Source organism: Mirounga angustirostris, unplaced genomic scaffold, assembly GCF_029215605.1.
Source record: "Mirounga angustirostris isolate CCGP_5_RB_7025 unplaced genomic scaffold, mMirAng1.0.hap1 SCAF_7, whole genome shotgun sequence".
In the NCBI taxonomy this organism is placed as follows: Eukaryota; Metazoa; Chordata; class Mammalia; order Carnivora; family Phocidae; genus Mirounga; species Mirounga angustirostris.
In genome coordinates, this window is record NW_026991715.1 from 32,270,418 (window position 1) to 32,340,701 (window position 70,284).

A 70,284-nucleotide genomic window follows, 5' to 3' on the forward strand; every position below is an offset into this window, starting at 1 on the left:
TTAAGCACATCTGTTACCTTCTCTACCAACCCAAAGTCTGTATCCTTTAATGGATCTCCTCTACAATCTTCTCCCATTTTTAGGGCTTCACTGCTTGTATCACATGCCAATTTATAGATGGCTTTGGGAATATACTATACTTTTCCTTTTTTTTTTAAGGAGGCTCCAAGCCCAGTGTGGCGCCCAACTAAGGGCTTGAGCCTGAGATCTAGGCCTAAGTTGAGATCAAGAGTTGGATGCTTAACCAACCGAGCTACCTAGGTGCCCCTATACCATAGTTACTAATCTTCTAATTCCTGGATTGACTGAATTCCTTTCTATCACCCCACAAGACTGTATCTTCTACTTCCTTAGAATCCTAACAAGCTTCACAGTTTAAGCCAGAAAGATCTGTGACTTCTAATATATTTCTTAAACACATCTTTTTCAAGAAAACTCAATGTACTAGACAATACCCTATGTCCATTTCTGTATAATAAAAGGCTCATAACTGGGTCATTTCAGAGTTAATTTTTATTTAGTAACAAAAGTTGGAATAAACTCAGATGATAAATTTCCCAACTCTTAGCCTTCAAATAGCAATGAATTCTAAAATACACAAGAACCCTACATATAGAATCAGGAAGGATATAGTGCCATACTGTCCCAGAAATACCATCTGCAAAGATAGTACACTAAGTAGGACAAAGGTCTGAGATAAAGGTCAGTGCTACCTCTGTCTATGCTCTAATCTTCATTAAAAGCAATGCCATGAACAGAACTCTGAAAAGTTTTCCCAAACATTCAAGAAAAGCTGAATAAGATCATCCTCAATACACAATGCAACACTTTAAAACATGAATTATAAATTCAATCTTGGTTACTTACCTTCTCCAGGCTGTTGAACAGTTCATATTATAATACCACTCCCCCCCCAATCATCTCATTTCCACAGATGATAAAAAAATTATCATGCAGAAAAAAAATCTCAAGTTTCTCACACACACATATACACACAGAACACACCAAAGGCTAGAGTTTTCTTTTCTTTCAGTTTATTGTGTACACATACACTTCACAGGTGTTGTTTTTTTTTTTTTTAAAAGTCTGTACACTTCACCAGACAGTACAAACTAGCTACAATCTGCTAGCTACACATTAGGACATTAACACAGCCCATGATTTTTGCCCTACAACAGGCAACTGTGCTACTCCAACTCTCTGAGAGAGTTTCCCCAGCTCATGTCACACGGCCCAGGTGCCTCCTCTTCTGTAACTTCCACTTCTGGAACTGGGCCGACAAGCCCAAGCTCTATCTTGTTTACTTCTACTTCAGGTTCAGCTCAATGAGGATACTCTGAAGCTTCACTTTTTCATCTTCATATCTGCTTCAATGGCACAGCGGCGCCCCCTGGTGCCCCCATCCTAGATGACAGGCAGACAAAGAAAGGGAGCGTGAGTGAGTTGATTAGGAGGTTAAGAGAAAAGTTGCAACAATGCTGGGGATGTGGTTTCTTGGGGAAGAAGGAAGAGAATCAGCAGAAAAATCCAGGAATGAGAGGTACAGATCTATCTTCCCACAGAGTGGGCTAAAAAAAATCCTGGCAGTAGTTTGTGAGAGGAAACGCAGGACAGAGTATTTTGCTCCTGCCCACCACAGAGGTAACTGGGGTTCACCTGGGGTCCCAAAGAATGACTATTAGTCATCCCACCCAGGTCCCAAACCGTGTTCAAAGGAACAGGTAGAGTAAAAGAAAGGTGGGAGGGTCAGAAAGGGCAGTGGGTAGTGAGATTCTTGGCTAACATACCTGTCCAGCTGTTGGTCCCTATAAGAAAGGCCTTTCCTGCAGACTGACCCTGGCACTAGTTCCCTAGCACCTCCTGACAGGTGTTTTCCATGAGATCAGGACAATCAGAAGGCTTCTTTCCATCTGCTGCTCTCTCCCTGCAGCCCAGCTCCTTCCTCTTGTGCAATATTTTGCTGTCTTCAATAGATAAAAGTTCCTATTAACCAGCTTTGCAACAGCCAGCCAATTGCTTGGGGATCCAGAGTCACTGTTGCAGGCCAATAAGAAAGAAGGGAGATTACAGTGTTCCGTCCGTGGTACAGGCTGATGCCTGTAGGCAAGATGAATTAGTGAACACTTTTGCTGGGCTAGGCCATTTTTACATTTCTAACATGCAAGGACTCTAAAATTTTCAGAGCTCATGAACATAAGTTGCCTTTGAGGCGACATTAAAAATAAAAATACCACCTTGCATTTGTTTAACACTTTAATTTTTTTTTCAAGCCAGTTCCATACCTTGATCTCATTTTGTCCTCACAACATCCCTGTGAGGTAGGCTGGACAGGTACCTCATTATATTAGCTCCATCAAACAGATGAGAAAAACAAGGTTCCAAGAGATAATCCGGTGAGTTTTAGATCATGTGGTTTTCGAGCTGATGCTCTTCCATTACATCATGCCTCAGTACCCCATAATGAACACAGAGTCAGAGGGTCGTTCAATTCACAGAGGACAACAGTAAGTCTTTAGGGCTAGCTTTACTAAGTTTATCTCAAATTCTACCAGCCACTACTGTATGCGGTACTCATTGTTACTAAGATCCTTATCTTAAATTTTACTGAGTATTTGTGTATCAGGCAACTTAACATTAGGAGAAGAGAAAAAAATTACATGCTGGGTATTTGCTGGTATGAGGAACACTTATAAAAAGCCAGCTAGCAGCTGCTGCTCTGAGCAATCTTATTTGTAGAAAAGAATTGGCAAAAGGTGGAGTCAAAACTGAGGAGCAGGTGCATCCCAGATCCTTACCAAGAATACCTCATTTCAGTCCAGTGAACTCATAAATAGTCCCTACCCAGCCCACACACACACACATGCAGAAAGACAGGAATGCAGAAAATGAGAGATTCTTATTCAACGACCTGAATAAAGAGAAGTTCAAGACATTGCCACAGTCTGCATGTTGAATTTCCCTCTGCCACCCACCCCCAGCAGGAGCTGAGAATCTTTGTGGCAACACCACCCCTTGCAGCCATTCAATACTTACAAAGAGAGAGAGAAGGAAGGCAGGAGAGCCCATGGGGACACTGTCCTGTTAGAGGACAAACAAACACTGATCAGGTTCCACAGAAACTCTCAGCCGCAAGCACCCCAAACCTCAGGACAGAGACACAAGCACCACACACACAAAGACAAAATTTAAAAACTCAAGAACAAGAGGAAAGAGATCCAAAAGCAGTCGGCCATTATGCTTTCTGGAACAGGAACTGATGGTCCCCAACTGCTGCAAAAGTCATTTTCCCCACCTTGCAAGCACTCACTCAGAGAAATTAATAATGCACTCATTCAGCTCACAATTTCTCATGTGACTGACTGGGCCTTTCAGTCACACCAAGTGTCTTCAACGCTTGGACGAGTACATCCAAAGAATTATATGTCTGTATACCACTGGAATATAGAAGCCCAGCAGTTACCAAGTACCAAGTAGTAACCTAAGGCTCCTTGGATGCTTCAGACTTCTAGCTCTGGAACACTGGTATACAGGCTTTTTCTTGGTCTCCTCACCTTCTCTGATGAATCCTGTTTGCGGGTAGAATCTCTCCCTCGAAGACTTTTAGCACTGATCCCAGATTCAGATGTCTGCATAATCAACTGTGTGGCAAGGAATTGCTATAGGGAAAAGAAAGACAGTCGGCCCTTGAGACCTGATCCAGTAGGAAAGAATTAAGACAACTGTAGCTTTGGAAATAGAACTTCATTTAATATCTGTCTGCAAACAACATCCAAATACTTCTTGACTGATTGAAAGTTTAGCATATTAGGTTTTATTCTAGTTGTGCATGCTAAAGGATTTAAATGCCAAATATCTCTAACTTTTTGGCTGTAATACAGAATAAATATCTCTTAAGAATGAGAAAGAAAAAAACCTAGATGAACCAAAGGCCATTAGGTAATTTAATTTAGCAGACTATGCAGATATAGACAACATCCCTTGAAGTTCAATATCCCAAAGGGTGCCTGCTAATGCAACTATAGGACAGAGATAGATTATCTGTGATAAAAAGGAAGAAGAAAGCATTTGTTGACAGTCAATTATGTATATACTTAATGTAATTTTAAAATACGCATTCACCATTTCATAAAAAATTTACTTCCCCCAAGTATTTAAAAACTTCCAGAAACTGAAGTATTTGCCCAAGAAAGGCAGAATATTCTCATAATTTTACCAAACCAACATGAGAAAACCAACACAAATCCATCAAGAACAAAATTTTATGTTCCTGTGTCCCTGAAGACTATTCCAATTAAAAGCCACCAGCACCCTTTCCTGACGTCAGTATGAATCCTTCCCCTGAGTATTTTATTTATTTATTTGACAGAGAGAGAGTTAGTGAGAGCAGGAACACAAAGAGGGGGAGTGGGAGAGGGAGAAGCAGGCTTCCTACAGAGCAGGGAGCGTGATGCGGAGTTCGATCCCAGGACCCTGGGATCATGACCTGAGCCGAAGGCAGACGCTTAACAGCTGAGCCACCCAGGCGCCCCCCCCACCCCCACGCCACGAGTATTTTCATTTCATCCTTGCTAAAACATTAAAGATCCTCAAAGTACCTGAATCTGCTCTAAGACATCTCGCTGCATTTCTACTGCCATATGATAGACATCATGGTCCGAGCTGTTATACATTACAGCATTCTGGAACATCAGCATAATATCACGCTGAAATTCAGCTGTGCTGCGGATCAATCCATTTTCAATGTTTTTCTTAATAGTTGACAAATCCATAGGCCTAAAAACAAAACAACAGCAACAGGTAAATGGAGGGGAAGAGGACTCAACTGGATCCAAATATATTATTACCATACATATCTTCTCATACATACCCTTAGTCTTAGCTGCCTGGACTGAAATGCCAACCCCTCACCCCACAACATGCACTTAATCCAAAAACCAAAGTCAACCTTTATAATAAGTATCAGCTAAGAAAGGTAATAAAGAGGGTTAATTCTTTTAGACTATCTTTTGTGATCCAGCCACTGAAATGATCAACTTACCACTTGGTCACCTTTACTCACATCAAAAACACTTGCTTTAAATATACCATCTAAAGTAAAAATCCACTAAGACTGAACAACTTACAATTTAGGCAAGTCAGCATGCTGAAAGGATAATGGCTTACCTCTGTACAATGCTATGGTAGCCAGGTGCTATATCATCTGTAACAGGCTGCAGGAAGACATTGGCATATCTGTCCAAAAAGAGTAAGGTGCAATTACTGACTTATCCTTCAGAAGCAGAGGTTGAGGGCATCTGATTTAAGTAGCTGAAGGTTGTAAAAGTCAAAGCCCCCAATCCCATATAAACACATCCAGACTTTTTCCTAGTCACTAACACTGAGGAGGAGGAGGAGAAAATGTTCCTACTGATAGGTAAAACTCACCTATGATTAGCTGCAGCTCTCCATACAAGCATGATAGCTTTCTTCCAGATTTTCTGTGCCTGAATAGCTTCCTGATCTTCACTACAGACAGAGCTGAAATAAAAGAAACAAAGGGGTCCCACTAGGCATAAGTCCAAAAAAAAAAAAAAAAAAAAAAAAAATCCTAATCATTTTTTGTCAACTATTAGTTCCAGGCCAAGAAAGAGAAGATGAAAAAGTAAGACTGAAGGAAAAGATATTCTCCTACTTCTCATCTTCACTATCTTGACCTCCAAGAAGAATCTCAGATACTCACAACTGTGAAGATGCAGGACTGCTGGGGATGGAGTCTGCCAGTGTATGGGACTGCAGCGTAGCATTGTGAATGCTAAAGCCATCATCACTCTCGCTCACAGGGGGTTCATTATCCATTTCTGACAAATAGCCTTCTCCTTGATCTTCTTCCTTAGCCTCCTCTAGGCTGGCCGCTTCACTGACTCCATCTTCCTCCTCATCCTCACCTGGGGCGTCCTTAGACACAGTGTGCTCCAGTCAACAAATGCAAGCAAAGCTCTCCAGCAAAGCATCATTAAACACGATCTTTTGGGTTAGATCAGTTCTAGAAAATGGCCTCACACTGCGTCCTGACTGAGCCCTCTATCACTTATACTACCATCTAATGTACACTCACTGTTTAAGTAATATAGAACCTGGACAAAGAATAAGACCCAGGATCTTTTTAAAAGGAAGAAAAAAAAAAGCTACTTACTTATGACTAAGCTAAGAGGCGTTCCTTCTTTCCCCTTGCTCTTGAGAGGAACTCTGACCCTGGATACAAAGTTATCAAAAATAGTTTTTATTTTGCGTCTCCTCTGATGGAGCAAGCTCACATCGCATTACTTTAAATGTTTGTTACTACTACTTTAGTAATTCTAAAAAAGAAAATTCTGGGTAATTTTCCTTGGATAGTGTAACTAATAATCTGATTTCTTATATGTTCTCCCTGACTCTGGCATCCCTATTTACTCCAAATCACTCTGGAGATCTCAAAGCTTCGCTGTGCATTATGTGCATAAGAAAGCTCTGTGTGATGTTCACAAACTCCTTCAGATGGGAAGCACATGTGGCCACAGTACTGCCAGTATGCCTAACTGTCCACTGCAACTTTTCCCCATGCAACTCCTCACCAGTCTCATCTCAGAAAATAAGATGCACGTTTACTGTAACTCATTAAAAAGGTAGTGCTATTGGGAAATCTAGTCACACAGCAAGAGGAATAAAGAAAAGTCTGAAATACCTTTATCTGGCTTCCAAAAATAGTCCCTGATTCTTCTTTCAATGAGTCTGCAGAGGAGAGAAAGACTACCTGAAGATTTTTCCACCTTAGCCTTCCCCTTCCTATGGACAATAATCCCCTGCAGCTCTCCTTTCCATGCTGACCTATTCTACCTCCTCTACTTGCCCACAACCCACAATCCCTCAGAAGCTAAAGCAAAGGATTTCAAGTTAGTTACAGAGTACAGATTTCCTGGCCTTATTATTTACCTGACATTTCAAACTTGTGCTGAGTCTCTGCCTCTAAAGGATCTTCGATGGGATTGGAGCCATGGGATGGAGACAACATGCTCTCAGGAGATGCCTGAAGACCAAAAAGAATAAACACCCTAAGTACCGATACATCACTTCAGCTGACAGTTTATTTTTCAATGACGAGACTACAGAAGAAATTAGTCCTGCCCACGTAACAGGAATCTAAAGGTCACCTTTCAAGGAACAGGATAAGCTTATATAGCAATGATCATACCTGTGGGCTTTGGACACATCAACCATGTGAGAATGCAGAAATGCAAGAGGAAAACCAAAGGCCTAAACAGTCACTTCTTACCTAAGGTATAACCCTTCATCCTCCCAACCCCTGATTTTAAATACCTCTGTCTTCACAGTTGTAAGTGGAGTCTCATCGCCTTTCCCACTGGAAACATCTGCTTCTGCAATCTCTCCAGTGGCAATACTTCTAGGTTCCTCGTCTAAGTCCTGACTCCTGAGTTCTGGTGGCTCCATACTTGTGGCTGGACCAACTCCAGCTACTATTTCAGGACCTGAGATGCCTTGTTCTGGTTCTGCAGGTTCCATTTTAATCTCAACACTGGGCTCCCTGATGTCTACCAGTTCATGGAATCCTTTGTTTTCTGTTTCCTCGAAGTCCAGCCTTTCCTGCTTGACTGTCATCTCTGGTGCAGGGTGAGATACTGGCTTGTCTCGCTCCTGCTGGATAGGGTGCTCCCAGGGGCCAGGCAGGGACTGGGGATCATCATTCTCTTCACAGAATGACAGCGCCGCTTCTACTGCTGCCACATCCAGCACTTCAGGATGATCATCCACCTGTCCCATAATACACACACTGTTGAAGTCACAGAAATAAGCCCAAGTCCCTCAATTCTGTTAGCACCAAATGAGATGGCCTCAATCTGTAGCTTCTCTCTCCATTTTCTCCATACAGTAGAAGCAACCAATGGACAGACTCCTGTCCTGAGCAAACCAGAAACACAGGGATGGCTGGGGAGATGACCAATGTGAGCACCAAAGGGCTTTGGGACTAAAGAGATGCAGATGGACAGAAGCAGAACTGCTGTTTACATAATTCTTACTACAAGAAGCAAGGAGAAGCTGAGGAGAGGCCTATGGAGGACTCATGAGAGATTCTTTTGGGCTTTGCTGAATAGTTACCTTGTCCTCAATGATGGCAATGATGTCTCCAACAGTCTCAAAGTCCAGCTCTTCACCTGTGTAGGACACAGCAATATCCATCTTCTCAGCCAGATCTAAATCTTCCTTCCCATCTATACTGGGAGCCTTTGATCCCCCAGGGGCCTCTGCTACCCCTGATCGGAAACACTCTTCTTTGATAGAATTGATGATCATAGAGATTTCACTGCTATCCATGGAAACAGTCACAGTATGTGGGTCCCCCACAGCTTCCATTGGAACACAAGTGTCAGGCTGACTCACTGAATAACAGGAAGAGAAAAGCATTTCAGAACCTCATTTGATACCAAGTGACCACCTGGACATCAACCAAGGCTATAGACAGGTGTCAAGTACCCACACACTTAAGCTTAGAAAAAGTTATCTTAGATCTACATCTTCGTATGTTTTCTTCTCCCCAATTTTATCTAGAAAGTAGGGTGAGAACACATTCTCACGCCCACTCATATTTGTATACTTAACCCTTTTCCCCCAACACATAAATGCCCACCCACATCTTCTCAAATTCTTGTTTTTCTAAGGACAAAGACGGTACATGTCCGTGGAGAACGGAACAGAAGCATCTGAATTGGAGTTGATTCTCTTGGGTCAGCTTCCTCTGACTGAAGCTCAAAATGAAATTTTGGACCTAGTGGCTGCTCAGGGCGTGGGTCAGGGACGCACCTGGAGCTACACTCTCAGGAGTGGAGACAGCTGGAGCAGAGGACGGTGCTGGCAGCGCAGGCATCATGACAATGGTAGCCTGGGACACAGACTCTACAGGGGGTGGCACAAGTTTAACTGGAGGTTCACTGGCAACAGTAGTGAAGGAAGCAAGAGGAGTGGTGAACTGTGTAGGACCAGCTTCTAAAAGCCGGGAAAGAGTGGGAGCACCTAACAAAGAGGTACACAAAATGAGGTAAGAGGAAAGCACGTGAACAAGAAGCAATAGCCACTTTAAGACTCAACCAAGAAAATTTTTAGTCTCAAAGAATGAAAGAAACTCCTCTGTCGAATAAGCTCATTATCTATATCCTTACTTTTGCCAACCTTACTAATAAAGATCTTCTTCCAGGTTAGGAATGACCCAAAGCACTAGAACACACAATGTGTGTGAAAAATTGGTGGTAGTTTTAACCCCAGAAGAAAATTTAAGAGTAACAACAAAATCATGAAAAACTGGTATGAACAGATGTCACTTCTGCAGTTAAGCATGCTATAAACCACCCAAACTCAACACCATTCAAATATCCATATCTAAGGTTTAATATTTTGTAAAGCTTTTTTTTATTACTTTACTTTTTCTATCTCACTTAATTCTCGTAACATCCTTGTAAAGTACACACTACAATTAATAAAAGAGGAAACTGAGGTTCACGAGTTAAATCATCTATTCAAGGCCACAAAATCAGTATGTGGCAGGCTTGACACCTAAATCCAGTTTTCTGGCTTCAAATCTCAATCCCCTGTACTATAACCTCAGGTATCCCTAGCACTTTCCATAATTTTGCAAGCCCCAGGGAAGCAGCTTCACTACTAACCTCACTCTTCTCATCAGTATCTATGCTGTGGTCATCCAGAGCTATCAGTACTTTGAAGATAAGAATGGATTTACAATCTGGGGCACTATGTGGTTTAACAGGTAAAGTAGCACCAAAAAAAGTTGGGCTTCACATTTACGATTGACAGGTGCTTACTACTGAAGGCTAGAAACCAAAGACAGTCAACACTAAGATCAACTGTGAAGTCTGTGAAGTCAAGTAGGTAACGGAAAAGTGTTGACTTACCTGAGGCAGCAGGGGAGGCCGCAACAGTGTTGGGTGTTTGCTGCATTTCCCCACCATGTATCATGGGAAGAACCCCGCCTACCTCCAGGAGGACACCTGTACTGTTCAAGTGGCCAGAAGCCACAGCCATTTCACTCTCATTGACCTACCAGGGAAGAATAGAGGTGAAGGCTACACTCAAGCTTTCCTTTACTACCACTTCCCAAAAAAAGCTCTAGCAGTTGACCAAACTTCATGAAGTTAATATCCAAAGAGAATAATTTCAGACCCAAGGGAAGCTCTAATTTTTAAAACTTATTTGACGAGAGTTCTCCGGAGAAGAGAACTGAAATAATTGTGGTTTCAGATAACTCAGGACCCAAGGATACTATCAACTTACTGGTTTTTTGTTTCTGTTTTTGTTTTTTAAATTAACATTTAATTAGGAGCTCTCTTTCTCTTTTGAACTTTTTTTTTTTTTTCCATGTCATATTTTAGGTCCCAGGCACTCCCTTCCAAAGTACTAAATCACCACAGCTCTCAAACACCCACAGAAGTCTCCATACCAGTCTGGGGCTAGTAGGCAGGAGGCTGCCCTTCTTCAAGAGCTCTGACAGCAGAGGGGAGGGGGGTGGAGTTGCTTTCTGTCCAAGCATCTTTTTCTGGGGTGAATCATCTGTTACTGGGGTCATGGGGGCTTCTAAGGGTGCAGAGCCTGGAGGAAGGGTGTCAGGAATCCCAGGAAACGAGGTGACTGGGGTACTCGGCAAAGTCCCAGGGGTTACCTAAGAGACAACAGAGAACCTTTATCTGACTTCTCAAACTCTGGAAGGTTCCCTACTAATCCGGATGGGTTAGTGTGTCTATTACTTTATTAGTCCTGAGTGAAATTGCCCAGAAACCCTCTACCCCTCCTGCTCTCAGCCACTCCTTTCTTCTCCAGTTTTTTCTCTTCCACCCACTAAAACCCAGAATGACCCAAACATTCCACCCAACCTGCTTTGTACAATCTGCTTAACCACTACCAATATTCTATTTACAAGAAAACTATCGCTTCCTCCCGAAGTTTACTTACAAACAATTCCGTAATGTAATATTTTACCTATCTCCCAAAAGGTCAAAAGGCTCAATGTTTTTAGGTCCATCCTTATCTTAGAGCACAGAACATGGTAAATTAAGTCTTTAGCATTCATACCAAGAGAGGAAAATGCCTCTAAGCCAAAAGTGGTTTCCTCATCACTCAGCTCTCTGCTGGCTTATTGCCCCTTTGCTGATCAATTCCTGCAGTAAAAATATACTCACTCCAGAGGTGGCCTCTTCCATAGTGGTTGCAGTCAAGTCTCCAAGTGGATAATCACCTCCTGGGGAGGCAGAATCTATAGGAGAGCGGACCATCACGGTGGGTAATCTCCGAGGGGGTGTTTTTACTGCTTGACGAGCTAGAACATAAAAGACAACAACTACTAAGTCTTCAAGACTAAATAAATGGAAGTAGACACTATTCTGTTATAATAAAGGACAAATGGGGATGCTGCATAATTAAAGCAGCATTATGAGTTTGGATTAGAAATCTTTAACACTTCTGGGAGACAGGTAACTTATAAGCAAACTCACTGAACTATCTCAAAGGTCCTTGAAGTAGGAAAGTGGTTTAAACATTCCATTCCTCAAATCCTCTTCAACAGTTATTAAGTTTCTGCTTTTAACAAGAGGAAAAGACCTCACTGGCTCAGAGCATGTATTCCTAGACTTACAAATGCTTAAGTTCTTATCCAATGAGTGGGCTATTTTTAATCTTCTTACAGGGTTTTGAATTCTAAAAACTTAATGATGTTCAACATCTATATTATAAAGCCTTTGTGTCCTAAAAGGACCCAAAGTCTAGTGAGAACTGAGCAGAACTCATTTTCCAAGAACTTCTTCCTTGGATAGAAAGTGATGTTTTTATTCTGGTAAAAGAGAAGAGGACATAGAAAAGTGCACAAGTAAATCGGCATCAGTGGATTCTATCTTACAAGGTAGTCTTCAACTGTTACTAGCATGCAGTACTGTATAGTTAATTGTTAAACAGTCAAAAGATTCGGTTTACCCTGATATGCAGCATCCGTAGCCTTCCTCTTTACTTCAGCCTCCTCTTCCTCCAATTTCTTTTTCCTAAAGAGGGAAGTAAGAGTATGATCCTAGCCAGCTCTAGTTCCTCTGTAGGTCACAGTGCCCTTACAAGGAAATTTTTTGCCAGGCTAGCACAAGGAAAAGCCTAAAAAAGAATCTTTACCAGCAAAAGAGGAAATATTTAAAAAAAAAAAAAATTATTTATTTGACACAGAGAGGGACAGCGAGAGCAGGAACACAAGGCAGGGGAAGTGGAGAGAGGGAGAAGCAGGCCTCCCGCCGAGCAGGGAACCCAATGCTGGGCTCGATCCCAGGACCCCAGGATCATGACCTGAGCCGAAGGCAGACGCTTAACGACTGAGCCACCCAGGTGCCCCTAAAATTTTTTTTTAAGATTTTACTTTTAGGTAATCTCTACACCCAATGTGGGACTCAAACCCACAACCCCAAGATCAAGAGTCGCATGCTCTACTGACTGGCTAGCCGGGCACCCCCAAAACGGGAAAATATTTAGTGTACTGCCTAACTACCAGTTCTTCATAGGCAAACTGAAGCACCTTTCAAGTTAAAACTAAGTTATGTCTTCACATTGAAATATTCTATCACATTACCTTCTACAAGTCACTCCCCCCTCCCTGCTACTAGGCCACTCTGCAGCTTTTCCCTTCCAGAATCATTCAAGTCTAAAGGGATGGCAGATGGAGGAGATAAGCCAGATTACTTGAGGTGAAAAGGGGGTAAAACGAGGGAGAGGTGTACAAAAGGAAGAACAATATAACCCACATCACAATGTCATTGCAAAGCTCATCCAGTCTGCTGTCCATGTGCCCAGCTTGAATTAGTTCTGCATCTCTTTTCAGCCGTCTAGAAAGAGAAATAAGTTACCTGGGTTTTTTAGTCTACTATTTAAAAAATTTTGACCAGTATAGTAAGTCAGCCCCTTTGGTCTCTCCTAACCACCTGGTATTCTCTCTGATAAGTACCTATATTTTTCTTGGGTTTCCTTTATCACTTTCTTTAGTTCCTCAACTCGTTCAGCAGTCAATTTCCGAACAATGACATCTTCAACGGTTTCGACCACTTCTCCCTTTTCACCCCGTTTCCGTCTGTAGAAAATTTAAAAACAAAAACATACATTTGAATAAAAGAACATGTTCCCACTCTCAACTGCTTTCTTTGAGCCTCTCCACCATTTAACCATAGATAACTTCTGCTCTATTGTTAATCACCCAGTAATATTAATAAATATAAACCAGACCTCCTCAGTGCACACTTTCCACTAAAGAGATGTGGCTTGAATGACTGGCTTTGTACTCACTTTGGGGTCTCAGTGGTCTCTAGAAGCTCTGAGTACTGGGAAGCACAATGCTATGGAAAAAAAGTAAAAATATGATGAGCAAGCCTGGAAAGGAACACCTTTCAAAGTTTTACCATATCAGACTAAGGCTTAGAAAGGAAAACTATATGTAAGGTATGAGTGCTTTCTAGGAGGGCAAATTACTCTGCAGTCATATCAGTTAAAAATACTTAATACCAGGGGGCGCCTGGGTGGCTCTGTTGGTTAAGCACCTGCCTTCAGCTGAGGTTATGACGCCAGGATCCTGGGATCGAGTCCCGCATTAGGCTCCCTGCCAAGCAGAGAGTCTGCTTCTCCCTCCAGCCACCCCTGCTTGTGATCTCTCTCTCTCATGCTCTCTCTCAAATAAATAAAATCTTAAAAAAAACAAACTCAATACCAGGACACAGAAAAGGAGTCTTCTGACCTAGAATTCGTATATTTGGGGAAAAACAACCCAATAGCCAATATTTACAGTTAATATCTACTGAGTAATCACCATATGCAAGGCAATGTGCTAAATGCTTTATGGGTATTACCTCGACTAAAACTTTACAACAATCCTGAAGCAACTTTTATCTCTACTTTACAAATGAGAAAACTGAGAATCATGGTTCAAAGATTCTAAATGAAGTCATATTCCAGATCTTCTAACTCCCAGGCTTAGACTCTTATATGTTATGTTACACAGATAAGAAAAGTTTACAACATGAACATACATGGATGAATTGGCAAACAGTGGGAAAAATGAAAAGGTATTCTCAACTATGCTTCCTATTCACAGTATAAAAGCCTTGTGATTAAAGGGCAGGGCCTGGAAGGAAACCCACTTCACATCTCTAAGATTGCTCTAAAACACCACTTGCGGGGCTCCTGGGTGGCTCAGTCGTTGAGCGTCTGCCTTCAGCTCAGGTCACGATTCCAAGGTCCAGGGATCAAGCCCCGCAGCGGGCTCCCTGCTCTGTGTTGAGTCGGCTTCTCCTTCTCCTTCTCCCTCTCCCTCTGTAGCTCCCCCTTCTTGTGCACTCTCACTCACTCTCAAATAAATAAAAATCTTAAAAAAAAAAAAAAAAAAGATAAAACAGCACTTGCTTGGGAACTTACTTTTTGAGAGAACCAGTCTGGAGGGCGGCCAGGTTCTGCAAACGGCTTGATAGCTCTGCTAACTGATACCCTACACAAAATGAGAAAAGACTATTACACACTAAATAGGAGGGGAAAAAGGGTGGTGGGGGGAAGTATGCTAAGAGTTCAAGGTTTGGAGACAAAATTTAGAATGATAAACTGCCACCAGGAAGTGTTCTGAAACATGTGACTATGGAAAATGACACAACCACTTAAAGGGGGGACACCTGGGTGCCTCATTTGGCTAAGCATCTGCCTTTGGCTCGGGTCATGATCCCAGGGTCCTGGGATTGAGTCCCGCATTGAGCTCCTTGCTTAGTGGGGAGCCTACTTCTCCCCCTACCGCTCCCCTACTTGTGCTCTGACAAATAAAAGAATTTCATTTAGAGGGAAAGAATCATTGCGAAAAAGTTTTCCTAGGTGATATTATTTCCTGGGTGAAGTGAAGGTATTAGAACCTAGTACATTATCATTACTGTTCATTTGGGCAAGCATTTTTATGTTGATTTTGGTTCTTTTAGAAGAGATATATCTTTTGAAAAGCAATTTGTAATGTATTCCAAACTAAAGTTATCTTTTGATCCACAAATACAACTCCTAGGAATGTATTAATAAAAAATAATCTAACAAAGAAGCAAGTATCAAGAAGAAAGCACCACGTAGACTTGATCAGACTGACGAACCGTTAGGTTTTTCCTAAATGCCTGCAAGGGATGTTTAACTTACGGCATTTCACCTCTACAAAATACTAAATAGACCATAAAAATAATTATAAAATATATGTGGTGAAATGGAAAATATATACCACATAATATTAACTGAAAAAAAAAAGACACAACTTTCTATGATGCAATCATGCAACCTATTAATTAAAAGCTATAGACAAAAAAAAAAAAAAAAAACAGGCAAAAATAAAAACAGGACTAGAATGGGATCAAGGAAGAGTGTGTGACTTTAATTGTGTCTATGTTTATTTCTTGAAAAAGATCCAAAGAAGAGCACCTGGGTGGCTTAGTCAGTTGAAGGTCCAACTCTTCATTTCGTCTCAGGTCATGGTCTGAGGGATCTGAGATTGAGCCCTCTGCTGAGCTCGGAGCCTGCTTGAGAGTCTTTCTCCCTCTGATCCTCTCCCTGCTCATATATGCTCACTCGCTCTCTCTCTCAAATAAATAAAATTTTTAAGTCTTGAAAAAGATCCAAAGAAAACATGACGAAATATTAAGATCTGTTAAATCCAGGCTGGGTACATGGATACTCTATATTATTCTCCACACTTCTCTATGTGGTTGAAAAACTATGTAACTTTATTTTTTAATATTTTTGAAAGACTTTATTTACTTATTTGAGAGAGAGAAAGAAAAAGCATGAGTTCGGGGAAGGAGCAGAGGGAGGGAGAGGGAGAAGCAGGCTCCTCGCTGAGCAGGGAGCCTGATGCGGGGCTTGATCCCAGGACTCTGAAACCATGACCCAAATCGAAGGCAGACGCTTAACCAACAGAGTCACCCAGGTGCCCTGAAAAACTAGGTAACTTTAAAAAGAAAAAAGTTCTTAAAATTTGTGATGAAATAATGGTATCACACAGCTCTTTTCAAGTTCAACAGTTATATGGATAGCTATCAGCAAAAAATAAAGTTTGATCCATAATTTATACCTTAGGCCAAGAAAAGCCCCAAATGTATCAACAATTTAAATATTAAAAAAAGGGGCGCCTGGGTGGCTCAGTTGGTTAAGCGACTGCCTTTGGCTCAGGTCATGATCCCAGGATCCTGGGATCGAGCCCTGCATCGGGCTCCCTGCTCGGCGGGAAGCCTGCTTCTCCCTCTCCCATTCCCCCTACTTGTGTTCCCTCTCTCGCTGTCTCTCTCTGTCAATTAAATAAATAAAATCTTTTAAAAAAATAAATAAAATAAATTTTTTAAAAATTTAACCATGAAAGTACTAGAAGAAATCATAGAATTAAAGATTTTATTTATTTATTTGACAGAGAGAGACACAGTGAGAGAGGGAACACAAGCACGGGGAGTGGGAGAGAAGCAGGCTTCCCGCCGAGCAGGGAGCCCGATGCGGGGCTCGACCCCAGGACCCTGGGACCATGACCTGAGCCGAAGGCAGATGCTTAACGACTGAGCCACCCAGGAGCCCCTAGAATTATTTTATAATCTCAGACAAGGGTAAAACTTTCTAAATAGGTCACAAAATCTAGGAACTGTTAAAAAAAATTAATAAATAAACTACATTTTAAAAGTCTTCATGTAGGGGCGCCAGGGTGGCTCAGTCAGTTAAGCATCTGCCTTTGGCTCAGGTCATGATCCCAGGATTCTGGGATCAAGCCCCGCATCGGGCTCCCTGCTCAGCGGGGAGCCTGCTTCTCCCTCTCCCTCTGTTGCTCCCCCTGCTTGAGTCAAATAAATAAAATCTTAAAAATAACTAAATAAAGTCTTAATATATAAGGAGCCCTCCCCCAATTAAAGAGAAAGACTAATAAACAGAAAAATGAGAAAAAGCAGTTTACAAAAAAAGAAATACAGGGCGCCTGGGTGGCTCAGTTGGTTAAGCAACTGCCTTCAGCTCAGGTCATGATCCTGGAGTCCCGGGATCGAGTTCCGCATCGGGCTCCCTGCTCAGCAGGGAGTCTGCTTCTCCCTCTGACCCTTCCCCCTCATGTGCTCGCTCTCTCATTCTCTCTCTCAAATAAATAAATAAAATCTTAAAAAAAAAAAGAAATACAAGTGGCTCTTTAACACACGAAGATATTCAACCTCACTCAGCATAAGATAAATGTAAATGAAAAACATGAGAACTATTTCTCACCTTTTATAATACTGTCAAACATCAAAAATACCTTACAACCAGGACATAAAAGAAGAGGCATTCTGATATATTACCGATGGGAGTATAAAGTGAAACAATTTGAGTAGGGCAATTTGAAATATTTATTAAACTCTAGGAACACATACATTCTTTGACCCAGTAATTCTGCTTTCAGTTAATATATAACTATGCAAGGTTATATCTGTATTAGCAAATGTCCAACAATAGAGTACCAGTTTATTTATTTATTTATTTTAAACATTTTATTTATTTATTTGACAGAGAGAGAGCACAAGCAGGGGGAGTGGGAGAGGGACAAGCAGGCTCCCCCACCCCCTCCAGCAGGGAGCCCGACGCAGGGCTCAATCTGGGGATCCTGCGATCATGACCCGAGCCAAAGGGAGATGCTTAACCAACTGAGCCACCCAGGCACCCGTAGAGTACCAGTTTAAAAAAAAAAAACAGAGTACCAGGGATGCCTGGGTGACTCAGTCCATTAAGTGTCTGCCTTTGGCTCAGATCGTCATCTCACGGTCCTGGGATCAAGTCCCGAATTGGGCTCCTTGCTCAACAGGGAGCCTGCCTCTTCCTGTCTGAAGCTCCCCCCTGCTTGTGCACATGTGCCCTCTCGCTCTGACAAATAAATAAAATCTAAAAAAAAAAGTACCAATTAAATAAATTATGGTGTATCTGTATCAATACCATGCAGCCGCTTAAAAAAAAAGGAGTGAAAGCTTCATATATACTAAGTTAAAGTAAAAAAGAGAAGCAGTGGCAAAATGAAGAATGATACATATAGTATAAAACCATTTATGTTTAAAAAGTAGGGGGATAAAGAAAACCTGTATTTGTTCATGTATATAAAATTAATGCTAGAGGGACACCTAAGTGGCTCACTCGGTTAAATGTCTGCCTTTGGCTCAGGTCATGACCCCAGGGTCCTGGGATCAAGTCCCACATCGGGCCCCCTGCTCCAGCAGAGAGCCTGCTTCTTCCTCTGCCTGCCCCTGCCCCCTGCTTGTGCTCTGTCCCCCTCTCTAATAAATAAATAAATTTTTAAAAATAAAAACATAAGAAAATTAATGCTAGAGGGGCACCTGGGTGGCTCAGTTGGTTAAGCGACTGCCTTCGGCTCAGGTCATGATCTTGGAGTGCCGGGATCAAGTCCCACATCGGGCTCCCTGCTCAGCAGGGAGTCTGCTTCTCCCTCTGACCCTCCCCCTCTCATGCTCTCTCTCTCTCTCATTCTCTCTCTCAAATAAATAAATAAAATCTTTAAAAAAAAAAAAAAAGAAAATTAATGCTAGAGAAACACAAGAAATGAAACTCTAAGAAAATGCTAACACTGGGAGATGAGGTATAGTGATGGAAGACACTGTGTACCATTTTGAATTTTGAATCTGATGACTTAGTACCTCCTCAGAAAAGAAATACAATTTAAAATTTCAAAGTTTTGGGACACCTGGGTGGCTCAGTCAGTTAAGCGTCCAACTCTTGATTTCGGCTCAGGTCATGATCTCAGGGTTGTGAGACTGAGCCCTGTGTGGGGCTCCACGCTCAGCCTGGAGTCTGCATGTCCCTCTCCCTCTTCCTCTGCCCCTCCCTCTCTAAATAAATATTTTTTAAAAATTAAATAAAATGCCATTTTTACTTAAAAGTGTTCTTATACTATTTTTAATATGATATTTATCAAATTAGTGTGATTCATTTTGTCTTGGGGTTTACCATTTAATTTGATTCAAGAACAGCTATTATCTAGGATATCCAGATTTCACCTTTAAAAAGTTATTTGAGGAGTGCCTCGGTGGCTCAGTTGGTTAAGCAGCTGGCTTCAGCTGGAGTCGTGATCCCGGAGTCCTGGGATGGAGGCCCATATCAGGCTCCCTCTCACCCAACCCTGCTCGTTCTCTGTCTCTCTCTCAAATGAATAAATAAAATCTTTTTTTTTTAATTTATTTGACAGAGAAAGAAATAGGGAGAGCAGGAACACAAGGAGGGGGAGTGGGAGAGGGAGAAGCAGGCTTCCCGCCGAGCAGGGAGCTCGATGTGGGGCTCGATCCCAGGACTCTGGGATCATGACATGAGCCGACAGCAGACACTTAACAAATGAGCCACCCAGGAGCCCCAATAAATAAAATCTTTGAAAAAAGTCATTTAAAAAATATATAAGGCTGCAGAAATGCTAAGTGTGACCAATAATGGTGCCTCAGAAAACTCTTATGAACAATTAAAGTAGTAGAGATGTGCCACATAGACACAAATTTGAATATTAATTATAAGGCTTAGGACAATTAAAAGATGTCCTTAGGGGTGCCTGACTGGCTCAATCGATAGAGCATACAACTCTTCATCTCAGAGTTGGGAGTTCAAGCCCCACCCTGGGTGTAGATATTACTTAAAAATTAAAAAAAAAAAAAGGTGTCCTTAGATCCTGAGGAAAAATACACAAACGTTAAAAATAAAAATGGGTGCCTGGGTGGTGCAGTCAGGTAAGTGTCTGACTCTTGGTTTCAGCTCAGGTTGTGATCTCGGACCTGGTGAGATGGAGCCCCATGGGGGCTCCACTCAACACACAGTAGAAGGCTTAAGGCTCTCTCTGTCCCCCCCGCCCCTCCCTTTCCCAGTAGGCGCTTTCTTTCTCTCTAAAATAAATCTTATCAATCAGAGAAAGACAATTATCATTTGATCTCACTCATATGTGGAATTTAAGAAACAAACAGAGGATCATAGGGGAAGAAAGGAAAAAATAAAACAAGACAAAATCAGAGAGGGAGACAAATCATAAGAGACTCTTATCACAGGAAACAAACTGAGGTTACTAGAGGGGAGGGGAGGAGGGATGGGATTACTGGGTGATGGACATTAAGGAGGGCTCCTGATGTAATGAGCACTGGGATTATATAAGATTATATAAGACTGGGCGCCTGGGTGGCTCAGTTGGTTAAGCAACTGCCTTAGGTTCAGGTCATGATCCTGGAGTCCCGGGATCGAGTCCCACATCGGGCTCCCTGCTCAGCAGGGAGTCTGCTTCTCCCTCTGACCCTCCTCCCTCTCATGCTCTCTGTCTCTCACTCTCTCACAAATGAATAAAATCTTAAAAAAAAAAAAAAAAAAAGGGGGCGCCTGGGTGGCTCAGTCGTTAATCGTCTGCCTTCGGCTCAGGTCATGATCCCAGGGTCCTGGGATCGAGCCCCGCATCGGGCTCCCTGCTCCGCGGGAAGCCTGCTTCTTCCTCTCCCACTCCCCCTACTTGTGTTCCTGCTCTTGCTATCTCTCTCTCTGTCAAATGAATAAATAAAACCTTTAAAAAAAAAAGATTATATAAGACTGATGAATCAGTGACCTCTAGCTCTGAAACCAATAACACATTATATGCTAATTAACTGAATTTAAATAAAAATTTTAAAAAACAAAAGGAGAAAAAAAATAAATCTAAATAAATAAATGGGTATGCACTAGAAGTAAAAAAAGACTAGAAACCACAGTTCTACTTTACGGTCCTTAAAAAGAAATACTGAGTGGGCGCCTGGGTGGCTCAGTTGGTTAAGTGACTGCCTTCGGCTCAGGTCATGATCCTGGAGTCCCTGGATCGAGTCCCGCATCGGGCTCCCTGCTCAGCAGGGAGCCTGCTTCTGCCTCTGACCCTCCCCCCTCTCATGTGCTCTCTCTCATTCTCTCTGTCTCAAATAAATAAATAAATAAAAGCTTTAAAAAAAAAAAAAGAAATACTGAGTGCTAAGACAATATCAATAGGGAAGGAACAATGTTTTTAACAAATACTGGAAACTGGGACATATCTATGTGCAAAAGAGACCCCTGCCTTACAACATACACAAAAATTAAGTCAAAATGGAATGCCTGGCTGGCTCCGTCGGCAGAGCATACAACCCTAGATCTCAGGGTCGTGAGTTCTAGCCCCAAGTTGGGAGTCAACCTACTTTAAAAAAAAAAAACAAAAACCTAACTCAAAATGGATCATAGACCTAAAACTATAAAGCTTTGAAAAGAAAACACAAAAGTAAATGGTTTCTGAGCCATGACACCAAAAGCATAAGCGACACAAGAAAAAAATAAACTGGACATATCAAAATTGAAAACTTTTGTGTTGTAAATGGTATTAATCAAGAAAGTAAAAAGACAATACATAAAACAGAAATATTTGCAAATTATCTGACAAACAATTTGTGTCCAGAATATACAAAGAATGTTAAAACTCAGTAATAGTAATAATATAAAGAATCCAGAGGATCGGGGCACCTGGGTGGCTCAGCTGGTTAAGCATTTACCTTTCACTCAGGTCATGATCCCGGGGTCTTGGGATCGCTGCTCTGCAGGGAGTCGGCTTCTCCTTCTGCCTCTCCCTCTGCCTCTTCCCTTTCCCCCCTACTCATGCTCTCTCCCTCTGTTTGTCTCTCAAATAAATAAATACTTAAAAAAAAAAAAAAAAAAGAATCCAAAGGATCAGAGCAGACATTTTTCTAAAGAGACACAAATGACCAATAAGCACATGAAAAGATGCTCAACATTAGTCATCAGGGATATGGAAATCAAAACCACAATGAGATACTATCTCATACCCACTAGCAAGACACACAGTAAGAGCTGTCAGGCATACAAAAGAAAGTGGGGCCTTCATTCATTGCCTGTAGGAATGTAAAAAATATGAGGCCATTTTAAAAAATAGTTCAGTGGGAGGCGCCTGGATGGCTCAGTTGATTGAGCCTCTCTGGATTTTGGCTCAGGTCTGATCTCAAGAGTCCTGGAATCAAGCCCTGAGTCAAGCTCCATGCTCAGGGGGAAGTTTGCTTAAGGATTCTCTCCATCCCCCTGCTTGCGTGCTAACACTCTCTCTAAAATAAATAAATAAATCTTAAAAAAAAATTTTTTTAAAGTCCAGCTGTTCCTCAAATTACAGGGTTCCATTTATACAAAACATTCAGAATAGGCAATCTACAGATAAAGAAAGTAGACTGAGTGTCTCTGCCTGAGGGTGGGGGTGGATGATAGGGAGGTGGAGAGATTGTAAAGTGACAGCTAAGGAAGGGATAAGAAACTTCTTTTAGGAGTAATGAAAATGTTCTAAAATTAGACTGTGGGGGCGTGTGGGTGGCTCAGTTGGTTAAGCCTCTGCCTTCAGCTCAGGTCATGATCCCAGGGTCTTGGGATCCAGCCCCGAGTCAGGCTCCCTGCTCAGCAGGGAACGTGCTTCTCTCTCTCCCTCTGCCTGCCTTTCTGACTACTTGTGCTCTCTGTCAAATAAATAAAATTTAAAAATAAATAAAATTAGACTGATAATGATTACACAACTCTGTGAATATACTAAATTATGTGTATATACTAGGTTAATTTTATGTTATTTGAATTAAATCTCAATAATGCTGTTAAAAAAGAAATACTCCGTAAACGCTGGTATGATTATAGGAATCCACCAGTGTAATCAAAAAATGCCCAACAGTTTCTAAGACCCAAGAATGCAGCTATCTTAGATACCTTACCAATTTTGATCTCCACTCCTCATGACCGAAGACGCTAAACAGAGCTTCTCTCGGATGGACCATGGCTCTGTAGGGCCAGTACTCAGAAGCTTGTGTTCTAAAAGGAGAAAAGTCTTAGAGAACCACCACTGAGGCACTAGTTCTAAGGCCCAAAGGGAGGACTAAAAGCCTAATACAAAACATCCCATCTTGTGGAACACAGTGAGTTACTATCACGGAATCTTGATTTTCATCTCTCTACTAAAATATCATCACGGTTCATTCCCCGCAAAATTGCACTGAGTATCTGGCAAAACATTTTACTTCTTCAAATGACATGGCTACTTTGTTTTATTTTAAAAAGGCAGGGGAGAATGTCAGAGTAAGATAAGGCAGTTCTCACGACAGGCCCACTTTTAAGACGAAAAAAAAAAAAGACTACTTGATTCCAATTTGAACGCGAGGGTTATTTCCCAGGATTCCGAGCAGCCACTCCCCTCCCCCACCCCGCGCCTACTGCCCTGCCTCCTTCTTAGCATAAACTGTTTACTTTTCTCAGTACTTCTACCCCCATGTAGCTGTCGGACATAATAAGACCTTTTAAATGTACGAAACAGGAAAATGGCTGAGATGCACAAAACGCAATTTCCCTAGCGGCCGAAAAAGCTAAGAGTTAAACTACCCCATTTCTCTGGGAGCTGGACCACGGGCCTCACAAACGCTGGCCAGAAAACGAACGGCTCTTTGAAAGCAGGTTGCTCCCTATGGCTCACAGCATCTCTTCGTCTGCACACCCAAGTCTCCTGAGCCCCTTTATCTCGCACCCCACAGAGTTCCCAAACACATAAGGATTCGCTGAGCTGCTTCTCTCAAATCTCCGCAGCCTCCCTGAGACACAACACCCTACACTTCTTCTGGGCCTCTAATTGTTAGTCTTCACGATACGGTCGAGCGCAGGTTCCTCAAGACCCTGGGCTCTTGGGCAATCATTGCTCCTAATCCCCGTGCGTGTGACAGAAATCTGGTACCTAGCCTCTGGTCTAAAAGGCCTTCCACGCAAAAACAGTGGACATACTTACTACCCGTTCCTGCCGCCATCTTGGCCCTGAAGTCTCCAACCCCCTCAGGGAAGACAGTCTAGTGCGGCCCACGCCCCGGGAACTCTGGGAAATAGAGTCCGGGAGTTTGTTCGCGATGCCTCCTGGGAAACGTAGTCCCAACGCCCAGATGAGCAAGCCCTAAACCAGGCTTCTTGAGCGCTTTTGGGAAGGAATGTGCTAACGAGGATGGCGCTGAAGCCTCAGAATTTCCTTTAGGTTTCCTAGAAAAGAAGTTCCTAAGGTCCAAGGAAAAGTGTTAAGCGCGAAGAATTGTAGGCGGCCCGAATCCAAATTCTGTCAGTTGCTAACCCGGACCCACATTAGAAGGCAGAGGTCAAGCCAGAGCAAACCGTCTACCAGTCGCATCCGCCCCTTTTCCTTGCGCTGATTGGCAGCTGCAGGCTTCGCTGTCTGATTGGCCGAACGAACGCAGCGCGTAATTTAAAACATTGTATCAGTAACAAAGGTGCTCCTCGTGGGTGGAGTTGTGCTCTCAGACGGCGAAAGTCCAGGTTCGGCAGCAGGGTGTGTGAGCCGGTACCAGAGGAGGAGCGAGTGTCGCGTCTTCGGTGAGTTTGCGGCTGTGCCGGAGCCCAGCTGCGGTACCAGTAATTGCCCTCGCGGGATAGGCTTTTAGAAAGCGAAGCTGCGGCAATCCCTTTTTTTTTTTTAATACCTCTGTCCTCCCTTTGGGCCTGGAGTGAGGTTGGAGAAGGAGCCTAAGGCAAATATACCACCTCCTCGACACCGGTGGGCGAGGCACCCTAATTAGAGTGTGGCCTTCTGCTTTTGGAGCGAGGTATCTGTTCATTCCTTTTGGCGGTCGGAAATGCCTAAGACAGGATTACGTGATTAACTCCTCTTATTCCCTACCCCTCTACTGGCATTTGAAGGGATAAGGGAGTAGGAATTCAAGCAGCGAGAGGAAGGTGTCCTGGGGCAAGGAAATTGTTTCTTACCTAGAACTTGCAGCCTCTTCTGTCCCTTAAGTTCTCCTCCCTACCCATTCTTGTCTCTTTGTAGACCTAAGCTGCCCCTGCTGTCATGTCGCAAGGGATCCTTTCTCCGCCAGCCGGCTTGCTGTCAGATGAGGAGGTTGTAGTCTCCCCCATGTTTGAGTCCACAGCTGCAGATTTAGGGTCTGTGGTACGCAAAGACCTGATATCAGACTGCTCTGTCATCTCCACCTCCCTGGAGGATAAGCAGCAGGTAAAGGAGTTGGACAGTGGCTTGGCAGCAGAAAGTGATGTCCTCAGCCTACCAGTTGTCCATACAGAATTAGTATCAGGTCAAAGACAGCAATCCCAAGGGTCTGAGAGATCAATTAAAAATTAAGAGCACGACAGGTGAAAAATGTAAATTTGTGTGTCCTTAAGAACTATTATTTGCATTCCATTAAGGAAACACTCTCACGTGCATACTCTCAGTCCTAAGAGGGAAGGCTAATAGTTCTCTCTTCTTCACCATGAGGCGTAGATGTGTTAAGTAATTTGCACAAGATCATACTGCCATTAAGTATGTTTTTAATATCAACTGTAGCTTCCATTTTTGGAGCCTTTATGCTAAGCTGGGGTTTCTCAGCTGCAGCATTATTAACATTTGGGGCCAGATAATTCATTTTAGGGGGCTGTCTTGTACCTTAAGATGTTTAGCAACATACCTGGCCTCTACGCACTAGATGTCACTAGTTTCTTCCCACTGTGACAACTAAGAAACTTCCCCTGACCTAGCTAAATGTCCCTTGGTGGGGAAATGGTGCTGGTTGAAAACAATTCTACTAGGAAGTCTCCTCTTTTATAGAGAAAATTTCATGAGAGAAGGAGCCTTGATAATGTCCCTGCCTCTGGACCACCAGAGCCTTAGAGTTCCCAGGCCATAGTAGGCAGATCTCTAAATATCTGTTGCATGAATGAAGTGGGTTCTATTATTAACCCAATTCTACAGATATGGAAACAGAGGCAGAGAATCTAAAGAACTTGTTCAAGATGTCATACTTCTAAATGATGGAATTGGAACTCAAATTTAGGTTTGTCTGCCTCCAAGGTGCTTAACTACTATGTTTTGCTGTAATACCACATGCTGATTTGCATACCAGTTAACCAGTTCTAATTCAGGAAGTCAGTGTGGCAGGCCAACGTTTCCAGGATACTGAAGACAGTGAAGGGTGATAAAGCAGTGAAAAAACCCATGTGGGTTGGAATAATTATGGAACTAGGGAGTAGCTAGCTGTACAGGCATGTGAGGTGAAATGGGGGTACTGTTAGCATGATTCTCTGGAATTATGCTGTTTGCCCATCTGCTTGGAAGTAACTGCTGATTCCGGCCTGGAATTCTGCCACAGGTTCCATCTGAGGATAGTACAGAGAAGGTGAAAGTATACCTGAGAGTTAGGCCTTTGTTACCTTCAGAGTTGGAACGACAGGAAGATCAGGTGAGTGTCTGAGGAGGGAGGATTTAAGATGGCATGATACAATACAGGAAAGGTTCCTAGGATTGTTTCCTTCTGTGATTTTTTTTTTACCCCTTCTCAGGATTGTGTCCATATCGAGAATGTGGAGACCCTTGTTCTACAGGCACCCAAGGACTCCTTTGCCCAGAAGAGCAATGAGCGGGGAATTGGCCAAGCTGCCCATAGATTCACCTTTTCCCAGGTATGGAGGTACTGGTTTATGAACAAGGACCAACATATTAGGGGCAACTTTATTCTCTCTTTAGAGGGGAAGCCTTTTACTTGACTGTGAGTTCCTTATATATGCATGTCTATAATTTTGGGGACTCATGTATGAGTCAGTGCATTAATTTATGTGTATTAATTCCCAACATCTCTATTATTATTATTCTTGTCCCTATTTTCCTGATAAGGATACTATGACTCAGTGAAGATTATGTTGCTGAATCCATGTAGCTAGGTAGTGGTAGAGTTAGGCTTTGCATCTAGAACTATCCATCTCTAAAGCCCACCCTTGTGATTACTGTGTGCCATTGTGTGTGTAGCATCAGACGTAGCCCGAGAGTAGTGTGATGCTACACACACAATGGCCTTGGAAGCTATTGAAGATCGGAGCCAAGGGCCGGGGGTAGGCTCTCTCCATCCTTGATGGTACCTGGAAGTGTCTGTTGATTTGGATGAAAGATGCACTGGCAGAGGGTGGTTTTGTCTTCAGTGTTGGGAGAGCAGCTGGAAGCACTGTGGGAAGAGGTTGCTTGAGTAGTCTCCAGAGCCAGTCAATCAGGAAGGGACACATCTGCTGGCTCTGTACAGGAGGCAATGGGAGATGAGGGATGGGCCTCTGAGAAATTGGGTCTGTCTCTAGATCTTTGGGCCAGAAGTGGGACAGGCATCCTTCTTCAACCTGACCGTGAAGGAGATGGTAAAGGATGTACTCAAAGGGCAGAACTGGCTCATTTATACATACGGAGTCACCAACTCAGGGAAAACCCACACAATTCAAGGTGAGTGAGTAGTGGGCCTCACAGAATTGCTGATTGGCCTGTAATGATGCTTTTTGGTTTTTGTTTGTTTATTTTTTTTAAGATTTTTTATTTATTCATTTGTGAGAGAAAGATAGGGAGAGAGAGAACACGAGCAAGGGGGACGGGGAGAGGGAGAAGCAGACTCCCCGCTGAGCAGCGAGCCTGATGCGGGGCTCAATCCCAGGACCCTGGGATCATGACCTGAGCCGAGGCAGACGCTTAACCGACTGAGCCACCCAGGTGCTCCTGTACTGATGTTTTCTTTGCCTTTTGATGCTTTGAATTTGGAAGGAGCACTCAGCTGTCCATCTCTCACATGCTTCCAGGTACCATCAAGGATGGAGGGATCCTACCCCGGTCCTTGGCTCTGATCTTCAATAGCCTCCAAGGCCAACTTCAACCAACACCTGATCTGAAGCCTGTACTGTTCAATGAGGTAATCTGGCTAGACAGCAAGCAGATCCGACAGGAGGAAATGAAGAAACTGGCCCTGCTAAATGGAGGCCTCCAAGAGGTGAAGTGCTGGTGATCACAGAGGTGGGGATAAGAGGACAAATCTGTGGAAAGTTTTGCGCTTATTTTCTCCCTGGGCCTCTCCAGGAGGAGCTGTCCACCTCCTTGAAGAGGAGTGTCTACATTGAAGGTCGGATGGGTACCAGCACCAGCTTTGACAGTGGCATCGCTGGGCTCTCCTCCAGTCACATGACCAGCAGTAGCCAGCTGGATGGTACGTACCATGACTGGGTTCTGTACCAAGTAACAGTAGAAACCCACTCCCTTGCTCCCAACAGCTTCCAGGGGTATAAACCAGAGGTTTCAACCTAACGCTGCTCCTTCTAAGGCCCTTGCAGGCCAAAGGGGAGATGGACTACTCTAGAGCTGATGCCCTGCCCTGTACATGGGCTTCTTCCCCAGAAACGAGTCACCGATGGGCACAGCCAGACACTGCCCCTGTGAGTGTCCCTGCAGACATTCGCTTCTCCGTCTGGATCTCCTTCTTTGAGATCTACAATGAACTGCTTTATGACCTGTTAGAACCACCTAGCCAGCAGCGCAAGAGGCAGACTCTGCGGCTCTGTGAAGATCAAAATGGCAATCCCTATGTGAAAGGTATGGGAAGGTAGGGAGGCTGCCAACAACCCTGAAACAGGACTTGGGAGAAACCTGGACAAGTTAGGTGCTCCCATCTTCTATATGCCTTTCTCTCCTTTGCCTCAGATCTCAACTGGGTTCATGTTCAGGATGCTGAGGAGGCCTGGAAACTGCTCAAAGTGGGTCGTAAAAACCAGAGCTTTGCCAGCACCCATCTGAACCAGAATTCTAGCCGCAGGTGAGTGGGCTGTGGGAGTCAACTTTTCACTGTGTTCTAGGAAACAATAGTCCTCCACCTAGTCATGGAAGATACACAGTGACTTTTCTTTTATTGATTTCCAGTCATAGCATCTTCTCGATACGGATCCTGCACCTTCAGGGGGAAGGGGATATCATCCCCAAGATCAGCGAGTACGTTTTTCCATTTAGAAATGTGGGCTTCTTGGTCATAAATGGTACTGGAGGCAGGGGTTAAGGGAGGTCCTCAGAGGAATTACTTCTATTAAGAGTCTTGCTCTGCTTCCTTGGGTACAGCGATCCTTGGTGGGTCCTCCCCTCCCTAGAACTATATGAAGGGCTGGAAAGCTCATAACATGTGGGGTCCTTATGTCAGATCCTGTCCACCATTCAAGGTTGTCACTCTGTGATCTGGCTGGCTCAGAGCGCTGCAAAGATCAGAAAAGTGGTGAGCGGCTGAAGGAAGCAGGAAATATTAATACTTCCCTGCACACCTTGGGCCGTTGTATTGCTGCCCTGCGCCAAAACCAACAGAATCGGTGAGCTTCTGGCTGTAAGCCACGGGCTAGGATGGTCTGGAGCACTGCAGTTTGCTAAGAGACTTCCCAGTCATCACTGGGGATGGTGCTGGGATACTCTAAGGGCTGGAATTCTGCTTATAGCTCTGTTCTCTGATCCCCTGCTAGGTCAAAACAGAACCTGGTTCCCTTCCGTGACAGCAAGTTGACTCGAGTATTCCAAGGCTTCTTCACAGGTCGAGGCCGCTCCTGCATGATTGTCAATGTGAATCCCTGTGCATCTACCTATGATGAAACCCTTCATGTGGCCAAGTTCTCAGCCATTGCCAGCCAGGTAAGAAGCTGTAGGTGTAATGGTTGTGCTCACTTTGGGCTGGTACCTTTATTTAAGGAGTCTACTAGGGACTAGTTATGAATTCACTTGATTTCCCACCCCTTCCCCACCTAGCTTGTGCATGCTCCACCTGTCCAACTGGGATTCCCATTGCTACATTCATTCATCAAGGAACACAGTCTGCGGGCATCTCCCAGCTTAGAGATGGGAGCTAAGACAGAACCAGGCCTTGATAATGACATTGAGAATGAAGTTGACATCTCCATGTATGGCAAAGAGGTGAGAATGCAAGAAAGCTCTGGTGTAGCCGCTTGATGGCTACGTATTTTCCACGCTGCCTTCCAGGTGGGCCTTCACCTTTGTGGGGCATGGACATCTGATCACTTGTGAACTGTGTGTCCCTCCAGGAGCTCCTGCAGGTGGTGGAAGCCATGAAAGCACTGCTTTGTAAAGAACGGCAGGAAAAGTTGCAGCTGGAGATGCAGCTCCGTGATGAAATTTGCAATGAGATGGTGGAACAGATGCAACAACGGGAACAGTGGTGCAGGTATCAGCTGAGTGACCGCTCTTGGTCTGTCAACTAGACCAGACAGAGGGTGGGGAATAGGGACTAGGATAGAGTTGTGCCTCAAGCTCTGTCCTCCAAACTTAACTCCTCAGAATCTTCACTCCCTTTTCTTCTTTTTTTGAAAAAAATTTATTATTGGGGTGCATGGGTGACTCAGTCGGTTAAGCATCTCTGGATCTTGGCTCACGTCATGATCTAGGGTCGGGAGATGGAGCCCCCACATTGGGCTCTGCACTGGGCATGCACCCTGCTTTAGATTTTCTCTTTGACCCTCCCTCCTGACTCACTCTTGCTCTTAAAAAAATTTATTATTTAAGTATAACTGACATACAGTATTAGTTTTACATGTACAACCTAGGGATTTGACAATTCTATACATTATTCAATGTTCACCATAGTAAGTGTAGTCACCATTTTTCAACCATACATTATTACAGTGTTGTTATACTCCTGATGCTGTATTTTTCATCTCTGTGACTTATTTATTTTGTAATTGGAAGTTTGTACCTTTTAATTCCTTTTATCTATTTCACCCATTCCTCCCACCCCCCTGCCCTCTGGCAACCACCAGTTTGTTCTATTTAAGAGTCTGTTTAAAAAAAAAGTCTGGTTTTTTGTGTTTCTTAAATTCCACATAAAGTGAAATCATATAGTATTTTGTCTTTCTCTGATTTATTTCACTTAACATAATACTTTCTCAGTCCGTCCATGTCATTGCAAAGGGCAAGATTTCATTTTCTATGGTTGAGTAATATTCTGGTGTGTGTGTGTGCACATGTGTGTGTGTATATACATTCTTCTTTATCCATTTTTCTTCTTTGACAGTGAACATTTGGACACACAAAAGGAACTATTAGAGGAAATGTATGAAGAGAAACTAAAGATCCTCAAAGAATCACTTACAAGTTTTTACCAAGAAGAGCTTCAGGTGAGTTGCCCTGAAGCAGCCCCGACAAGCCACTGATTCCCATCACTAGCTTGTCTGATGTAAATAGATTTTATAAACTCTGGTAGGGCAGGAATATGTAACTCAGTTTTTTCTAGTCTTTTAAAAAGTACTATCAGGTGTCAGTCTATGAATTAAGGGTTGGTTGACCTGGAAATGGCTTAAGAGTTAACAGGCTCTTCTTTTTTTTTTTTTTTTTAAGATTTTGTTTATTTGAGAGAGTGTGTGAGCATGAACAGGGGGGAGGGGCAGAGGGAGAGGGAGAAGCAGACTCCCCGCTGAGTGAATAGCAAGGACCCGGAGATCATGACCTGAGCCGAAGTCAGACGCTTAACCGACTAAGCTACCCAGGCACCCTGCTAACAGGCTTTTGAGGCATAATTGTCAGGGAAGGTTTTGCTCACTGTTCAGTCATCCATTCCTGCAAGATTTGTCTGACTCTTGATGGAACTGTGCTGCTTCCCTCTTAGGAACGGGATGAGAAAATTGAAGAGCTAGAAGCTCTTTTGCAGGAAGCCAGACAGCAGCCGATAGCCCCTCAACAATCAGGGTCTGAATTGTCCCTTCGGCGGTCACAAAGGTTGGCAGCTTCTGCCTCCAGTCAGCAGCTCCATGAGATTAAAGCTAAACTGGAACAGTGCAGAGCAGAGCTAAACTCCACCACTGAAGGTAAGGAAGGAGAGAGGGCACAAAGCATAGGAGTGGTTCAGAGAACTGTTCAAACTTGGGCCTTCAGACTCCCAACTCCAAGATCATTTCCTCAACTCTGAGCTACATCCCCTGACCTTTCACTCTAGGGTGCACATGGCCTCACTTTTTATATTTGCTGCAAGCTACTGTTCATTCAGTTAAGAGGTAAGTCCAAGGCTAGAAAGCATACAAGTTTCTTGTTTCCTTCCCTCAGAACTACAGAAGTATCAGAAAATGTTAGAACCACCACCCTCAGCCAAGCCTTTTACCATTGATGTGGACAAGAAACTAGAGGAGGGCCAAAAGGTAATTTATACCTTTCTCTGTTACCAAGGCTCTTACCTAAGGCAGCTTCCAGTCCTGTACCTGTGGTTTATGTGAGGACCAGGGTTTTTGTTTCTGTTTTTTGTGCACAGTCCTGCAGAGTGGCTCCTTCATTTAGCTGACTAGCCTTTCTAATTTTACTTCTCTTCAAATGGCTATCCAGTTCCTTCAGCTCATTATCCTGGTTGATCTTGGCCACAATGTGGTTCCTACACTTATTCTTTTCAGAATATAAGGCTGCTGCGGACAGAGATTCAGAAACTTGGTGAGTCTCTTCAGTCAGCAGAAAGAGCCTGTTGCCACAGCACTGGGGCAGGAAAACTACGCCAAGCCTTGACCACTTGTGATGACATCTTAATCAAACAGGTTAGGGTACCCTATATATCTCCTTCTCTCCCATCAGCCCACTCCAGAGTATATGTGAGAAAGAAAAATGAGAAGCAGAAGAGAAAAGCAGAGATTTTTGGGATAGTCTTAAGGGAGGGGAGTTTTTCTTCTTTGCAAAATAAAATTATTTAAGTACAAGGTACTATGCTAAGTAATTTATAGGCATTTTCTGTTATAACAACCCTATGGAAGTAGATATTATATTTCATCCAAAATGTGTAGATATTAAGGGGCACCTGGCTGGCTCAGTCAGTAAAGTATGTGACTCTTATCTCGGGGTCATGAGTTTAAGCCCCACATTGGGTGTGGAGCCTACTTAAAAAAATAAAACTTGGGCACCTGGGTGGCTCAGTCGGTTAAGAGTCTGCCTTCAGCTCAGTTCATGATCCCAGGGTCCTGGGATCAAGCCCTGCATCAGGCTCCGTACTCAGCAGGGACTCTGCTTCTCCCTCTGCCCCTCCCCCCACCTCGTGCACTCTCACTCTCTCACAAAAATCAATAAAAAAAGTCTTAAAAAATAAATAAATAGGGGCGCCTGGGTGACTCAGTCAGTTAGGCCTCTGCCTTCGGCTCAGACCATGATCCCAGGGTCCTGGGATTGAGCCCCGCATTGGGCTCCCTGCTCAGCGGGGAGCCTGCTTCTCCCACTCTAGCTCTCTGTGCTTGTGTTCCCTCTCTCACTATCTCTCTCTGTCAAATAAATAAAATCTTTATAAATAAATAACTCTATTTTTAAAAAACAAAGTCAAAATGCATAGATTTTGGGCGCCTGGGTGGCTCAGTTGGTTAAGCGACTGCCTTCGGCTCAGGTCATGATCCTGGAGTCCCTGGATCGAGTCCCGCGTTGGGCTCCCTGCTCGGCAGGGAGTCTGCTTCTCCCTCTCCCACTCCCCGTTTGTGTTCCCTCTCTCACTGTGTCTTTCTCTGTCAAATAAATAAATAAAATCTTAAAAAAAAAAAAAAAAAACATAGATTTTAAGAAACTGTTATTTTATACCACTAAGACAAAACACTAACAAGCTATGACAATTGCCATCAGTAAAAGGCACCCTGATTGCAGAGTGGGGAAAAAAAAAATCTTAGACTAAATGAGGCTTTTTTTTTTTTTTTTTTTTAAGTTTATTTATTTTTGGTAATCTCTGCACCCAGCCTGGGGCCCAAACTCATGACCTGAAACCAAGAGTCGCATGCTCTACTGACTGAGCCAGCCAGGTGCCCCTAAACACAGCTCTTAATACATAGGCATTAGGGTTCTTGGAGGTTAAGTAAGCTCATGTCATGTATTAGAAAACGTCCTTCTGTTCAGTGCTATTTGTTTGGGTCTTAAAGAAAATATCCCCTATTCAATGATAAGCTCTGACTTTAAAGAATTAATCTTTTGTAAAAACAGTTGTTAGTAACTAGGTAGTGGATGGCATGTATTACCTTGCCCTTTAGTTTCTCTAATACACCAAACCAAAAGGCTTTCTTTAACTTTATTCATCCTCCTTAGGATCAGACCCTGGCTGAGCTGCAGAATAACATGATGCTAGTAAAACTGGACCTTCGGAAGAAGGCAGCATGCATCGCAGAGCAGTATCATACTGTACTAAAACTCCAAGGCCAGGCTTCTACCAAAAAGCGCCTTGGTGCCAACCAGGAAAACCAGCAACCAAACCAACAGCCCCCAGGGAAGAAACCGTTTCTTCGAAATTTACTTCCCAGAACACCCACCTGCCAAAGCTCAACAGACTGCAGCCCTTATGCCCGGATCCTGCGTTCACGGCGCTCCCCTTTACTCAAATCTGGGCCTTTTGGCAAAAAATACTAAGGCTGTGGGGAAGGAGAGAGCAGTCATTGCCCTGAGGCAGGTCACTGCTTGAGAAATAGGTCTCTTTTAAAAAGCTTTACCAATACCTGGAACTGTATCCAGAATGCAATACAGACACTAGTTATTTTCCTCCCTTTTGTAATATAATCACCTATGTAATCTCATGCCTTTTTACTTATATGGCTTCTATGCACACAAAAAGTTATATTAAATAAACATATTGTTCACATTTTTTGTGGGTTTTTTTTCACATTTTTTGTTTGAATTCCAAATTTAGCAAATTCATCAAAACAGGACTTAAAAAACAGGGAAAAAATTGAAAATTAAATATCATTTGGGGCCCTTAGAACCTTGCACAGGAATGGCAGTGGAGATGGGTAACGAGTGTACAGCTAAGCTAAGAAAAGCTTTGTAAGAAATGAATTCAAGGGACATTAGATACTCTAAGCCTTCCTTAATATAAAATGAAGTGTCATTCCTTAAGAGGTGTCTGGGTAACAAACCTGTTCTGGAAACAATAAAGGAAGGCTGGGCCCTGAGCTCAGAATAATCCATGGCATCTACAGTTCAAATTTATTACAGCAGACATTATAGTCATAGCATATTACCTCTTACTGAATACACATGCACAGACCTGAAACCCTCCAAGAACACAACAAGAATGATTCTCTACTTTGTCTAAACAAGTGAAGGGTGAAAAGAACAGTTTGTTGGAGATAATAGAGGGGAGAGAAAATTAACTATGTCAAAAATATTGATTACAACCGACCAGCTTGAGGTGAGTTTATTCTTGTCCATATAGCCACAAAATAACACTCCTGAATGTCCGTGAAATTATCTGTTACTCCTGCCTCCTTGCTTTGCTTTAGTAAGGGTATAGCTAACTCCACAGGCTCTTTTGCCATCAATGGTTCACTGCAAAGTAAGATTCTTTTTGTCCCTTCTTTGATTCAACTCTAGTAAGTTCCTTTCTATTTGAAAGCTTTTGGAAGAGTCCTTAAAATGATGTTTTAGAAGACCATCCCCACAAAGAACAGCTTCACTTTTCAAATATTCCCTCTGACAGCACAGTCATGCTCAGTAAATCCAAGAATGATGATGTCATGCCTACCCAGTGCCCTGACCTTCCTAGGGTACACAGTGCCCCTACTGCCTGCAGAGGGTAGAACAGCACACTTTTCTCCCTTCCATGCTTCTCTAAGAAATCTCACTCCCAGCAGCATTAAAACTTTGTTCCTGTAAGCCTTGCCTTTGCTAAAGTGCTGTTAAAGGGATGTTTTTTAGAGGCGGGGAAAAGATCTGGGAAGAAGGCCAAGATCCATAGCCACTCTCTGAACAGAAGGGAAATAGAAATGCTTCTAACCGGCAAAAGACAATTTCTGTTGCTGCCAGGATTCTTCCGTCAGTCTACACCAAGTTGATTCTATAAACTGTCCCCAAGGAGCTGTTCCATCTATACAAACAAAAAACCAAGGTCCTTGGAAGAACAGACGTGCCATTCCTTACACAGAGGTAAGGCTTAACGTGGGTCTAGTAATGGCTTAAAAGTAGCCAACTATGGTGTGACTGAAGACAGGTTGAGTGGAGAAACTCTGCGTGTGGGAGTATTGTTAGCAGATAGTGAGGCAGGGAGGAAAAAGGGAGCAGGCATCTCAGTAGAGGGAGTCTCGCCTTGGTTCCGAAGTTGTAGGATTTGCCGGAGCAAGGCCTTCCCTTCTTCCCGGGTCTGAAACAAAGTCAGGCAACTGTTTCAAAATATGTCCAAGGCTATTCTCAAAAAAAAGTTCTAAAATGCTGATGTGAAAGTTTCACGTATCAAGGCAGCCTTTCCACTTAGCTTCTCACCCATCTTCCACCCTCAGATCACAGTAAAGATCATAAGTTTGAGCCTAAAATCCAAACCCTTTAATAAAGAACTGCTACTCACATCGTTGAATGCACAACACTTTTGGGCACAAGTTGAAGCTTCATCCCACAGCTTGCACTTAAAATAGTACTGGGCCAAATAGCGGAAAGCAGTGCTCTCTTCTAGGTGCTCCACTATTTCCTAGAGAAGGAAAGCAGGAGTGACTGAGGTGGTCAGGATGAGATCAGCAACCCAATTCTCATGCTCATGACACATACCCCACAGGAATAGATATCTTGGATATATTTGATGTAACACTGGGCAGCTTGTTCTGACTCAGTCAATTGTTCATGAAGCCTACAAAATAAATTGGTCTGTAAGTACAATCGGATCTCAAAGAAAGCTAATGATAAAAAATAAAAGCACAAGATGCACAATACCAGAGAAGCCAACAGAAATAACAGCATTTCACTCCTTTCACTTACTTTGCCAGTTTCACCAGAGCCATTTTCTCCACATCTCCCACGGCATAAGCTCTCCAGTAACACTGTCAAAAAAATAAACTGGTCACTTTGACCATCGTCCCATGTACCATGACCTACCACATAAAGGCTAAAGTCCTACAAGCCGCCCAGAAGTGTGGACTTGCAGAATATAAAGCATTTTTACTAGACTGATATTCCCACTGATGATGTCAGCCCCACTTCGCTTTTTAGCCTATGAGCCTATAAATACTTAAGACTTTTGTACGTAGATAGATCAGAATGAAGGACAATTAGAGCACAGAGAGCCCAACCCTTCATCCAAACTGCTGATTTCCACTCAAATTCTCCAGGACCCAAATGCAGGTACCTTTTTGGCTTCCACTAATTGATTCAGTTTCTCATAACATTCTCCTAAAGCAACCAGCATACGAGAATCATTGGGCCTAAGAAAAAAGAGGAACAGGCATCTGAGCAAAGACTTTAAAAAAAACTAAAGTCCTCCCTTGAGGAAACACCATCACCGACCACTATTTCAAATCTATACAGTGATTGATCTTTAATCCAATACTTCATATAATTATATTATTTTGTGTTCACAATTATACTATTAACCCAAAAGAATACACTACATAAAAACGACCAAAAAGCATATGGCACGTTTAAACCCAGGTCTCTAAGAATCAAAACCATTCAATCACTGTGATTCTTCAGTAGCTATCAAAAGGTAAAGAAAAGGGGTGCCTGGGTGGCTCAGTTGTTAAGCGTCTGCCTTCGGCTCAGGTCATGATCCCAGGGTCCTGGGATCAAGCCCCGCATCGGGCTCCCTGCTCCATGGGAAGCCTGCTTCTCCCTCTCCCCCTGCTTGTGTTCCCTCTCTCGCTGTGTCTCTCTCTGTCAAATAAATAAATAAAATCTTTAAAAATAAAAAAACTTAAAAAAAGGTAAAGAAAAGTATGAGCTCGTCTCATAACACATCATTAACCGGTCAGACTTACCGAAGCTGATGGGCCCGTCTATAATAATAAAGGCAATAAAATGGCATCTTAAGGATTTCATAGGTCTGTCCAAGCCCATACCAGGCTCTGTAGTCCCGTTTATTGACCTCGATGGCATGTCTAAGAAATGGAAGAGAGACTGGTAAGAGGGCAGAATCAAGGTTAGCGATTTGTAGGCTCAAGAGAGGCTCCTAACATCATAGTAATCCCCTCCACCTCACCCCTCAACTAGAACCTCACCTATAAGCCTGAATAGCAGCAGATGTGTTCTTCATTTCCATGTATTCATGTCCCATCAGTGTCCAGGCCCCAAGATACCGAGGATTCAATTTCAGGGCTCTCTGGAAATATAAGGCTGCTTTCTCATGCTGAGAACGCAAACTATAATAATTACCTGATTGAAAAATAAAAAATATATATATGAATAACTGGACAGGTAAAAATGTAAGCCCACTAAAATAGCATTCCACAGAACAGGCATGAAACTATAACCCATTCCCCCAAGGTGTTTGAAGAAAAGCCAAATTGTACATAAAGGGAACATCATCATTCCCTTGGGAAATATAGTGCATCTATCACACATTCTGGTTTAAAAAAAAAAAAAAGGTGTTCCCTAACACTTAAAGTTTTTCTTCAGTTTATTTCATCTGGATATAGCATTTACCCACATTTTCTTTTTTTTTCTCCATTTTTAAAATTTAAATTCAATTAGCCAACATATAATACATTATTAGTTTTGATGTAATGTTCATTGATTCTTTAGTTGTGTATAACACCCAGTGCTCATCACATCACATGCCCCCCTTAATTATCCACATTTTCTTAACAAAGGGTAGGAAGGGACACCTGGGTGGCTCAGTCAGTTAAACGTCTGCCTTTGGCTCAGGTCATGATCTTGGGGTCCTGGGATCAAGTCCCACATTGGGCTCCTTGCTCAGTGGGGAGCCTGCTTCTCCCTCTGCTTGCCGCTCCCCTCCACTGCTTGTGTGCTCTCTGACAAATAAATAAAATCTTTAAAAAAACCAAACAACAAAAAAAAGGTAGGAAATTTCTATAGTATGCTTTAGATTGGTAGTTTTCCAACTATATTCCTAGGTTTCTTTTTTTTTTTTAAGATTTTATTTATTTATTTGACAGAGAGACAGCAAGAGCAGAAACACAAGCAGGGGGAGTGGGAGAGGGAGAAGCAGGCTTCCCACAGAGCAGGGAGCCCAATGCAGGGCTCAATCCTAGGACTCTGGGATCATGACCTGAGCCGAAGGCAGACGCTTAATGACTGAGCCATCCAGGCGCCCCTATTCCTAGGTTTCTAAAGAGGTACGTACCTCAAGGGATAAAAAGGCAGAGCTCTGAGCTCCTCCCTCCCACAAGAATCAAAGCAGGTCTACTAGCATCAGTCTTGAAAAGAACAAGTGAAAGTTTTGGGGATTCTGTGGAAGATTTTATTTGCAGAAAGGGTATAGAAGCCATTTGACTTATGTCAACTGGTAAACGGATAAACAAAATGTATATATCTAAACAATGGAATACTAGTCAACATTAAAAAGGAAAGAACTACTGATACATGCTACGACATGGGTAACTTCAGAAACAGCTAAGTGAAAGAAGCCAGACAATAAGACTAAATATTCCAAGATTCCATTTACATGAAAATTTCAAGAAAAGGCAAAATATAGAGTGAGAAGGCAAATCTGTGGCTGCTAGGGGATGCAAGGGGGACTGACTGCAAACACATTCAAGGGAACTTCCAAGGGTGCCAGAATATTCTAAACTGGATTTATGGCTATGGTTACACAACTCTATAAATTTATAAAAACTCATTGAACTGTAAACTTAAAGTTGGTAAATTTTATGGTATGTAAATTATACCTCAATAAGCTGTTTTTTTAATAAAGCTATTTTTAGAAAAAGAATAAACTATTTTTTTAAAAAAAGAACAACTGAATAAAGGGGATTAAAAGATACAAATTTCCAGTTATAAAGTAAATAAGTCACAGAAAGCAAAGTACAGCATAGGGAATACAGTCAATAATACTGCAATTGTATGGTGACTACGCTTATCATGGTGAGTGTTCAGTAATATAGAGAACTGTCAAATCTCTGTGTTGTACACCTGAAACTAATATAACATTAAACTTAATAACTGGGATGCCTGGGTGGCTCAGTTGGTTAAGCGTCTGCCTTTGGCCCAGGTCATGGTCCCAGGGTCCTGGGATCGAGCCCCACATCAGGCTCCCTGCTCAGCAAGGAGCCTGCTTCTCCCCCTGCCTCTGCTGCTCCCCCTGCTCTGTGCGCTCTCGCTCTCTCTCTCTGGCAAATAAATAAATAAAATCTTTTTTTTTTTTTTAAGATTTATTTATTTATTTGACAGAGAAAGACACAGCGAGAGAGGGAACACAAACAGGGAGTGGGAGAGGGAGAAGCAGACTCCCCGCCGAGCAGGGAGCCCGATGCGGGACTCGATCCCGGGACTCCAGGATCATGACCTGAGCCGAAGGTAGTCGCTTAACCAACTGAGCCACCCAGGCGCCCAAATAAAATCTTTTAATAAATAAATTAATTAATTAATTAAACTTAATAATAATTTAAAAACCCCACAAATCCTGTTTCTAATGTAGCTATGAAGCAGAATGTTTCTAATAGTAAAAATGAAAAAATAACCTAAATAGTCATTAGCTGGGGAGTACGGAAAGGGAAGGAATGAAAGCTGTATGTATGAACATGGTACATTTCTAGGCCAAAATATTGATTCCCCACCCAGAAAAAGGGATATAGCCCTATATAAGCCCTAGGTGCTAAAGGAGTGAGGATGATAGAGATATTAAAGAAGCCGGAACAAGCCAAGTTTTGAGCAAAGATCAAGTAGATGAGATTTTTTTTTTAATCTCATTTGGAAGAGCTAAAATATAATGAATGGTTACAACATGCTGGGCAAGCTACATTGGTATAAGTGGTTTCTAGGCATCAATTTATCTAATCCTCATGACAATTACCTGAGAGAAGGATCTACTATCCCTTTATTAATGAGAAAACTAGCATAGACAGGCTAAGTCCAAGGTCACACAGCTACTTGGTAGTACAACCAAGATTTAAACTTGAGTAGTCTGGTTCCAGATTCCAGACTTAACTATGCCATACTATAGTATATATGCTGTTACATATACATATATATATATATGTATACATATATATATACATACACATACATGCTGCCACTCAGAGATTGGAATTCCAGAAAAGACACAGAAGGAAACAATCAATTCATATCATGATATAAGAGCAGAAGCAAGGACTAAACAAACAGGAGATCCCTGACACCACTCTATTCATAAGAGCGTTCATTCTCTCAGAGGTCCTCAGTTTCTTTTCTTCTCTCCATTCTTCTTTCTCCTTTTTAATTCTTCTGAACTGGCTACAATGTGAAAGCTGAAGTATATTTTTTGTCATAAACTAATATTCCTTATTTTTTATTTTTAAAGTAGGTGGGCTAAATTCAACAAACATTTATTGACCATATGTCAGGCGCTGTGCTGGGCATTTACAGATATGCCGAGAAAAAAAACAGTTCATTGAGGAGTTCACCTCAAGGGGCGCCTGGGTGGCTCAGTTGGTTAAGCATCTGCCCTCACCTCAGGTCATGATCCCTGGGGCCTGGGATCAAGCCCCCTTCCCCCTGCCACCCCCGTCAGGCTCCCTGCTCAGCAGGGAGTCTACTTCTCCCTCCCTCCCCCCAGCCCCCCCAGTTATGCTTTCTCTTGCTATCTCTCTCTCTCAAATAAATAAAATCTAAAAAAAAAAAGTTCATCTCAAATGATTATTAAAAAAACAAAAACCTCCTAAATCATTACTCTTCATATATATGTCTCCTTTGATTTTAATTGGCTCTAAGTCAAGAGATGAAAAAAAGGATTGCTCCTTATCTCCCCGACCTCTGTTTCCTTTCTTCATGTACAGGGCACTGTTACCCATCCAGTTACCCAGTCATTAATTCCTGTTTGTTCTATTTCCTAAATATCTTCTAAGTCCAACAGCCTCTCTCCATCCCTCCTGCTAGTACCTCAGTGTAGGCTCTCATCATCATCCCTAGACGGGATTATTCCAAGTCTCCTAGCTGGTCTCCCTGCTTCTAGTCTTGCCCTTTTTCTAATCCTCCCAGCACACTGTCTCCAGTCATCATTTGAAAATGAAAATCTGGGGGCGCCTGGGTGGCTCAGTTGGTTAAGCAACTGCCTTCAGCTCAGGTCATGATCCCAGAGTCCTGGGATCAAGTCCCGCATCGGACTCCCTGCTCTGCGGGGAGCCTGCTTCTCCCTCTCCCACTCCCCCTGCTTGTGTTCCCTCTCTCGCTGTGTCTCTCTGTCAAATAAATAAATAAAATCTTTAAAAAAAAAAAAAAGAAAATGAAAATCTGGGCGGCTGGGTGGCTCAGTCGTTAAGCGTCTGCCTTCGGCTCAGGTCATGATCCCAGGGTCCTGGGATCGAGCCCCACATCGGGCTCCCGGCTCGGCGGGGAGTCTGCTTCTCTCTCTGCCTGCCGCTTCCCCTGCTTGTGGTCTCTCTGGCAAATAAATAAATAAAATGTTGAAAAAAGGGCGCCTGGGTGGCTCAGTTGGTTAAGCGACTGCCTTCGGCTCAGGTCATGATCCTGGAGTCCCTGGATCGAGTCCCGCATCGGGCTCCCTGCTCAGCAGGGAGTCTGCTTCTCCCTCTGACCCTCCTCCCTCTCATGCTCTCTATCTCTCATTCTCTCTGTCTCAAATAAATAAATAAAATCTTTAAAAAAAAAAAAATGTTGAAAAAAAATTTTTTTAGGGGCGCCTGGGTGGCTCAGTCATTAAGCGTCTGCCTTCGGCTCGGGTCATGATCCCAGGGTCCGGGGATTGAGCCCCACATCAGGCTCCTTGCTCCGTGGAAAGCTTGCTTCTCCCTCTCCCACTCCCCCAGCCTGTGTTCCTGCTCTCGCTCTCTCTCTGTCAAATAAATAAAAATTTTTTTAAAATCTTAAAAAAAAAAAAAAGATCTAGCCCCTTTTGAACATTCCCACCTCCCACACCGGAGCTACTTCAGGCACAACGCCTGTTTCATACTTCAGTGCCTCTGCAGTGCAATGCCCTTCCCAAGTCAATCCTTTTCCTCCCTTACTGAACTCTTTCACATCTGCTTAGCCTTCAAGGACCACCTTCTCAAGACTTCCCTAATCACAGGCTAGATTAGATATCTTTCCTATGTACCTTCTCAGCATCTTCGGTTTACCTCAATCCTAACACTCAACCCATTGCATTATAGTTATTTTCTTATTAGTCTTCCTCAATAGGCAATTAGGGTAGGTACTACAATACAAAGCACAGTGCCTGGCACTCAGAAGATGCTCAAAAGATGTTTTCTGAATAAAAGAGAGTTCTGCCCATAATAGACTTTATCTTTTTTTCATAATGCTGACAATGAATAGATCATTTATTACCACTCTCACCTATGTTCCAATATTACATTTTCCTATTACAATTTTTTTAATGCTTTTTTTCCCCATACTGAACAAAACAACTTCCTTAAGGGCTAGAAATAGTGAATTGATGGACTGAAATTCCTTTTTTTTTTTTTTAAGATTTTATTTATTTATTTGAGAGAGAGAGAATGAGAGAGAGCACATGAGAGTGGGGAGGGTCAGAGGGAGCAGCAGACTCCCCGCCGAGCAGGGAGCCCGATGCGGAACTCGATCCAGGGACTCCAGGATCATGACCTGAGCTGAAGGCAGTCGCTTAACCGACTGAGCCACCCAGGCGCCCGATGGACTGAAATTCTATCAGTTCAATTCTATCGATTCTTAATAAGAACTTCCTGACCTAGAAAGATACGAATATATGATCTCAACGCTGTATCATCAAACACCCAGCAATAGACATCTCCCTTTCGTTTCCAGGGAACCTAGGCGTTCAGTCACAAACAACCAAGCTTACTTTTTTTTTTTTTAGATTTTATTTATTTATTTGACAGAGAGAGACACAGCGAGAGAGGGAACACAAGCAGAGGAAGTGGGAGAGGGAGAAGCAGGCTTCCCGCAGAGCAGGGAGCCCGATGCGGGGCTCGATCCCAGGACCCAGGGATCATAACCTGAGCCAAAGGCAGACACTTAATGACAGAGCCCCCCAGGCGCCCCCCAAGCTTACTTTTATCCAAAAGTGGCCACTGATGTGTTGATGTCAACTGATGATCAGGTCACACTAGTGTGATGATCAGGGAGAGCTGCAGGCAGAGCAGGCAAAGGGAGAAGCAGAAGCCATTAAGGCCATGGTTCTCAACCACGGATGATTCTAACCCCAAGGGTTGGCAGTATCTGCATACATTTTTGGTTGTCACAACTGGGGAAAGGTTGCTGGCATCTAGTGAGTAGAAGAGGGGGATACCGCTAACACCCTACAATGCACAGGACAGCCTTCTACAAAAAAATTATCAGCCCAAAATGTCAATCGTGCAAAGACTGAAATACCATTATACAGAGAAACAGTGACCCTCATCTCTTTTCAGAGGTTTGAAAATCCTTATAAATTTTTTAGTAATATTAAGGTTAAACTATACACACTTTTGAACCACCCTTCACTGTTAAGAAGATATTACACAGGGGCGCCTGGGTGGCTCAGTTGGTTAAGCGTCTGCCTTCGGCTCAGGTCATGATCTCAGGGTCCTGGGATCGAGTCCCGCATCGGGCTCTCTGCTCTGTGGAGAGCCTGTTTCTCCCTCTCCCCCCGCTCTTCTCTCTCTCTCTCTTTCTCTCTCTCTGTCAAATAAATAAATAAAATCTTTAAAAAAAAAAAAAAGAAGATATTACACAGAAACAGTTGCATAAATATGCAAAAATAAATGTACATGTACACATACAAAAATGGCTCCTGATTGGATGATGCACCTGGGGATATCCTTATTTCTTTTTTTTGTTTTGTTTTGTTTTTTTGTTTTTTAAAGATTTTATTTATTTATTTATTTGACAGAGAGATAGCGAGAGCAGGAACACAAGCAGGGGGAGTGGGAGAGGGAGAAGCAGGCTTCCTGCCAAGCAGGATGTGGGGCTCGATCCCATGACCCTGGGATCATGACCTGAGCCGAAGGCAGACACTTAACAACTGAGCCACCCAGGCATCCGGATGTCCTTATTTCTTGACAAGTCTTCTCCCACTTCCCAGTGATTCCTTGTAATTAGAATATTGTTAAGGCTAGATCTCAAACCAAAAAAAAGGGCTTCTTTGGGGTGCTTCAGTGGCTCAGTCGGTTAAGCATCTGCCTTCGGCTCAGGTCATGCTCCCAAGGTCCTGGGGTCGAGCCCCATGTCAGGCTCCCTGCTCAGCAGGTGTCTGCTTCTCCCTCTCCCTCTGCCCCTCCCCCTGCTCATGCTCTCTCTCTCCCCTCCTCTCTCTCAAATAAATAAATAAAAATCTTTAAAAAGGGGCGCCTAGGTGGCTCAGTCATTAAGCATCTGCCTTCGGCTCAGGTCATGATCCCAGGGTCCTGGGATGGAGCCCTGCATTGGGCTCCCTGCTCAGCCAGGAGCCTGCTTCTCCCTCTCCACTCACCCTGCTTGTGTTCCCTTTCTCGCTGTCTCTCTCTCTCTCTGTCAAATAAATAAATAAATAATCTTAAAAATAAAATAAATTTTTTTAAATCTTAAAAAAGGGGGTTGCTTCTTGATGGTTTCATCCTCATAGTCGTATTTATCCTAGAAGCCACCTCTATTGAGGTATAATCGCAAACAAAGGCTTTAGCCAAGCATACCTCCTGGTAAAGGAGCCTCAAAGCTCACTGTGGGACATTCCCTGGCTGTAAGGACTTCACATCGGGTCCAGAATGTCTTAGAGACCAAAAGCCACCAATGGATGATGGGAAACTGACTTGTTTTTAAAAGATTTTATTTATTTATCAGAGAGAGAGAACGCACAAGCAGGGAGAGCTGCAGGCAGAGCAGGCAAAGGGAGAAGCAGGCTCCCCACTGAGCAAGGAGCCCGAAGCGGGACTCGATCCCAGGACCCTGGGATCATGACCTGGGCCAAAGGCAGATGCTTAACCGACTGAGCCACCCACGCATCCCAAGGGAAACTGACTTATTAAACACCAGGCAATGCTTACAGATATGCCTGAAATAATACTTAAAATGTGTCAAACTTTAAACCCAGCTACCCTTATGCCTGGACCTGACCATCATAACTTCTATAGAGCGTAACTGTTCAGAGGTCATGATCTTGCTTATTGGAGTCAACCAGATTTAAAAGATTCCCCTATCAAAAATGCAGAAGACAACTAGTTTACCAATGGCAGCTGTTTCATGAAAAAGGGGTAAGAAAAGCTGGGTGTGCTTTAGTCAGTCTAACTCAGACTGTTGAGGACAAAGCCTTGCCAGCAAACACGTCTGCCCCCAAAGCAGAATTAATAGCGCCCACCTGTGCTTTGCAATTGGCAAAAGTCTTAAAAATATTTATACTGACTCCAAATATGCCTTCCTCGTCCGATATGCCCATGGAGCAATTTAAAGAAAAGGGGATTATTATCAAGCCATAACTCCCCAATCAAATGGGCCTGAAATTCACACAAATTCAAAGGATGACCCTCCAAAACTGAATAGTCCTTAATATCCTGACTGCAGTGCAAGAAGGCCCAGTATTTGATGGCTGAGACCCAATGGCTAAGTGACTCTAACTTGTGTCCATGGCTCCCCCAAGCTGGATAGGCCGCTGTACTCCGGGTTTTGCCTGGATGCACGGACACATTGTTAAAACCATTACCATTATTAAACCCAGCTAACCTTCCAAATTTAAAATAATGGTGGACATGTTTTGTGTCTCATTGGTATGACCACCTGGCATCCATCTTTGTTCCCTCTTTAAGATTGGAGGATGGGGCGCCTGGGTGGCTCAGTCGTTAAGCGTCTGCCTGCGGCTCAGGTCATGATCTCAGGGCCCTGGGACCGAGCTCCACATCGGGCTCCCTGCTCGTCAGGAAGCCTGCTTCTCCCTCTCCCATTCCCCCTGCTTGTGTTCCTGCTCTCGCTATCTCTCTGTCAAATAAATAAATAAAATCTTTAAAAAAAAAAAAAAGATTGGAGGATGTTGTTTGACACAAAGAAGCTCTTAATAAGTACATGGTCAAATCCTTATATTACAATCAAAGTAACATTTCTCTATTAAATACTAAAGTAATACAAATGTGTAAAGCAGCTTTACAAAACAGAATGACATTAGGTGCTTTAACTGTTGCACAAGGCAGAACTTGCTCTATCATAAAAACAGAATGCTGTGCATACATTCCAGATTATCACAAAAATATTTCTGGGTTTTTAACTGACACGAATACTCAAATTGGCGTTTTAAATGATCTCTTTCCTTTAGTGACTGCTTTAAACTCCTGGACTGGAAGAAAATTATGGTCAACTATTAAGGATCTCTTTATTGGACTTCTCATTCTTATAGCCATACTAATCTTAATGCATTATCTTTTTCAGTATCTCTCTGCTTGGTGCTGAGACTCCGTCCCCACAATGACTTCACATCGACAGATGATCCCTCCTACTCAAAGAGATTCATATATGTTGACCGTGTTGGATTCAGCTGCCTCCCCTTTAATAACTCCCCTATATGTTCCCCAACTGACCAATGTTGACCTAGGTAGGGGCATCCCTACACCCCTACTCGGCAGGAAGAAGTTACAGAAGATGAGCCCTTCCACCTTCAACAACCTTAAAGATTTAAGGGTCAAAATTGTTCAGGGGCAAAATGATGAGGGAGCAGAAGGCAAGCTGAAGACAAAGCATAAGCTGACAGCCTACAACCTCCCCCTACCCCCTCACTCCCAGGTGGGACTTGTGTGACTTTCTTCCAGGAATCTCCCAACTATCTTAACGTTAATACCTTGCTAGAGGGGAAAACAACCTTAACTTGACAATGACAAGGCCTCCAGTATCTTGTAGGTCTGTCCTCTTTAGCATATGAAAGTCCTTTTGAAACCTCCCTTTTCCTTCCCCCAACTCCAAGTGTATAATCACCACTCCTCAAGACCCCAGTGCAGCAGCTCTTTCTGCCCACGGGTCCTGTACGGGTTCTTTAATAAAACCACCATTTTGCATGCGCACGCGCACACACACACACACAAAATGGTTCCTGAAACTGTTTTTATATAAACAAACAGTGGCCACAACTTAAATAGAAAATTATTACATAAAAATGATGGCACATCTATGTAATAAAATACTAAATAGCCATCAAAATAATACAAATCTGGATGTACTAAATAAAAAGAAAAGATACACTGTTAAGTTAAAAAAAAAAAAAAGAAGAAATTACAAATCATTGTGTGTAATGATTTGTTTTTGCAAGCAAATTATACACACACATGCACCCACACACATATTTTTAGTATTCACACAGAAAAATATTCTGGAGTCATGCTCACTGAACAATCTTGGGAGTGGGATTATACCCAGTTTTTACATTCTATAGTATATGATTTTGTTATCCTTGATGCTTTTATACTATTATTTTTACATGTGCATTACTTACAATAAAAATAAATCTTAAAAGAAAAAAAAAGTGGGCGCCTGGGTGGCTCAGTCGGTTAAGCGTCTGCCTTCAGCTCAGGTCATGATCTCAGGGTCCTGGGATCGAGCCCCGCATTGGGCTCCCTGCTCTGCGGGGAGCCTGCTTCTCCCTCTCCCACTCCCCCTGCTTGTGTTCCCTCTCTTGCTGTATCTCTCTCTGTTAAATAAATAAATAAAATCTTTAAAAAAAAAAAAAAAGAAGAAGAAAGTAGTGACTCTTACCAATTACACAGCATGTTTCTACACGATATTTATCTATCTCACAGAGGTTGTGAGCCAGATAACTCAACTCAGACTTCATGCTCTGGAAGAAAAGAGAAAGACAATCTAAGCATGAATGAGGAATATCCCGACCTATTTTTCTTATAGCTAACGCAACTCAGTGACAATCCAACCCAGGAGATTAAAGCACAAAAGAGCCTGACCAAGTCTAAGAAAAAGAAGCAGCTCACCCTCACATAAAGAAGGTTGGAGAATGTGTCCATATTTTCAATCCTGTAAGGATCTTGTTTCCTTAGCTCATTAAAAATAGAAAGGGCTTTGTCAATATCTGTAGAAAGAAGATAAGAAAGTTTAAAAAACAACACAGTGCTACCTTCAGGATTTGATGGTATTTCATTATCCTTATTCACTCACCTCTGATATTGTGATAGGCAACTGCAATTTGGGAAACAATATATGAGCTCTTAGAGAAGCCCACATCAATGAGATTCTGATACTTTTGCAGGGCCTCCTCTATCAACTGCAACTCTGTGTATATATGAGCCAGAAAAAACTCTTTCATCCAGGTGTCTGGCAAAGACAGGAACTTCAGCTGGCAGCAGGAGAGAGAGGGACACACTTAATATACTTTGACCTCTCTTCCAAATGAACATCAAGGAACTATCTTTATTGTCTAAAGAAATTTATCACCAAAACTTTATGAGAGCGCCTAACAATGAACACAGGGCAATTCAATTAAGTGAAGAGGACTCACAAACATAGTAGAGAGGAATGACCTAGTTGAGGAAGACTTCAAAGAAAAGATAGGATTTCAGGTGAGTCTTAGAGGATGGGTAGAACTTGGAAAGAAAAAAGAGAGAGGAAGAGTAAAAAAGAACGTTCTAGGCAGGGCAACAACATAAAGACAGGCAAAACAATCCTGATGAGTGTGCGTGAATTGGATGAGGAAGCTAGCTTAGTTTAAGGGGAGGCTATGTGCTCAAAAGTAGTGAAAAAATAAGACTGAACTGGTAGGGCAGGTCCTATGGTGCAATAGGAAGTGGGATACAATAGGAAACCACTACAATTTTTGGCAAGAGAATGACACAATGACATGGGTGTTTTAAGAGTAAGTTTGAAAACAGTATACACAATGGCTTGGGAAGGGGAGTGTATAAATGGAAAAGCTAGATAGAAAAGCAGCTATTAATTATAAGTAATCCAAATCTAAGTTGAAAACCAAGATGGCAAAGAAAACCAAGAGAAAGAGATGCATACAAGAAGGAAACCAGGGGAAGGTCTGGCAACTGACTAGAAGAAAGGAGATTAAGAGGAAGAACAAATGTGACTGTGCAGCATTAAGACTGGGTGTCTTGAGAAACAGTGATGCTGTCAAGAGAGTCTCTCAAGCTGGGAGGAAGAAAGAGAATTTGTCAGGCAAGATCAGAAACTTGGTTTTGCATATATTGAGTTCAGAGATAAATTTTCAATGAAAGTCTAGTAGGAAGTTAGAGATAATGAATAGGAATAAACCAAAGTAAGATTTCAGACACAGATTTAGCAGCACATATCATTATTGGGGGACATCAACCAGCCTTTGGCTCTTTAAAGCCAACAAAATGAAGTATATAATCAATTCCATTAACTACTGAAGAATGGCAAAATAAACTCTATAGACAATGTCCTCTAACAATGACTAATAAAATGATGGCAGTTTACATTATTTCATTAATTAACAAATCTATAAATCTTTAGAGTCCTAGGAAAGCTCAGAAGAGACCTTAAAAATGTTTTTAATACAATCCTTGATATCAGAGAAACCTGTCCTATGGCATCTTTGGAATAAGGAAACAAAGTACACTAACATTTAGTGTATACAATAAGTTACAGTAAAACTTGAATGTGAAAACATGAAATAAAGAGAAGATACTCTAATATAACTACACCCAAATCCAACAGCAACTACCAGCCAAAAGCCAGACATTAGACTTTCAAATGAAGACTGAAATTCCAATAGTGAAAGAGATTAGAGAAGGAGCAAAGACCTAGCTACAAGCAAAGGTTTAGCAAACCTCTCTCCTCCGATCCCATTACAGAATTACATAAGACTTGGAGCAGAGGGTCTTTCACATAAATTTCTCAATTTACCATCTCTTTGTCTGTAATCAAGTTACAGAGTTCTAGCCAGGCTCCCCAATGCAAAGGCAAAACATGAGTAGCCTCCACAAACACATCAATGGCCTCTTTCACCAGGTCCAGTTTTCGAAGCACCACACCGTATCTAGGAAGGTAAGAAACAATTACAGGAGAAATTAATGTTTCATAACACCTCCCTTCTACTCAGAAGAAAATGTTATAGAAAAATCCAAATTACTCTAACACTTACAGATAAAGGCCAAATCCATCAAGTTCCCGAGCCTGGTGTTTTTTGCTGAGTTCCACTCTCAATTCTCTAAGTGCCTCATTTTTCACTTGTCCTTTCTCCAGGGGACCTAGGAAACAAAATCTCAGCTCTAAGGAAAGACTGCTAATGGTCATTTCGTAGACCTAGACGTTCCTTTTGAGCATCAACCAAAGTTACAACTGGAACTTAGAGCAAATGCTGAGAAGTGGACAACATCTTACACAATCCATTTACTTTTTCCAGAAATTACAACTGATAACTGGTCTGCAGTCATATTTTGTTAGGCTCAAAGAGGTTTTTTGTTTGTTTATTTGTTTGTTTTTTAAAGATTTTATTTATTTATTTGACAGAGAGAGGCACAGCGAGAGAGGGAACACAAGCAGAGGGAGTGGGAGAGGGAGAAGCAGGCTTCCCACAGAGCAGGGAGCCCGATGCAGGGCTCGATCCCAAGACCCTGGGACCATGACCCGAGCCAAAGGCAGACGCTTAACGACTGAGCCACCCAGGTGCCCGTTTGTTTGTTTGAAGATTTATTTATTTATTTTAGACAGAGAGAGATAGAGTGTAAGTGGGGGGGCGGGGAAGGAGAGAGAGAAAGAGAGAGAATCTCAAGCAGATTCCCAGCTGAGCGTGGGGCTCAACCTCAGGACCCTGAGATCATGATCTGAGACGAAATCAAGAGTCAAACACCCAATGAACTGAGCCACCCGGGCGCCCCAGGCCCGCGGAGGTTTTTAAAAATTTGAAATAGTTATCAATGTTTAAAAATCACAAGCCTCAACTAAAAACCTGAATTTCCAGCTTCAGGTTCCAAAGAATGGGGTAGGGCCAAGGGAAGAAAGCCTTGACAACCCTAGGCCCACATTTCCTCAAGGCAGCCCTCAGCCAGAGGTATGTAACAAGCAGGAAATTGTGCTCTCTCATTTTTAACAGTCCTCCTAGGTCCACTTCACACATTTATATTACCTGCCTGGCTCATATAGGCATTTGAGTGTGTAACCCCTGCTTTAGTCCAAAAGATAAGGGAAAGAAATTCATACCTAGGCTATCAACTGTTTCATCGTCCTTCTTCTTTTCTCCAGACTGTAAGAGAAAATCAACAAAAAGGTCTTACCTCAGTTTATTTTGAAACTCATTCTAAAACTAGCAACCTGATTCCAGCTAAAGGGCCCAAGTCCAACCAAATGGCAAATACTACTAGTCACTACTCTTATTTTTTATTTATTAAAGATTTATTTATTTATTTTAGAGAGAGACAGAGACAGAAGGAGAGACAGAGAGAGAGCAGGGGGGAGGAGCAGAGGGAGAGTCCTAAGCAGACTCTGAGCTGAGTGCGGAGCCCAACATGGGGCTGGATCCTACAACCATGAGATCAAACCAGAGCGGAAACCAAGAGTCAAAGGCTCAACCAACTGCGTCACACTGGTGCCCCACAGTCACTACTTTTAAACAACAATTCAAGGGCTCCCAATGGTCAAATCTGGAATAATCTGAGCACCAAACTAATTAAGTACAGTACTAAATTATAAACGATTAAAAAAATATAGGAATCTTTGATATTAAACAAATAAATGGAGAAGGGGAGGGAAAGCTCACATATAGTAGAACGCCAAGTGGCAAGTAGTAAATGTGGAGAGAACACTGGCATGGAAAATCATCATTTTGCAACATCATAGTAAAGAATACTTCAGGCAAGAATGAACAATGACTATTTAGGTCATTGACATTTTATGGCTATCACAAAAAATACTTTAACATCCCTATTCATATATCCTTGTGCATATATTGAAGTATTTCTACTGGACAAGTTAAGTTTTTTAAAGTAGAATTATCTGGTCACAGTATTTCAAATGGACATAATCTGCCAAAATTGACTTCTAAAACGTCTTTACCAACTTTTACTACTAAAATAGGGAGTCTACTGCCTCACACCTTTGTCAATAATGATTATTATCAGGGCACATGGCTGGCTCAGTCAGAAGAGCACGCGACTTGTGATCTTGGACTCGTGAGTTATAAATAAAACTTAAAAAAATATATTGTCAATTTTTTTTAAAGATTTTATTTTTTTTAAGTAATCTCTACACCCAGTGTGGGGCTCAAACTCATGACCCCAAGAGATCAAAAAGTCCCATACTCCGCGGACTGAGCCAGCCAGGCGCCCTTATCAATAGTTTTAATATTTTCTTTTATACTGTCACTTTTTAACTTTATTTATGATAGCTTCTTTATTACTGTTAAGTATTTATAAAGTACAGTTAACAAGTAGACTACTGCTAAACTATTTAAAAGATTAAAATTTGGGGTGCCTGGGTGGCTCAGTCGTTAAGTGTCTGCCTTCGGCTCAGGTCATGATCCCAGAGTCCTGGGATCAAGCCCCGCATCGGGCTCCCTGCTCAGTGGGGAGCCTGCTTCTCCCTCTCCCACTCCCCCTGCTTGAATTCCCTCTCTCGCTGTGTATCTCTATCAAATAAATAAAATCTTTTTAAAAAATAAATAAACAAAAGATTAAAATTTTCCCCCTTGGTATTAAATATGGATGCTTCACTGAAGGCAGAATGACATCTTAAAATGGCCCTCACCAGATATCTGGAATACATGTATAGGAAATAGGCTTTCTTGCTATTGCAGCCATGCAGGAAATGTGCTGCTCGATCATACTCTTTAACATCAAAGTAGGCTTTGGCCAGGGTGTAAGCATCCATATCCTGGGCATCCTCCTAGAAGAGAGACAAATATGTTAAGTGTTAGAGAATCAGACAATAAAAATTCAAATTCAAGAAGCATATTCATTTAAAAAAAAAAAAGAAGATATTCATTAACTTCAAGATGTAAGAAAAAGTATTTTCTTCCTCCCCAAAACCTAGCATATATATTTACATATACATATATATGTAAATTACTTTTGTATATTATTTTATTATAAACTAAGGTTATGAAAAAAAATTTTTTTAAGATTTTATTTATTTATTTGAGAGAGAGAGAATGAGAGAGAACACATGAGAGGGGGGTGGGTCAGAGGGAGAAGCAGACTCCCTGCCGAGTAGGGAGCCCGATGTGGGACTCGATCCAGGGACTCCAGGATCATGACCTGAGCCGAAGGCAGTCGCTTAACCAACTGAGCCACCCAGGTGCCCAGTTATGAAAATTTTTTTAAAGATTTTATTTATTTGATAGAGACAGAGAGAGAAGGAGAGAGAGAAAGAGAGAGAGAGAGAGAGAGAGCAAGGGGAGGGGCAGAGGGAGAGTGAGAAGCAGGCTCCCCGCTGAGCAGAGAGCCTGATGTGGGGCTCAGTCCCAGGACCCTGAGATCATGACCTAAGCCGAAGGCAGATGCTTAACCGACTGAGCCACCCAAGTGCCCCCCAAGGTTATGGAAATTTTTTTCAAAATAAAAAGTTGGGAAAAAAAATAAAAATTTAGGGCGCCTGGGTGGCTCAGTTGGTTAGGCGACTGTCTTCGGCTCAGGTCATGATCCTGGAGTCCCTGGATCGAGTCCCGCATCGGGCTTCCTGCTCGGCAGGGAGTCTGCTTCGTCCTCAGACCCTATCCCCTCTCAGGTGTTCTCTCTCTCTCATTCTCTCTCTCTCAAATAAATAAATAAAATCTTTAAAAAAATAAAATAAATAAAATAAATAAAAATTTAAAAAACTAAACCAAGACACTTAGAAACGTGTACTGTTTCTTTAAATGCTGTGGGAAGTTGTATAGGCTTTAGTGTTAGGGACCTGGATTCAAATTCTGATTCCTTGATTTCCTGGTTTCATGACATTAATAGGGAAGTTACTTAGTTTCTCTGAGAATTCCCTTCTTCATCAGTAAAATGGAGCAAGTAGTACAGATTTGAGGAGGAAAAAGTGGAAAAGTAATGGAAAATGTCTAGCATTAATATCTGCCATTTGCTTCTTCTAGGCTTTCAAATATGTACAAAAATGCAATATACTGGGATGCTTGGGTGGCTCAGTTGGTTTAAGCATCTGCCTTCAGCTCAGGTCATGATCTCAGGGTCCTGGGATAGAGTCCCCCATCAGGCTCCTTGCTCAGCGGGGAGTCCGCTTCTCACTCTGCCTGCCCCCCCCGCTCATGCTCTCTCTGACAAATAAATGAATAAAATCTTTTAAAAATGCAATATACTGTGCAATTACTTATATTTTTTATACTTCAAAAAGTTCTGACGTGTTAGTATTGCAAAAGGCATAGAACACAGACATAATTCTGGATATAAATAAAAGAGATGATGCATATTTAAGTTTAAAAAGAATATAATCCCCCCAAATTCTAGGGGTAGGTTGATTAAAACTTTATTTTTTAAGAATTTTTTTTTTTTTAAAGATTTTATTTATTTGACAGAGAGAGACACAGTGAGAGAGGGAGCACAAGCAGGGGGAATAGGAGAGTGAGAAGCAGACCTCCCACCCAGCAGGGAGTCCAAGGAAGGGCTCAATCCCAGGACCCCGGGACCATGATCCGAGCTGAAGGTAGACGCCCAACGACTGACCCACCCAGGTGCCCCATGATTAAAACTTTAATAAATTTATTCTCCTTATCCTTCTCGCTGCAAATATTACCAGAACAAAATTGGAATCAAAACATATTCAGTGTTTTCTTCATTGGAACAAGTCCTAAATGTGTCCATTCAGCTTAGGGGTCTACCGGCCTTTTTCACATCCACTCACCATTTTCTTATTTCCTTCCCCACCCCTTCTCATCTCCATTATACCTTTTGGAGTAGGAAATATTCACTGTTTTTAAGTGTGTGTGCGCGCGTTGGGGGGGGGGGGGCGGACGGAGGAGGGTCAAGAAATGGCATCTTCAGGAAAAACAAAATAGATTATGATGAAAACCATTCAGACTACACAGACTATGTAAAAATACCTGCTATATAGATCATACATAAAATATATTCACATCTAATTTTCTCAATATCCCCTTAAAGTAGATACTATTAATATCTGCATTTCACAAATGAAAAAACTATGGCTCAGGATATTATGTAAGTTGCCAAAAGTCACTAGTGTAGCTGAGATTTGAACGCAGAACTATCTGAATCCAAAGCCAGTTTCGCACTGTTGTTAAAATCTTTGATTCTTCTCGGGACTCCTGGGTGGCTCAGGCGGTTGAGCCTCTGCTTTCAGCTCAGGTCATGATCCCAGGGTCCTGGGATGGAGTCCCGCATCGCATCGGGCTCCTTGCTCAGCGGGGAGTCTGCTTCTCCCTCTCTCTGCCGCTACCCCTGCCTGTGCTCTCTCTCTCTGACAAATAAATAAATAAAATCTATAAAAAAGGGGGGGCGTCTGGGGGGCTCAGTCGTTAAGCGTCTGCCTTCGGCTCAGGTCCTAATCCCAGCGTCCTCGGATCGAGCCCCACATCCGGCTCCCTACTCAGCGGGAAGCCTGCTTCTCCCTCTCCCACTCCCCCTGCTTGCGTTCCCCTCTCTCACTGTGTCTCTCTCTGTCACATAAATAAAAAAAAAAATCTAAAAAAAAAAAAAACACAACCATTTTGTTCCAAGGGTCATGCTGGTTCTTGGCTCAGGAATGATATATATATTTGTTCTTTCTGAAATTGCTTTTCCTTTGGGGGATTATTAGAATTTCACAATAGGGGTGAGGACATTTGGGAACCAAAGTGATGCTCTAATTCAATGTTTCCCAAAGGGTGGCAGATGTGTATGGTACTCAGGACGGTTTCAGGGATTATACAGATGAGTAAAATTAAAAATAAGTATTTGTGGGGCGCCTGGGTGGCTCAGTCATTAAGCGTCTGCCTTCGGCTCAGGTCCTAATCCCAGCGTCCTCGGATCGAGCCCCACATCCGGCTCCCTACTCAGCGGGAAGCCTGCTTCTCCCTCTCCCACTCCCCCTGCTTGTGTTCCCTCTCTCGCTGTCTGTCAAATAAATAAAATCTTAAAAAAAAAAAAAAAAACTTTGATTCTTCTCATCGTTAAGGACATTGTCTGGGCTACAAAACCTTAAAAGGTTGAAATCTTAAGCAAGGACTGTTTACTAATTCTCTCCAGCTTAAGTAAAGCACCACCAAATCTTTACAAAGATCAACAAAACCACACCGATAAAATCGCTTAAAACATTCAGCTCTTTAAATGCTTGAATTCCCTCCACAAACATTCCTGATAAGCAGGAGGCTCCCATCCAGCGACAGGGTACTCGGTAACTCTTCGGGTTGATGAGGAGCGCTGGCAGTGATGGAAGTCCTTACCTCTGTAATAGGCGGCGGCGGCTGCAGCTCGGCCAGAGGCAAGGCGGGGAGGGAGAAGGCCAACTCCGCGGACCTGGAACACCCAAACTGAATTAGCTCCAAAGCCCCAAAGGCCAAGGATCCAAGTCTAGTCCCTTCCGACCCCGACTCTCACCATTTGCTACTGTGCAGTAGGCCCCGCTCCCGAGTAAGGCCTGCGATGAGTAGCAGCTGCTTCTTAATTTCTCGCAAATTTGAGAAATCGCTGGTCGCTGACAGGACCGGCACCACCGCAGCAGTCACAGCCACCGGGACTATAGAGGGACTCGCAGCCATTTTTCTGTCTCGCCACTCCAACCAATCACCAGCGATAATGCTAGCGGTCCGTCCGCACCAAAAAAGTCAGCCAGTTATTGGTAGGTTTCTGCTCCAGGATATCCAATCAGAGGTGCTACTTCTCGCAACGTCACCATGAGGCCGGGAAAGAAGAGACAATCCCATCTCCGATTGGTCAAGAGCTACTGGGGCGGGAAAGTTAGAACTAGAGAGGGTGTAGGGAAAAAAAAAAAAAAAGGCATCGTCTCTGGGCGGGGCAAAGAAGGACGAGCAACTAGAATAGGTGGATTGGGAAACTGGGGCTGGGAGTAGGGGCAAGAAAGGGTGCAGACGAGAAAATGCCCTGCACTTTAGCGGTGATGTGGCTGGACGAGAGAGTGTTGTCTGTGGGCAGATTCTGTGCTCCTGGACGGCGAAATGATGTACGTGTCTAGCAAGGTTGCCAGCTGTCCTCTGGATTTTTCCTTGAGTAGGAGGCTGTATGGCCACAGATGGAGAATCCTTCCTCTTTATCCACCCCAGAGAGGATAAGGATAGTTAACATTTATTGAGGGTTTACCCTATAACAGAACAGGTTCTGTACTTTTTACAAGTGTGGTCTGGTTTAACCTTTAAAACAGCTCTATGATATTCGTATCATCCCAATTTTACAGATAAAATGGAACCTCAGGGAGTTTCTATCACTTTTCCAAGGAGAGAGTCTAGATTATAAGCCAGATCTACCCCTAGTGTTCTTAAACATTACGTGAACATTTTCAACCTTTTTGTTGTTGTTGTTTTTAAACCTTTCATAGTAATATATGACTTTACCAGCTCTCTTGAGAATTTTTCAAATCATTTGTCATTCCTTGGGTGTTATATAGAAGTGCTTTAGGTTAAAGCCTGTTGTTTTAGATTAGTATATATTATTAAAATACATCTATATGTAATATTAAAGATTGTATAATAAAGTCAACTTTATTGCACTGTAATATATAGTATGTGAAGGCAGAATTCTACTTTTTTCTTGTTACACAAATAATGTACACTTTACACTTGTTTTAGATTTATAATTTAAGAAAAAAAGCGTGATTTGTTAGCAAGTACAAAAATTGCATTTTATCATACCCATGTGTATATCTTTTTTCTTTTCTTTTTTTTTTATCAGAGAGAGAGCGCGCGCATGCAGAAGCGGGGGGAGCAGCAGGCCCAGGGAGAAGCAGACTCCCCGCTGAGCAAGAGCCGGCTATGGGACTCCATCACAGGACCCTGGAATCACTGTCCCATCTGGAATCATGACTTGAGCCGAAGGCGGACCTTAACCGACTGAGCCACCCAGGAGTCCCACCCATGTGTTTGTATACTCAGTATAAACTGGATATATACTGACATGTAGGATGAAATGTAATTGTTCGTGGCTTTATAGGTAGTCAAATAATGCTTCATGACTTGTTTAGAATTCTTATGTTTCCCTTTAAAATACCACATTTTTGGGGGTGTCTGGGTGGCTCAGTCGGTTGGTCGACTGCCTTCGACTCAGGTCATGATCTCAGGGTCCTGGGATCGGCCCCTCATTGGGCTCCCTGCTCGGAGGGGAGTCTGCTTCTCCCTCTCCCTCTGCTGCTCCCCCTACTTGTGCTCTCTCGCTCTGTCTCTGTCAAATAAATAAAAATAAAATCTTAAAAATAAAATAAAATAAAATCTTAAAAATAAAATAAAATATCACAGTTTTTACAATTGTATATGATTTTATAATTTTTTATGTCTTTTTAAATAATAAAATAGAGAAGATTTCAATGCTTTTGGCAAGTACTTATCTACAAACAACACATTTTGGGTGCAACCAGTCTTTTGTCACAATGAATGAAAACCTAAATTGGATAGAATTGTCATACATTTTTTAAACAATATTTAAAACTATAGTTCTAAAAACAAAAAACAAAAAAAAACTGGGGCGCCTGGGTGGCTCAGTCGTTAAGCGTCTGCTTTCGGCTCAGGTCAGGATCCCAGGGTCCTGGGATCGAGCCCCGCATCGGGCTCCCTGCTCAGTGGGAAGCCTGCTTCTCCCTCTCCCACTCCCCCTGCTTGTGTTCCCTCCCTCGCTGTGTCTCTCTTTGTCAAATAAATAAATAAAATCTTTTAAAAATAAAAATAAAAAATAAAAAAAAACTATAGTCATTCTAGTAGTATCATTGTTTTGTATTATGTTTTTTAATGTAATGTTATATAATACTTATTCCTAGGGGCGCCTGGGTGGCTCAGTTGGTTAAGCGATTGCCTTCAGCTCAGGTCATGATCCTGGAGTCCCGGGATCGAGTCCCGCATCGGGCTCCCTGCTCAGCAGGGAGTCTGCTTCTCCCTCTGACCCTCCTCCCTCTCATGCTCTCTGTCTCTCATTGTCTCTCTCGCGAATAAATAAAATCTTAAAAAAAAAGAAAAAAAAGATAATACTTATTTCTATACCATCCCTCCTCCCCCAGTCCCTCCTATTACATGGATTTTGTAGCTTTCTATTTTTTTAAAGATTTTATTTATTTATTTGAGAGAGAGTGTGAGAGAGGACAAGTGGGGGGGTGGGGCACAGAGAGAGAGGGAGAAGCAGACTCCCCGTGTGGCTCCATCCTAGGACCCTGGGATCATGATCTGAGCCAAGGGAAGACGCTTAACTGACTGAGCCACCCAGGCAGCCCCGTAGCTTTCTATTTTATAACACATTTTTTCTGTTACAAAAATAATGTATGGTCAGGGCGCCTGGGTGGCTCAGTTGGTTGGGCGACTGCCTTCGGCTCAGGTCATGATCCTGGAGTCCTGGGATGGAGTCCCACATCGGGCTCCCTGCTCAGCAGGGAGTCTGCTCCTCCCTCTGACCCTCCCCCCTCTCGTGCTCTCTCTATCTCAGTCTCTCTCTCTCAAATAAATAAATAAAATCTTTAAAAAAAAAATAATGTATGGTCAATGTGGAAAACTTGAATACAGTAACCATAAAGAATAATAAATATAGCATTACACACCTATATTAGAATGGCCAAAATCCAGAACACTGACAACACCAAATGCTGGCAAGGATGCAGAGCAATAAGAACTCTCATTCATTGCTGCCGACTTGCAAAATGTAAAACCACTTTGGAAGATAATTTGTCAGTATCTTACAAAACTTAATATACACTTACTATACAGTCCAGCAATCATGCAATCAAGGGAGTGGAAAACATATCCACACAAAAACTTGTTTATAGCAGCTTTATTCATAATTACCCAAACTTGAAAACAATCAAGATGTCCTTTGGTAGGTGAACAGATGAATAAACTGGTACATCCAGATAATAGAATATTTTTCAGCACTAAAAATCAAGCCATGAAAAGACACAGAAGAAACTTCAATGCATTTTACTTACTAAGTGAAAGAAGCCACTCTGAAAAGGCTACATATTGCACGATTCCAACTATATGACATTCTGAAAAAGGCAAAACTATGGAGACAGTAAAAAGGTTAGTGCTTTCTAAGGGATGGGGGTAGAGTGGGATGAATAGGCATAACACAGAGGATTTTTAGGACAGTGAAACACTCTGTATGATACTGTAATGCTGAATACCTGTCATTATATACTTGTCTAAACCCATGTACAACACCAAGAGTGAATCTTTTTTTTTTTTTAATGATTTATTTATTTATTTATTTGACAGAGAGAGACACAAGCAGGGGGAGTGGGAGAGGGAGAAGCAGGCTTCCCACAGAGCAGGGAGCCCGATGTGGGGCTCAATTCCAGGACCCTGAGATCATGACCTGAGCCGAAGGCAGACGCTTAACGACTGAGCCACCCAGGCGCCCCCCAAGAGTGAATCTTAATGTAAACCATACACTTCGGGTGATAATAATGTATCGTTGTAGATTCACCAATTGTGCACCACTCTGGTAGGGAATATTGATAATAGGGAAGCTGTGCATGTGTGAGGCAGGGAGTACATAGGAAATCTCTGTAACTTCTATTCAGTTTTGCTGTAAAGCTAAAACCGTGCTAAAAACATCAAGTCTATTAAATAAATGAATAAATAGAACATTACCATATAACTCCCACACAAAAGAAATCACTGGTTTCTGCATTTTGTCATCCATCTGTGTACATCGCTTCATAATGTCTTATTGCCCACATTTGTCACCTAGTTCACTGTTAACATTTTCCCACCTTAATAAATATTCTTCCCAGGGCGCCTGACTGGCTTAGTCAGTAGAGCATGCAACTCTTGATCTCAGGGTTGTAATATCAAGCCCCACATTGGGTGTAGAGATTATTTAAAAATAAAACCTTTGGGCATCTGGGTGCTCAGTTGGTTGAGCATCTGCCTTCGGCTTGAGTCATGGTTTCAGAGTCCTGGGATCAGGCCTTGAGTCGGGCTCCCTGCTCAGTGGGAAGTCTGCTTCTCCCTCTCCCTTTGCTCTTCCCCTGCTTGTGCACAAGCGCTCTGTCGCTCTCTCTGTCTCAAATAAATCAATAAAATCTTTAAAAAAAATTTTTAAATAAAAATAAAACCTTTAAAAAAATTCTTCCCCAGGGCGCCTGGGTGGCTCAGTTGGTTAAGCGACTGCCTTCGGCTCGGGTCATGATCCTGGAGTCCCGGGATCGAGTCCCGCATCGGGCTCCCTGCTCGGCGGGGAGTCTGCTTCTCCCTCTGACCCTCCTCCCTCTCATGCTCTCTGTCTCTCATTGTCTCTCTTGCAAATAAATAAAATCTTAAAAAAAAAAAAATTCTTCCCCATCATATCCTTAAAAGTTGCATGGTAATCCATAAACATACATAACCAGTCTCTGTGTTGGACCTGTATCTTATAATCATAATTTTATACCCATAATTTTTTTTTAATTTATTTTTTAGAGAGTGAGCGAGAGAGAAACAGCATGAGAGGGGAGAGGGTCAGAGGGAGAAGCAGGCTCCCCGCTGAGCCGGGAGCCCGATGTGGGACTCGATCCCAGGACCCTGGGATCATGACCTGAGCCGAAGGCAGACGCCTAACCATCTGAGCCACCCAGGCGCCCTATACCCATAATTTTTAAAGCTATATAATACTCAATTGAATAGAAATCGCATCTTTTAATTTTTCTCATTGTCACATATTTATATAATTACTGATTTCTTATTGTTTTAAACTATGATACACTAAACATCATTGTGCACAGAGTTTTTTTCTTTAATATTTAGAGTTATTTCCACAGGGTAGATTCCTTGAAATAATGGTGATTGGTTTTGGGTTTTTGTTTTTGTTTTTTTTTTTCATTTTTAAGTGTCAATTTTATTCAGTGATATAGGAAAAAGTACTTAGATATGAAAGTAAACATATTCGGGCACCTGGGTGGCTCAGTTGGTTAAGCGACTGCCTTCGGCTCAGGTCATGATCCTGGAGTCCCTGGATCGAGTCCCACATTGGGCTCCCTGCTCGGCGGGGAGTCTGCTTCTCCCTCTGACCCTCCCGACCCTCCCCCGTCTCATGCTCTCTCTCTCTCAGTCTCTCTCTCTCAAATAAATAAATAAAATCTTTAAAAAAAAAAAAAGAAAGTAAACATATTCTTGGTTAGAATGCAAAATTCAAATGACTTACAAATAATAGCTTTATTGAGTTAAAATCCATATACCACATGATTTACCTATTTAATGTGTACAGTTCATTGATTTTTAGTATATTTTCATAGTTGTGCAACTATCACCACTTTCTAATTCCAGAACATTTTCATCACCCCAACAGGAAACCCCATACGCATTAGGAGTCACCTCCCATTATCCTTACCCCCCCAGACTCTCACTGTATTTTCTCTTTGTAATGTAGCTTTCTGAAGACCCAGAGATTGCTTGATGGGCTAGATAAGATTTTTTATTAGATGAATGCAATTCACAGATATGTTGAAGAGTACCTTAAGGGCAAATTTGCAGAGCTATCATTTGTAAGCTCATCAACTAGTATTTCAACATCAAGGTGGCATATGCTTTGCAGTCTTTAACTATTATTCATTGTGGGTACATTTTTAATGTACATATGACTCAGAATAAAACACTACAATAGTCAAAACCACCTCAGAGGCTTCCAGTATTCAACTAAGAAACTGTTTCATGTTCATCTGACCACCAGGAACCACCTCACACTCCTTTCATTTAGCCAAGACTCAAAACTGTTCCTTTTTTCTTTTAAAGATTTTATTTATTTTGGGGCGCCTGGGTGGCTCAGATGGTTAAGCGTCTGCCTTGGGCTCAGGTCATGATCCCAGGGTCCTGGGATCGAGCCCCACATCGGGCTCCTGACTCAGCGGGAGGCCTATTTCTCCCTCTTCCTCTGCCCCTCTCCCTGCTCATGCTCTCTCTCTTTCTGCGTCTCTGTGTCTCAAATGAATAAATAAAATCTTTAAAAAAAAAAAAAGATTTTATTTATTTATTTACTTACTTATTTGAGAGAGAGTGAGAGAGCATCAGAGAAAGAGTGCGAGCAGGGGCAGGGGCACAGGGAAAAGGACAAGCAGACTCTGCACTGAGCACAGAGCCGGTCTTGGGGCTGATCCCATGACCCTGAGGTCATGACCTGAGCCAAAACCAAGAGTCAAATGCTCAACAAACTGAGCCAAGTCCCCCCCACTTTTTTTTTTTTTTTAGGATTTTATTTATTTATTTATTTTAGACAGAGTAGAGGGGAAGAGAATCTGAAGCAGACTCCTCACTGAGAGCCTGACATGGAGCTCGATCTCACGACCCTGAGATCATGCCCTGAGCAGAAACCAAGAGTTGGACACTTAACCAACTGAGCCACCCAGGCACCCCACAGCTGCTTTTAATACCCCTGCTGGGAAGAAAATTACCCTATCAGTGAAGAAGAAAAGGAGAGAGGGAGAGAAAGATTTTAACATGTCTCTTAACTGATTATTGGAGAGTTTACATGTGTTTTCTTCTGATTCTCACAGCAGCTCTGTGTGATGGATTACTGACCATCAGTATCATTGCCCTCCATCTGATAACTGGAGAGGTTTACTGACTACTGCTGGTATATAATGGAACCACCATTTGAACCCACATCTCTACAAAAACAAAAAAAAAAAAACGAAAAAGGAACCCACGTCTCTCTGATTCTCAAGTTCATGTGCATTTCCATTATACCACAGAGTTCTTCTCTCAGAGAAGAAATTATTTTAAAATAATAATAAAAATATAAATAGCTTCTGTTTATGGACTTTCAACTATGCCGAAGTCTGTTAAGGTTTTACATAGATTATCTCGTTTGATGCCTACACAAACATTACCTCATTAAATCTCACAGCAAGCCAGTAAAGTAGGTATTGTTCTTATTATTTCCATTTTATAGATAGACATGCTGAAGTCCACAGAATTAAGTATCTTTTTTTTTTTAATAGATTTTATTTATTTATTTGAGACAGAGAGAATGAGAGACAGAGAGCATGAGAGGGAGGAGGGTCAGAGGGAGAAGCAGGCTCCCTGCCGAGCAGGGAGCCCGATGCGGGACTCGATCCCGGGACTCCAGGATCATGACCTGAGCCGAAGGCAGTCGCTTAACCAACTGAGCCACCCAGGCGCCCCAGAATTAAGTATCTTATTCTAGGTTTCATAGTGATAAAATGTCAGAGGGCAAAAAGAAAAAAATTCTTTCTTCTTTTTTTTCTTTTAAAGATTTTACTTATTTATTTGTCAGAGAGAGAGAGAGAGAGAACGCACATAAGCAGGGGGAGCTGCAGGCAGAGGCAGAGGGAGAAGCAGACTCCCCAATGAGCAAGGAGCCAGATGTGGGACTCGGTCCCAGGACCCTGGGATCATGACCTGAACCCAAGGCAGACGCTCAACTGACTGAGCCACCCAGGTGTCCCGAAAAAAAATTCTTTAAAAGGAACAGAATGGAAGAAAAGAATGTGCAAAAGAAGGAAAGTAAAGGAGAAAAAGCAAAGGGAAAGGATGGAAGGGGGGAAGGAAAGAGAGATGATTGACAGTGTAACTGTGTCCCTGAGGGGCTTCTACAGAACTGGTAGGTAATGTTTTGTCTTATTCTGAGTAGTGGGTCATGGGTGTTTCTTTTAATATTATTCTTTAAACTGGGGGCGCCTGAGTGCCTCAGATGGTTAGGTGTCTGCCTTCGGCTGAGGTCACGATCTCTAGGTCCTGGACTCGAGCCCTGCTTCAAGTTCCCTGCTCAGCGGGGAGCCTGCTTCTCCCTCTGCCTCTCCCCCTGCTTGTGTTCTCTCTCCCTCTCAAATGAATAAATAAAATCTTAAAAAATATATCATTCTTTAAACTGTACTTACATACTATATGCTGTGTATAAGCACGCTTAGGTATTACATGTGATCTAAATATATGTTTCACAATTAAGAGGGCAAGTATTCCAAGAAGAGTAAGAAGTTGCTAAATACAATGAAACCCTAAATACAATACCCTAGGCCCTAATCCCATGCTTGTCACATAAGACAGCTTCAGTAACAACTTCATCCAGTCACGTGCTGTCCCACTTACTGCTTTCCGGCTGCCCTTGGGGTGTGCAGTACAGTGAAGGATGATGACACACCTGAGACCTCTCCAGGCAAAATCACGGGCTTCCCTGCTGTGATGTGGGCTCTGGCCAACAGATGGAGCCATTTCTTCCCTACCCTCTCTTCAAACTGCTTTTGCGGAAAAGGAGTTGTTCAAAGCTGTGTGGTTCAGGGATAGGAGGACTGTGGCCATCACGGGACACCAGAGACTAAAGAAGGGCGAGGGCTGACTACTGCCAAGAAGAATTTATTACATCTAAATCTGGTGAGGACTGAAAGAACAGTCAGTTCCAGCAGAGCTTTGGCCGTATCAACATTATGGGCCAGATAATACTTTGCTGGGGCTAGGGGAGGGCTGTCCTGTGCATTGTAAGATGTTTAGTGTCTCTGTCTTCCATCCACTAGATGCTGATACCATGCCCCTACCCCCAGCTGTGACAACCAAAACTGTCTCAAACATTGCCAAATGGCCTGGGGGAAGGGAGCCCAAATCACCTGTAGTTGAGAACCACTGATTCATACCCAATGGTGGTGGTGGGACAGTGGTCTATATAGAATGGAGTCCTGGTGACCTTTAGGGAATGTACTCTGCCCTGAAAACCCAGTTTCCAATGCTTTGGAGTTGGGGGAAGGCCTTTAAAATAAGGTAACTAGCAGCGCTCACCTAATGAGTGAGAAAAGCTAAAAGGGTCTCAAAGAAAAGGGGGGAGGGGAGAACGAATGTGGAATTTAAACCCTCTTAGTTAGGATTGGACTGTGACAGTGGGGTTTATTTTTATCCCCACTTTAAAGATTTAAAAAGAAAAAAAATTTAAAAAGAAAAAAAATCTGAGGCTCAGAGAGATTAAGCAACTTGCCCAAGGTCAAACAGCTAGGAAGGGATAGAACTGGGATTCAAACACAGGCCTATCTCCTAAGCCTTAATGCTGCAACTTTGGAACTCCAAGAATCTTATCTTTCATTTGTTCATTTTTTTCATTCATTCATCCATCCATGTGTTCATTTACAACAATTTAATTAGCTCTCACTGTGTGCCAAGCTCTGGGAATAGAGTGATGAATGAGACAGTCAATCCCCACATTCATGGAAGTTGTCTAGCGGGGGGATAAAAACGATAAACAATCATACAAAGAATTATATAACAGTTATGATAAGAGCAATGAAAGAAAAGCCTACGGAGCTATGTCTGTGCTAGCTATCCCTGGATATGTGCCCTTTTGCAATATGACTTTCGTTTTGTTTTTTAAGATTTTATTTATTTATTTGTCAGAGAGAGAGCGCACAAGCAAGGGGAGCAGCAGGCTCCCCACTGAGCAAGGAGCCGGATACTGAGCAAGGAGCCCAGTGCAGGACTTGATCCCAGGACCCTGGGATCATGACCCAAGCCAAAGGCAGACACTTAACCAACTGAGCCACCCAGGCGTCCCTCAATATGACTTTGCATTAAGAGGTTACACTATTTCCCTGCCTTTAAATTTGTCCTGGCCTTGTGATTTTCCTTAACCAATAGAATGCAGTGGAAGTGACACTGTTACGTGACTTCTGAGCGTTGGCCTCAAGGGGCCTTGTAGCTTCTACTGCCACCCTCTTATTGCCTGTAAACCACCATATAGGGAAGCCCCAGGTTAGCCTCCTTGCTGTCCCAGACATTCCAGCTGTCCCAGCTGTTCCCATCATTCTGACTGAGGCCCCTAACGTATGAGTGAGGCTATCCAGGAAGAACTAGCACCCAGTCAACCCAACAACTGATGGCACCTGCCAAGGTCACCCCAGGGAAGACAGAACCCAGGAAAAATCACAGAAGCATGAGCATACACATGGTTGAGGGTGGTTTGTTACCCAGACAGAAAAAACCAATTCAAAGCCCTACCCTGGTTCAGGGGTGGGGAGTCGGTTGGGGGTGGCTTCCTTGAAAACATCATATTCAAGCTAAGACCTGGAGAATAAGTGGGCGTCAGCCTGGGAGAGAGTGGGAGAAGAGTATCCAAGCAGCATAGACACCAGTTTGAAGGCCTTGGGCTAAAAATGAACTGTGGATGTGTGAGGACCTAAGCAAGGAATGGGCAGCATAAGATGGTGTGGAGAGGTGGGCCCAACACTGTAAGCAATGACCAACGAGTGGAGTGCTTTACTGACTACACACTGCCCATCTCCAACCCCAGATATAATTTTTATAACATTCTGGATATGCCCACGGGCTGTTTCAAGCATGTAAATTTTATATACCCTGTATGTTGAAGAATTAAAAAGTTGAAAATATAGATGGACATTAACCTGGCTCCCAGAAGCTGGGGAAAAGTTGAGTCACAGTCTTCTGGGGATGAACAATATGAAGATGACAAGGCAGCCTGAGCACAGGGGAAAAAAATGTATTTTTAATAGCTGTGATGACCATCTAAGCTATTATGGCCGCACCTTCACGGATCTAAGCTCATTCTTAAGTGGAAATTTACTTGAAAAGCCCTTTCTTTGCATAATGGAAAGGCAGGCTTGTCTAATTCCATTTCCCCAAGGTAATAGCCCCAGAGCATAATGGGATACCTCGCTACCAGCCCTGCTCATCAGGGGCTCCCTGGGTAACCCCCTTGTCAGTGTCCTTTATCCCTGACTCAGGAAAGTCCCCCTAAGGATGCCTCACCTCCAAGGTCACTGCTGAGAACAGTAGGGAAGAGGGAGAATTGATGGGGCTGACATCACTGTGTTGCTCATTCTCCTGGGGAAGATGATTCAGCAGGAGCTCCCTCAGCAGGGTCACTAGGCTGAGCCTGATGGCAGCAGACTTCCCATTAGGCAGGCTTTCCCGAGGACAACTATAAGACCCCACATCCAGGCCACCCATTGGTTCCAGCTGGCTGATAGAGGAGGGCGTTTTGGGTGTGGCTCCATCTTTATCCAACCTGGGAACTCCTGCCTTTTCTCCTTTTGGGAAGAGGGTCCCACTGCTAGGCCCTACCAAAAAGGGTGGGGTTTACATTATTTGAACTATAAGCGTGAATATTCACTCAGTATAACACAAGAAGTCATAAAAAAATTATACACTTAAGAAAACTGACAAATCCCAAAAGCATGACAAAATCCAGGGAGGAAAAACCATATGCGTTTATTAATTAACTGCCTGACATACCTCCATAATACATTTTTCCCTACATTTTAGGCTGCAGAGTTAAAAAAAATTTTTTTTAATTTTATTTATTTATTTGACAGAGAGAGCACAAGCAGGGGAAGCGGCAGGCAGAGGGAGAAGCAGACTCCCTGCTGAGCGAGGAGCCGATGTGGGGCTTGATCCCAGGACCCTGGGATCATGGCCGAGCGGAAGGCAGACGCTTAACCGACTGAGTCACCCAGGTGTCACTTAAAAAATGTTTTGAATCCTTTCACTTCATTAACCCTGGCTCACAAGAGCTTCCTTTTGTTTTTCTTGTTCTTGTTTTGTTGTTGTTATTGTTGTTGAGGTATATGATACGTACAAAAGTACATATTTTCACACTAGAAAAGTGCAGCACTGTGAACAATGATGCAGGTAGAGCCATTTTTAAAATACAGCCAGAGCAGCCATTTCGAGGAGCTGTCTTGCACGTCATGTTTCCTAAACCTTTGAACGGGACCAAACCGCCAACATTCCCAGAAGTCAGCAAGAACGAGAAAATCCTGTTTGAAAAGACTGATAAAAGTGGACTTTGCCTAGTGACTACTTCGCCTGACCAGTCAATGGAGTGCAAACCCAGTCCTCCTTGTCAGCACCAATGAACTCTTCTTAAAAACAACTTAACCTCATCTTTCTTTTAATCCCCCTTAAAAACCCGAGTCTACCTCCTATAATGGGGACATCCTTTGGGTTTCTTTTTTTTTTTTTTTAAAGATTTTATTTATTTGAGAGAGAGAATGAGAGAGAGAGAGCACATGAGAGGGGGGAGGGTCAGAGGGAGAAGCAGACCCCCCGCTGAGCAAGGAGCCCGATATGGGACTCGATCCCGGGACTCCAGGATCATGACCCGAGCCGAAGGCTTAACCAACTGAGCCACCCAGGCGCCCCATCCTTTGGGTTTCTATGCAAATCTGTGTGCTCTGAATTGCAATTCTTTGATGCCAAGGCTTTGCCTTTTGAACCGGTTTCTTGATTTTAGGTTGACGTTCCAGTTCAATGATTTTTTTTTGACATATGTACCCACTCATATAACCACCACCCAAATCAAGATATAGAACCTTTCTGAAAGGTGTCTACTCTTAAGCCAGTTTTATTACTAACAATACCATTTTTTCAACATTGACTGAGGTCCAGGTATTAGGCTAAGTGCTTTATGTGTATGATATCATTTGATCCTCCCAACAAAGGACTGTCATCATCTCCATTGTATAGATGAAGAAACTGAGGCTTAGAGAATTTAAATACTTTGCCTAAGGTTACCCACAGAAGCAGGTGCCAGTGTGGCACTTGAACCCAAGTCTGGCAGACTCCAAGGCCCATGGGCCTAACCACTGTCATAGCAGGACCCACCTACGGCACCACA

General features: G+C 42.7%; 3 protein-coding genes across 11 annotated transcripts; 1 reads left to right on the top strand and 2 right to left on the bottom strand.

The window, feature by feature from the left end:
• Positions 1-1,017: 1,017 nt before the first annotated feature.
• On the bottom strand, positions 1,018-23,993 carry LOC123856851 (bromodomain-containing protein 8). 9 transcript variants are annotated; one of them, XR_010413018.1, is made up of 22 exons: positions 15,490-15,641; positions 14,467-14,536; positions 13,345-13,394; positions 13,010-13,132; positions 12,810-12,890; positions 12,004-12,068; positions 11,217-11,353; positions 10,481-10,699; positions 9,936-10,080; positions 8,833-9,042; positions 8,131-8,411; positions 7,333-7,785; positions 6,949-7,042; positions 6,701-6,747; positions 5,720-5,934; positions 5,425-5,517; positions 5,164-5,232; positions 4,596-4,773; positions 3,552-3,656; positions 3,034-3,078; positions 1,788-2,034; positions 1,018-1,404 (listed from the first exon to the last, which is right to left on the bottom strand). XR_010413018.1 is itself a non-coding variant. In XM_045893054.3 (22 exons), exons 1-22 carry the CDS (start codon positions 23,868-23,870, stop codon positions 1,345-1,347), a joined length of 2,856 nt encoding a protein of 951 aa, XP_045749010.1. In that variant the 5' UTR covers positions 23,871-23,993; the 3' UTR covers positions 1,018-1,344. The 9 variants fall into 9 exon arrangements, 8 of the variants coding, with proteins under 8 accessions (XP_045749010.1, XP_064452022.1, XP_045749047.1 ...); XM_045893054.3 differs by lacking the exons at positions 1,788-2,034; positions 15,490-15,641 and adding exons at positions 22,794-22,890; positions 23,852-23,993; XM_064595952.1 differs by lacking the exons at positions 1,788-2,034; positions 15,490-15,641 and adding exons at positions 22,794-22,890; positions 23,848-23,899.
• Positions 23,994-24,286: 293 nt separating this feature from the next.
• KIF20A (kinesin family member 20A) lies at positions 24,287-34,484 on the top strand. Its single transcript, XM_045893115.3, has 19 exons — positions 24,287-24,441; positions 24,896-25,081; positions 26,214-26,303; positions 26,404-26,523; positions 27,187-27,325; positions 27,673-27,860; positions 27,947-28,073; positions 28,262-28,456; positions 28,565-28,676; positions 28,781-28,849; positions 29,071-29,214; positions 29,362-29,527; positions 29,642-29,806; positions 29,935-30,074; positions 30,921-31,023; positions 31,512-31,710; positions 31,946-32,037; positions 32,284-32,421; positions 33,935-34,484. Exons 2-19 carry the CDS (start codon positions 24,917-24,919, stop codon positions 34,250-34,252), a joined length of 2,670 nt encoding a protein of 889 aa, XP_045749071.1. The 5' UTR covers positions 24,287-24,441; positions 24,896-24,916; the 3' UTR covers positions 34,253-34,484.
• Positions 34,485-34,505: 21 nt separating this feature from the next.
• Positions 34,506-57,320, bottom strand: CDC23 (cell division cycle 23). The gene is made up of 16 exons (XM_045893129.3): positions 57,127-57,320; positions 56,973-57,045; positions 53,339-53,476; positions 51,797-51,839; positions 50,739-50,844; positions 50,501-50,633; positions 48,788-48,965; positions 48,604-48,701; positions 48,374-48,455; positions 37,819-37,972; positions 37,579-37,698; positions 36,951-37,026; positions 36,584-36,645; positions 36,377-36,455; positions 36,180-36,299; positions 34,506-35,978 (listed from the first exon to the last, which is right to left on the bottom strand). The coding sequence occupies exons 1-16, from the start codon at positions 57,285-57,287 to the stop codon at positions 35,808-35,810; spliced, it is 1,794 nt and encodes a 597-aa protein (XP_045749085.1). The 5' UTR covers positions 57,288-57,320; the 3' UTR covers positions 34,506-35,807.
• Between the last annotated feature and the right edge of the window lie 12,964 nt (positions 57,321-70,284).

Excerpts from the sequence above, each read along its gene's own strand:
- LOC123856851 (XM_054511650.2), bottom strand. The coding sequence starts at position 15,626 with ATGAGCAGGGAGAGGATCAGAGGGAGAAAGACTCTCAAGCAGGCTCCG. Across the intron at positions 12,069-12,809 it reads CTTTGCAATGACATTGTGAT|GAAAAAGAAATTGGAGGAAG; the intron begins GTGGGTTATATT and ends TTCCCTCTTTAG. Across the intron at positions 8,412-8,832 it reads TCCTGAGAGTGTAGCTCCAG|TGAGTCAGCCTGACACTTGT; the intron begins GTGCGTCCCTGA and ends CCTGTTATTCAG.
- KIF20A (XM_045893115.3), top strand. The coding sequence starts at position 24,917 with ATGTCGCAAGGGATCCTTTCTCCGCCAGCCGGCTTGCTGTCAGATGAG. Across the intron at positions 28,677-28,780 it reads AACCAGAATTCTAGCCGCAG|TCATAGCATCTTCTCGATAC; the intron begins GTGAGTGGGCTG and ends ATTGATTTCCAG. Across the intron at positions 30,075-30,920 it reads CAACGGGAACAGTGGTGCAG|TGAACATTTGGACACACAAA; the intron begins GTATCAGCTGAG and ends CTTCTTTGACAG.
- CDC23 (XM_045893129.3), bottom strand. The coding sequence starts at position 57,287 with ATGGCTGCGAGTCCCTCTATAGTCCCGGTGGCTGTGACTGCTGCGGTG. Across the intron at positions 57,046-57,126 it reads CTACTGCACAGTAGCAAATG|GTCCGCGGAGTTGGCCTTCT; the intron begins GTGAGAGTCGGG and ends TGGGTGTTCCAG. Across the intron at positions 48,966-50,500 it reads TGATTACAGACAAAGAGATG|CTGAAGTTCCTGTCTTTGCC; the intron begins GTAAATTGAGAA and ends TCCTGCTGCCAG.